Genomic DNA, 72,089 nt, shown 5'->3' with positions numbered 1-72,089 from the left:
CTTAACTTGATATATGTTTTATGAAATATCCATCAGTTCAAGTTCAAGTCATGAACTGGCGACTCCTTCCTAGATTTTAGAGCTCTGAATTGCATTTCTTATTTGCTCTAGTCAATGTTGCATCCCTTGTTCCCCAAATCTATCCCTTTCAATGAAATCTATTCCCTCTGCTGAACTGAGAAACAAAAGGTGAGCCTTCTTTGGGAAATCCCGGATGAAACCGTTAACTCACGTCCGACAAAACACATTGTACTGTGCTGGCCATGAAAGAGCTATGCTTACTTGAATGTTGACTAGTTTTATGTTAACATAATCGTCTTGTTTCGGCCTTTAACGTTTATTTGTTCCAAATAAACATAAGTTATGAATATTTTAACACATGTAAACTCGGTGGGGTGGATTCTCAGCCTGGTATAAATAGAATTAATGAGCAGTGAGCTGCCACATGCCATGACGCCTGACCTGGCAGTTGCCGCTTAGAGGAGCCTCTCAAGGCTTCATACAGCTTGCTCTTAGTTTAACTTCTTGAAACTAAGTCTCTGTCTCTCTGCACTGTAACACAATGCAGGTTTTACCAGAAGAGCATAGCTTGACATTCAAAAAAACATTTTTCTTGTCTTTTTTTTTTTTAATAAAACAAATACATGCAGAGGGCTTAGCTACACCCAGCTAAACTTTGGGATGTAAGTCAAAGAAAGATAAGCGTTTTGCATATTTATACTTAAATGAATTTTTTGCTATTTCTATTTTGTGACAATAGCATGATTATGCCAATTGCTACAGATCTTTACAAACAAAGACAAAAACAAACCACAAACAAAACAAAACTTCCAAATGATTCTCAATTTTAAAACTGATCTGGGAGTGCTTTGAGTAGGTGAAACAGGGGAAACAGAAAACACATCATTTTAGCCAGTTTCTACTCTCCTTCAACACAAAGCAACAAGCTGTTAAGCATGTCTAATAAGATTATTTTTTTAAGGAATAAACCCAGCAGTATAAAGCCACCCCTTTAAGTAGCAGTTTTGGGAATCGGCACAGGCATGCAAAAACCGGATTTAATTTGACAAAGAATTATTTTTGTGAGGAGGCAAAGTGAAATTTAAGAGTCACCTTTCTTCTATTCTGCTATTCTTTTCACAACTTGATTATAGGCAAAGTAGAAAAATAACGCTAGCATGCGCACTGTACGGTCCAGATGATCTGGCGGGGGTGGGGGGGTGGGGACAGGCTTGGCAAGCGCTTAGGCGGTGACTTTTATGCACACAGATGGCAGGGCACAGCCTTTACTCCTCTTATCTTTCCTTTCCAAAGGGAATATTTCTCCATTCCCACCCCCACACTTGCAAACACGTACTCTTTCTCAAAGTAAAACTCCACCCCAAAAGGGGCAAGTCTAGGACGCTTTACCGAGTGAGAATAAAAGCAGAAACAAAGACAGCAACAACAATAACAACAGGACACCCTTCTCCTGGGCACCTCTTAGAGGAGGACTTTGCACTGAAGGAGTCTGGGGCCTGATGAACTTCCCCCAGTGACTCCCCTGGGGAATCCCCTTGTCACTGCAAAGCAAATGGGCACCACCTAGTGCTCTTTCAGGGCAAAGGCTGTGAGCACTGGTCCCGACGACGTCAGCGGGCCTTTAGGGTGATTGCCTTTACAAAGACAAATAAACAGAGTCAGTTGTCTTCAAACCCCTTGCCTTCTAAGAAGGGGAGAGCAGAAGAGAAAGGGAAGAGTGAGGAAGTCAAGGGGAAGGGAGGAGAGACAGAGAGAGAGAGAGAGAGAGAGAGAGAGAGAGAGAGAGAGAGAGAGAGAGAAGGAGGGAGGGAGGGAGGGAGGGAGGGAGGGAGAGAGAGAGAGAGAGAGAGAGAGAGAGAGAGAGAGAGAGAGAGAGAGAGAGAGAGAGAGAGATAAGCTTAAGGCAAATGAATGGAATGCTTCCAAATCAGGAATTTTTCTTGGGCCTGTTTTTTGTTCATATTTGCTTCTTTTCTTTTTCTACTTTTTTCCCATTTTTTCATTTTATTAAAAGGCAGGGTGTCACTGGGTAGCTCTGACTGACCTACCACTTGCTCTATAGATGAGAACTCACAGAGATCCCCCTGCCTCTCTCTTTCTGCCTTTGCCTCAGAGTGCTGGGATTAAAAAGGTGTACACCACCAAACCTGGCTTCCCCTCCCTGTGGCTTCTAAGACCATTGTTAATCTCGTCATGACACCGAAAGTCTTTATTTTCCCCATGTGCTAATTTCCCCTTCATCTGCTTTATCTCTTTGTTTCTTCTATGATTAAACTGCAAGCATTTCTAAAACCTTGACTCGGTATAAAGCAACAGAGGTTTGAGTACCAGTGTGCCCCTACCAGCCCAAATCCATTCTAACAAGGAGTCTCTCTGGAGTTTTCCTAACACAACAAACAGCATTTATGAAAAATGAGGTGTAGCACAGACACTTTCGCCGCACAATGAGATCAAGTTAACCACTCATGCCTCTAGGAAAAAGATCTAGGAGGTTTTATCCGATTGGCAAAATGGACCTGGATATCAGCTCGAGGATTGAGGACACTTTGATGAAATTTCACAGCAATGAAGTCCAATTATCTGAATGAATGCTTAACCCTTTTAAAATATAACTCTGGGAAGAACAAGATCTTTTTTTTTTTTTGAACAGATGGTCTTGCCGAGACTAGAAAGAGCTATTGCATACTGTTTGCTTTTTCTATAGTGTTTGTTTAGAATTATTCTCAGCCCTGCTTTTCCACAGTCATGGAAACCACTTCTGGGTTGCTAAAGGTAGACAGGTAATTCTTCAATAAAATTAGACATCCTAGTGTACAGCAATGTCAGGGGAAGACGTGGGAAGAATGCCACACAGAATCAGAAAGACCACAGCCTGCTGCCCATTCAGGAACTGAGTGACTGAACTCATTAACAAATGAATCCAGTCAGAAAACAGGCTGAAAAGAGGTGAATTAAACAGCTAGACTGTCTCTTGACTAAAAACTCAGTGTCTATGCTGAGAAACCTGGGAGAAAGTAAATAAGTATAGTCCAAGATTCCAAACATTTTTCTGAATGAAAAATACATGTCTTTGACAGAACTTCACAACTTCACATTATTGTAAAAAATTTAGAAATCCAAAAGTGTTCATATATTTAGCCATTTTAGTGCTGCAAGTTAGGATGTTAAATAAATGATTTCCTTGGAACTTTTCTGAAATTTCAGAAAAAGAAAATTCAAGAAAAGGGGTGGGGACAAAACTTCCATCAAATTCCTTATGTGAGCAAACAAGGAACAAATCATCAATCAAGCTGACCTTTGTCATTTTACCAGCTCCTAAAGTTCAAGGTTACAGGGTGGAGAGACTGCTTGTGGGTTAAGAGCGCTAGCTGCTTTTCCAGAGAACCTGGGTTCGATTGCCACCACCCACATAGTGGCTCACCACCATCCGTATCTTGAGTTCCAATAAATCTGATGTCCTCTTCTGACCTCCACGGGTACCAGTCACACACACACTAGTGGTGAACAGGCATACATGCAAAAAAAAAATAAACACATAAGATGAAGAAATAAAGATGATACAAGCAATCTTGTCCTAAATTTTTAAGGTGAATTAGTCAGTCGAAGCCAAAAGACACAGGTGTTTCAAACATGTAATAGTTGATTATTCTACCTTTAATTGTAAAGCTAATATTGTAAATTAAATGTTGTAACATTCTTAAAGTGATAGGAGGTAAACTTAGACACCTAGAAATGAAGGAGCAATATCCCCAGGTAATATGTCCATCCCTCTAGTTAAAGAAAAGAGAAAACACAGCTTTCACTTTTCCTGGCTGCCTCCTGGTTCCGCCTTTCACCCTCTGACTGTCTTTCCATGAATGCTGGAGGTCAGTGAAGATCTATGGTAATGACAGCCTGAAATGATAATGTACCTTTCCTGCCTTTCCTGTAACAACAGCCCTTGATTCAATGGGTATCTGCTCAGCAGCAGATGCTGTCACATTTCCTGGAGGCAATAAGGACCAGTCCAGCTCTTGTTGCCAATTTCCTAAGTTAGGCATAACTGTGGGTGTTTATTAAAGAGGAGGAAGGAGAAAGAGGAAAAGAAAATAGGAAAACATGGAAGAGGTAAATTAGTATTTTTCTGCTGAATATTAAGCCCCCAAACTAGAAAGTATGCTGTTTCTTTTCCCTGGAATTCATCAGAACCTTCTACACCAGGAATATCAAAGAAAGGCGTGGGACTTGAGGGCAAGCAGTCCATTCCTACAGTAATGTGGCTTTTCTGGAGTCAGCAATGGGGTCTCCATGCAAAGGTCTAAGAGTTTCCCATAAGCCAGGAGAGAGCTGTTCTCAGTGGTGCCAGAAACAATGCTCCTGCACAAATACCCAACTCTTTAAGCACAAGAATGGAAACTATACATCATGACAGAGGATGATGATGTTCCCCTCCTCTGGAGGCTGAGGCCGGAGGACTGTGAACCTGAGACCAACCTGGGCACCATAGTAAGAAACTGTCCCAAAACAGCAAGCAACAACATTGAAATGGAATGAATGAGTATACAAATAATTTTAAAATAGGGTCATAGTTATTTTTTTTGGCCCTGGGGATCTCAGTAGACACTGTTCATTGTAGTTCAATAGCCTGTTTACTGCAGGCCAATCATTTTACTCCTGATGCTGTTAGCTTCAATCCATACATAGTACATAAAGTTACTTTTGTTATAGATACTGATGGTTACTGACCGCTGTGGTTCCATAACTTCAGATACGCAGTGAGTAAAGTGAAGCTTCCTGTGGACAGAAGCTGGAGAAAAGGGTCTTTATTATTGATTGTTGGCTTGTTTGTTTGTTTGAGACTATTGTGGGAGAGTCATGAGTCAATCAATGCCCTTTTGCATGTAGCTCCCAATGAGTTATATATTTGGAGTCAGGTATGTGCTGCTAGTCAGGCCTTCTTTCCCAGTCTATTCATTGACCAAAACTTACAGTGGGGAACATATTTTGTACTGCAACCCAATGCACACATAATATTCCTGAAATAACATTCTTAAAACAATGTTTACCTTTGTATGAGCATTTTACTATAGATATCCTAATCTACTGTAACTCAACCTGTTTTACATTTCTGGTTGCTACCCCCATTAAACAGATCCTACTGCGTACTAATGTAACATCACCCACAGTTTAATGAACACTGCACTATGTCAGCCGATATTTCAACAGTCATTTTGAAATAGAAGCATGCTTTGCAAAACTTAGTATTAGGGTGGAGTTCAGGAGTGTTTTTGCAGGTAGTGCATAGAAAGTTCTGTCAGTAGGACTGAGGATTTTCACCTAGGAACTCAGATTTATATTTTCTCCCCAAAATGAACATAGGTCATCTTCACTGGTGGCATTTGTTTGTGTCTCAGTGCTCTACTACAAATAAGTTGAGGTAACAAGTTTATCTCTTTTAACTATAAAATGCATAAGAAAGAATTACAGTTATCTTGCTATTAGTCACTATTGAGTGCACAACCAGCCAGCTAGTGTTCTTTGAGCTTTAACTATCACTCAGAGAATCCTTATTATCACTTTACAAAATAGATAAACCTTTCTACTTGAACTTTACAGTTGGAACTCCTTCATTGTCTTTCTCAGAAATTTCCCATCCTAAGAACTGGAGAGATATGCTGAGGGGAAGGCCATGTTCTGCTCATACAGAGAACATATGTTCAATTCCCAGTCACCTATAACCCCAACTTCAAGTGATCTGATGCCTGTTGTCTCCTTGAGCACCACACTCACAAGTGCACACATACAGACACATACACAAACACACACACACGGTCACATACATGTACACAAACACACACAGAAAATCATAATTAAAAATTAATTAAAACATAATTAAAAATAAAAACATAATTAAAAACATAATTAAAAATAAAACAAATGTTAAACAAAGTTCCCATTCCCATTCAAACACAACATCATACACCACAGAACATGAATGAAATTGTGGCAATTATTTGTTTAAAAGTAAGTAGAAAATCTGTATCATCTAATTGGTTTGAATAATTTGTATTCAAATCAAACTCTGAAAATTAAAATTGATGTAGCATAATGCTCTTGTCTAACTTACAGACTTAACTCAGATTTTACCAAGGGTTTTAATATTGCTTTTATGGTTTAAAAAAAGTTATGGAATATGTATTGCATTCAAATTATTATCTTTCTTTAATCTGCTTTATTCTGAAATAGTTTCTTAGTCTTTCCCTGGAAGGTTTCTTTTATTAGCAGTCTTTAGCAAAACATAATTAAAAGAGTAGATATCATTTCGGGGCAATGAGTTCAGACTAATGATTTGTGGGGAGGTTTCTCTTACTTTTGTGCATTTCCTCTCCCAGAGAAGACAAGTGTGTCTGTGTCACCTCAGATCTTTTAGAAATCATGACCTGCAATCAGAATGCAGATGGTATGCTGAAGATGCAGCACTCTATTGGTTTGTAATTGATCAGCTCATTGATATGCCAAAGATAGCTTGTCTTGATAGCTATAAAACCACCCCCAAAGCACCCAAAACATTGCCAAGATTATCAAAAAACACATGTTAAAGATATTATAAGAGTCAAACACGTATGAAACATTCCTTTCTGTTACTGTATGCTTACACACAATTTGTAGTTCTTCAATGTAAATAATTAAGACAGAAGTATTTGTAACTGGTAACGGTTCTTGATTTCTTTAGTTTATGGGGAAAAGAATAACGCACTTAGTGTTCTCTTTCTAATACCATTTGAACTAGCCCACTGAAAACTTCAAAAGTGTGCAAGCATGAGTCCCTTTCCTTTTAAAAGCACATCTCAAGCTCTCAGATTGAGTCCCTACAGCGGACAGTAGACATTGTAACAAGTAGTAATACTTCAACAGAAAAGTACAGGTCTGATTCTCTTTCTATAGGCCCAGTGAAAACTTTCAAGAAATATTTTCATTGCATTCTGCTGTATGAATGAAACACTATCTAAGGACAAGACTATTTCCTGTTTTGTTATTCTCAAGTGTGTCTCCAACTCAACCCTCTCTCTAATCTATGAAAAAAAAATGACACTATTAAGACCTAAAAAAGAAAACTTGCAATAAGGCTAGCAATGGCTTCACAATTGGTAGCTAGAACTACAAAATAGTTGGCTTCCTTTCTTAGCCAGGCTAGTGGTATATGAACACGTATGTTCTCAGCATCCAAGGCAGAAGGATCACGAACAAGGGGCAACTCTGACTTCAACAACAAGGAAAAAAAAAACCACAATCTTAAGCTGACTTTTTAAAGCTATTTTAAAGCATGACAATATCCCTGAAGTTTAAATTGCCCATTCTGTATAAAGTAGCTAGTAACAGCAAATAGTCAACCCCTACCCTCTTCTCAACAGTAAAAACACCCTTTTCCACTATGAAGTCATAATACAGAAGTTGTATAGAGGTTATTTGTCCATTTGAGTTTGCTCAGATTATAATGGTTCAATTGCAAAAGCCCATTCACATGGAAGAAGAGACAAAAGCCAATTACTCTCTAAAAAGAGTGTCAAAGGCTTTGTGTTCTCAAGATGAAATGGAGAGAAATAATTTGCTTCTGAGGAAGGATGGTGACTTAAGGGTCTTTTCTAGGGAAAATCCTTTGCTAGAATTAAAAGCAGGATTCTTGGTAAAAAGTTAAGAAGTTGAAATGGGAGCCTTTTTAAAACACCAATTTGATCTGAACATGCAGGAAGTTCTTCTAATGTGAATTCTAAGGAAATGGTTAGTTCTTTAAAGATAAACTCAGCCTTTTCCAAGAGATGGGGCTGGAATTGGTCACAAAGTAAATGGGAATTGCCAACGGCTCTGGAGGAAATATAAAAGGCCAATTAATGGTGACTTGGGTCATTTTCTAAGAAAAGGTAGACAGTCAAGAAAATTCTGAAGAGGAAACAATTTGCTTTGCATGCAGACTGTGCTGTGGCTACATTATGACAAAGAACAATGGAAATCATAAACTCAGTTGATGCTGTAGAGCACTTCTTGATGAGTTTTGAAATGTTCAAGAACCACTACACACTGCAATACTTTCATTAAATGGTACAAAAGCAATGTTTATATGTGTCCACATGAATGAAGCTAATTTATTCAGCGGTTGTTTGAATGTACAAAAAGCTCAGTAGCAACTATATGTGTCAGAAATGACTTAAGCATGTTAAATATCTTAGACTAGTTTGTTCTTGAAGCAACTCTAAGGAGTAGGCCTTATTGTTGTAGCCATTTGATAAATGGGGAAAGTGAATCAGAGAAAAGCCAAGTGGTCTTCCTAAGGTGATACACGGTACTGAGACTTGAAATTAGGAATAATCTAGGGGGTTTTGGACTTAACTATTCTCCTGAAGGAGAAAAAGGAAATGAAAGTAAAGAATGAAGGCAGGCAAGTAAACAGATAAAAGTAATAATAACAAAACCCAGAAAATTAGGAGAAAGAGTCTGCAGAACACTCAATAGCAGGATTTAGGGCAGGACTGGAGGCCAAAGTAATTGGGGGATTTTCTAGAAACAGTAAGTGAAAAACCTGGACTCATAAAGGCCCAAGGAGAGAGAGAGGAGGGTGTCTCAGAACGTCTGAGAGGCGGTAGGTAGAATAGACCATGACTGTCCTGGACAAGTTGATCTTGAGAGCATCCCAAGTGAGTTCAGCTGCTGTTGTCAGGGCTGTCAGGCATGGTTGCCATCCACAGATGGTGAATTCCAGCTGTTTGGATAAAAAAGCAACAGCTCGATTTGAAGGCCCAACCTGTTGGGTTAGAACTCCTGTGACCACTCCTGACCTCTCATCTGTATAGAGAAGGTAAGGTTTCGTGGGGTCTGGAAGAACAAGAGCAGGGATTGTTAGAAGGACATCTCTCTGTAGAGAGAAGGAGTGGTGGATGATGGCCAGGTGGGTGAGAAGCCCCATGGGGGTCTCTCTGGCTGTCTGGTACAGAGGTTTGGCTGTAATGGCAAAGTTAGGAATCCAATGAAGGAAGAACCCTAGCAGGCCCAAAAATGAGAGGATCTGAGCCCATGTGGTTGGGGGCTGTAAATCCCACAGGGCCTCGACTCTGTCAGAGGTGAGGGTCTTAGACCCCGGGCTAAGTTGGACACCCAAATATACCACTGTAGGAGAGCACAGCTGAGCCTTAGTTGGTGAGACTTGATATCCCACGGATCTGAGGAAGTTCAGGAGGGCCGAGGTGGCCTGTTGGGACAGAGACAATGTAGGACTGCAGAGAAGGAGATCATCAACGTACTGGAGGAGCATGCCAGGACCTGGGTCAGTGTTTGAGAGATCTCAAGCCAGAGCTTGGCCAAAGAGATGGGGGCTGTCCTAAACCCCTGAGGGAGAACAGTCCATGTAAACTGACTGGAGGATCGGGAGTCAGAATCCTCCCAAGTGAAGGCAAAGAGGAAGTGTGAGTCAGGGTATAAAGGGACAGCGAAGAAGGCATCTTTTAGGTTCAGAACAATAAAATAGGAGGTGGTAGGAGGGACATTAGACAGGAGATTGTATGGGTTGTTAACCAGTGGGTGAACTGGAATGACTGCCTAATTTATGAGGCATAGGTCTTGAACCCAGTTGTAAGCACCAGAGGGCTTACCACAGGAAGGATTGGAGTGTTACAGGGTAGGATAGAAATCAAAAGTCCTTGAGACAGGAGATAGGTGATAATAGGCTTAAGGCCTTGGTGGTGGGTTTCAGAAATAGAAAACTGGGGTCTGGGAGGGAAGGACAAAGGATTGCAGGCTACCAGCAGGGTTGACTTTGGCTGAGCTCTGCCGGGATGGAGCCTTGTGGTTGACTTCCCTTGTCCCCCTTCTGGGGATCCCAGTGGCCTCAGGGCAGCTGCTAGGGCTTGGCTTGCAGCATTGCCGCCTGTGTCAGCTGTTTCTTCTCGGACATTAAAAACTTTAGAGGCCATTCTTACCAATTCCTGTATGGGGGTTTGGGGACCGTTCTCAGGCTTTTTAAACTTTTTTCTAATATCTGGTGCTGGCTGAGAAATAAAATGAGTAGCCAGGACCATGGCTCCTGCTGGGGAGGCTGAGTCCAATCTAGTATATTGGACCATGGTCTCTTGTAATTGATTTAAAAAACTGGCTGGGTTTTTATCAGCTAGCTGTGTGATTTCTTGAAGTTTGTCAAAATTAACTACTTTCTCTGAGACCACCTCCATACCCTGAAGGAGGCATCAGACCATGATGCCCTGCCTCTGTTGGCCGTTTTGGTCAGGTTGATAATCTCAGTATTGTTCTGTGGCTGGCACAGCCACTTCCCCTACAGGGACTGTACTGTCTACTAGGTGAGTCTGGTCTGTGTACTGTCTAGCTGCTGCCTGAATTCTACTTTGTTTTTCAGGAGTTAGAGTAGAAGCCTGGATGACATAGGCGTCATGCCAGGTTACACTGTGGCCTGGGACAGATAGCGACACTCCTTAATATAAACAGAAGGATTAGCAGAGAAGGAACCCAATGGCTTTTCTATCTGAGAGAGATCCGGAAGAGATAAGGGAACATGGACTTTAATAATGCCATCGGCTCCCACTGCCTCCCAGAGAGGAAAGAGAAGGGCAGGGTTATGGTGAGATCGGGTATGAGAGGAGACAGGAGAGGATTGGGAGGAGTTAGTCCAGTATGTAGAGGGGGTCCGAGAAGTGGGTTGAGGCATGAGGAAGTAGGGAGAAAGTTGACCTTGAACTTTCGGTTTGCCTGGGGAGGGAGTAGGTAATGGTGGGCAAGGGGAGGAATGTAGAGAAGGTTGTTCCACAGGAGGGAGTTGGTTAGTAAGGGTTCGAGGAAGTGGTGGAGGGGTCAGTGTGGGTCGTGGCACAGCTTTCAGGGTCCCAATTCCTGGATGGTCTGGAAGCTGGAGGCACTGTGACGCTGGCGACCAGAACCGGTGCTGCAAGACACTGATTGTTAAGGAGGGGTGAGAGCACAGTGCCGAGAAACCGTGGATGTATGAGAGTTCTGTATATTTATCCCTATGGGGGCAAAAATTCTCTAGGTCCCAGAGGATGGAAAACTTAAGAGTTCCCTCTGGTGGCCATTGTGTCCCATTGTCAAGGTTGTATTGAGGTCAAATCTTAGTGCATAGAGAAATTAGCTGTTTGAGGACAGATTGTATCAGACAGTCCCAATTTATAAATTTTTGTAGGCAGCAGCCCAGGGGTGATAATGGATCTGGCTTCGAATGCAGGAACCCATTTAGAAGTTTGTGCCCAATTGTGGAGCTCAAGTCTGTCACAGTGCATCCACTGGGACAACTCTTGAGCCAAAATGGGGTTGTGTAAAAAGAACGGTAGGTGTCCCTGGCCACGCAATTTTAGCCACTTAGATCAGACTTTCACAGCGCGATTGTGGCTTCAACGGAAAGCCCGCAAATGAACAAAAATAGACGTGAATGGGTCCCCTAACCCTACTAGCATAAAGCAAAAAGAGGGGAACTCACAGAGACAAAGCCGATCTAGCCTGGAAGCTGATTTTACTCTAGCAGAGAGCACGGCGTGTGATAAGGGCGTTTTCCAACATGTGGCCTTGAACCTGTGGGAAAAACAGCCCCTCCTCCCACAGGACCTCCAAAATGTTAGGAATAATTCCTAAGAACGAGCCTCTCCACTGACACAAATGATTCTAATTAGACCAAAGCAAACCAAATTAAAAGATATCCAGGTTTAATTGGATGTCTGCACTCTCAGGTGGACAGAGGGGGTAATGGAAAGCAAACAGGACCACTGAAGAGGAAGAGGGAAGATCACGTGTTTATTTTCTGGGAGGCAGTTTAAATAGCCCATGGGAGTGGTCTTGGCCTTTCCTGGGGAGGGGTCAAGGTTTGGCAGGCTTAGCGGAGGTGGCTTCCAAAGATGCATGCCAGGGGCTGAGATTACAGTGGGAACATGACTCAAAAGATTTTAGAGGAGAAGAACTTTTGTATGTTGCCTGGAATTGTTCTTGTGATATTTTGATGGAAAATGTGGCTGTGTTTTGCCCTTGTCCAAAAAGTTTGCCTGTGACTGAAGGGAAATAAATAAATAAAAAAAAAAAAAAAGAGTTTGGGATTAATTCTATTGGCATAAGGAATCTCAAAACAGCCTATTATAGATTCTGTTCTGTGGTTACTAGTCTTATATCTAATGAAGACAAAATGCAAAGGAGCAAGCAGAGCAAGGAAAAATATTTGAGGAGAGAAGGAGTACCAGAAAGTGAATGGAGCTAAGTTTTGTGTTCAAAGAGATAAACAGGTTAAGAAGTGGAATAAAGGAAGTGGTGACTTTTAGGAATATTTCCTAAGCGTGCTCTCTGACGACACAAAAATTCCCAATCAAGCCAAATCAAAACAAGCCGAATTAAGAAATATCCAGGTTTAATGGGAGATCTGGGCTCTCAGGTGGCCCCAAGGGGGAAACCAGGAAGCTGCAGGAACGCGACCCCCGGGAGGAAGAAAGAGGTCCATGTGTTCTTCTTTTAGGGGATCACTTAAGTACCCTGGGGAGTGCTGGGATTTGAGGTCCGACCAGTTCTAGGGGCTGAGATAGATGCCAGGGACTGGGGCCTATGCTCCCAACCTAACAGTGACCTCAGGGTAAGATCCCACCCAGCTAAATTTCCAATTTGTGAAAAGAAATTAAAGAGAAATGTAGAGCCGTTGTGTTGGTACATGCCTTTAATCCCAGCATCCCAGAGGCAGAAGTTGGAAGATAACTGAGTTCGAGGCCAGCCCAGTCTAGTGAGTAAGTGACAGGACAGTCAAGCTAGGCAGTGAAGGAAAACAGAAAGCTGGTGAAGATGTGATTAAACACCACCTTCTATCTCCAGTAACCAGCAGAACTTGGCAGTTTCAACCACATGGCTCTGGTTTTAAAGATAGAGGAAAGGAGTTATGGAATACTCCTCTGAGACTATGGAAAGCCACTGAGGCCAGGCAAGTGTCAGGGGTCACCATGAATGGAGGCCTACAGAGGTCATTGAAGCTGTGAGGTTGAAGACTGGATTGCCTTGGAGACCCCAGGATGTTGGAGATGCCAGAGCTGTGGGACACCAGAGCTAAGGAAAGCTACTAACAGAGTGGAATCAGTCCAACAGGAAGAAGTATGTTGCAGTCAACAATGTTGAAAGGAGTTGGAGATCTGAAGAGTCTTTTGACGTCGGACATGGAGATGCAGAGTTTGGAGTTTGCCCAGCTGGTTTACAGTCTTGCTTTCATCCAGTATTTTCTCACTGTGTTCCCTTCCCTATGTTTTGGAATTATAATAGATATCCTGTGTCATTATGTGTGAGAAGTATGTGATCTATTTATTTTTGATTTTATTTTTTTATTTTACAGGGGATTACAATTAAGAGATTTCATGTATCTCAGACTGTGAACTTTTTACTTTTAAATAAGTTTGGGGCTGTCATAGGCTATAGTGACTTTTGAATGGATTGAATGCATTTTTGCATTATGATATGATTACAAGCCTTTGGGGGCCAGGGAGTTAGAATGCGGTGGTTGGAAAGAAAGTGGCCCCCAAAGGGAGTGACTATTAGGATATGAGGCCTTGTAGGGATGTGGTCTTGTTGGAGGAAATATGCTATTGTGCCTTTGAGGTACCATATATGCTCAAGTCATGCCCAGTGTCTCAGATGACTTTCTGTTGCCTACATGCCAAGATGTAGGACAATCAAATACTTCCCAACACCATGTCTGCCTGAACACCACCGTGTGGTACCTTGATGATAGTGGATAAACCTCTGAAAATGTTGGCTATCCCAATTAAATGTTTTTCTTTTATAAGTGTTCCCATGGTCATGGTATATCTTTACAGCAATAAAAACCCCAACTAAGATGTCATTCTACAGGCCAAAAGTCAAATGCCAAATTATGATTTTGAATAATTCTGTTTTCTCCCAGGTTGTCATAGTTAGGGTTTTATTACCATGAAGAGATACCATGACCACAGCAACTCTTGTAAAGGAAAATATTTGATTGGGGTTAACTTACAGTTTCAGAGGCTTAGTCCATTACCATGGCGGGACATGGCAGCATGCAGGTAGACACCGTGCTGGAGAAGGAGCAGAGAGTTCTACATCTTGATCACACTAAACTTAGCTTGAGCAAAGGAAACCGCAAAGTGGAATTTCATTTGTACTTTAATAAATAAATCTCCATTTGTACTTTAATAAATAAATTTTACCTGAAGATCAGAAAGTGAAACAGCCCCACTGGTCAGCCTTACAGATCACGAAGTAGTGACACACACCTTTAATTCAGTGGCCACATTAGTTGCCATAGAAACCGGGCAGTGTATGCCTTTAATCCCAGTGGTGCACGTCTTTAATCCCAGCACTAGAGAGGATTGTAAAATGGGAGGAAACAGCTCTCAGATTCATTCTGAGATTCTTGGAGGCAGGATTGCCATTTCAGGCTGAGGCAGAGGTAAGAACCAATGACTGGCTGTTTTGTTTTCCTGACCTTCTGGTTGAACCCTAATTTCTCTCTCTGGGTTTTTTTTTTATTAATCATGCTTCACTAACATGGACACACTTCCTCCAACAAGATCGTATCTACTCCAACAAAGCCATACCTCCTAATAGTGCCTCTCCCCTTGGGGGCCGTTTTCTTTCAAACAATCACACAAATTCAATCAACACATCTTGTACATACACACACATCTAACACTTCTGAGAGATGTAGACTGCTTTCAGTACTGCAGGAGTGTGTGTGGTGAATGGACATTTTGAGTTCCATGTTGTTTCATGTATGATGCCAGAGGTTAGAATTGCATTCCTTTTCTGTGAGATTGGGGTGGATCCCTGTATTTCAGAAGTTTATTTTTTTTATTACTGTGGAGAAAAATAAATAGGTTCAATTGGGAAGCAAGATGTGGTCCTATGTGCCTCCTGATACAAACAGCAGCACATAGAGATGTGCCCTGGAACACTACCACCCTTGCATCTCCCCACTGCTCGTTGCTAATTCACGATGAAACTGTCACACAGATCTCCTTTCAGCACTTTGTTGACCACATGTCTCTGGCAATAATCGCTCAGCACGTAAGCACTCTTCTCTTTCATCACGTTGTTTAATCAATAGTGATGCCCTCACACTAGCCAGATGCAGAGCCATGTTGTCACAAGTGCTAAAGCAAAATGAAACAGACACAGTTTTACTTCTACAACCTTCCCATTAATAAGCATGAATGGAGATTTTTCGAATACATCCATTCTCTCTTACATGAAAACCTGCACCCACAGACATAATTTGGAGACCCAAAGTACTGCTGTTTACATGATGCTGAAACTAAACAGAAGTTAACCTAACCACAAGAGAAGACACACTCAAAGTGGGTGAAGATTCTAGCCGTAGAGTGTGTTCCATCCATACTGTCTCTACTTCCTTGTCCCCAAAGACTGATTTTTCCTTGCTTACTTGCAGACTGTAGGAAGCAGGCTTACTAAGGCAAGGCATTCTTCCCTCTGCTGCTCAGTCTACTCAGATGAAATTAGATGCTTAAGTCCCCTCGTTTCTTTGCCAGGGACCACATGCTGTGATGGAATTTTTGCTGCCCATTAGTCTGGGTCTCTTTCTTCCTTTCCTGGATATTCTTTAAAAGTTATAAAGGCAGAGAATAAAAGAGCATGTCAGTCTTTATCATCTCCCAAAATTATCCCATGGGCTCCCTCGGGGAGAAGAGTAGATTTTTTTCTCTTTGTATTACCGTGTTCTCAAAGATTCCAACACTGTATGTGAGAGATGTTATGCGGAGGCGTGATTTTCTTACAAAACATCAAGAACTGCCTTCTACAGAAGCTCGCGTTTATTAAGTATTTACCATGCACCAGGCACCAGTCTGAAGATTTAATTCTTGAATTTTATAGATAAAAAATATCAGGTAAGAAACAGAGTTAGGGTAGATTGATTTTTTTTCTGTCATGATTTCCACATCAAGGTACACTAGTTTTAAGATTTGTCTTTGCTCTGGGGTTTATGTATACATGTATGCATGAATGTGTGTGTGTGTGTGTGTGGTATGCACATGTGTGTGTGCATCTGTATCTGTGTGCATCCATGTGGGTGTGTATGTGTAGGTGTGTATTTGTGTGCATGTGTGTACATATGTGTGATGGGGCTCATTTGCATCTCATTATCAGCATCATTACCACCATCAGTATTTTAAGTACAAGGCACAATCTGGGCTTTCTGCCCTTTAGGAATCAGGAATCACCATTTTCTCATAAGTTCATCCTAAACCACTTTTTATGGAAACACCCATCTCTCCTCTGCAATATTTTCATGTGTGGCCTTCTGTTTCAAATTCCTCCTTCTGAAATTACATCTCACATCACTTTGCCCCCAGATGAGACATTCTATATTTCACTTTGCCCCAAACAAGCTGAGCTGTTCCTTCTCCATCACCACTGCAAGAACCACTGTGCCTACCTGCTTTTCCTTTTGGGGACTGTGGAAGAAAACTGGATTCCATCATGGAGATAATGCGATTGCAAGTAAAATCCTTTATATTATACACACAGTCAGCTGTTTGCTGCAGAGAACAGACTACCCCCTCCTTCTTTAGGTCCTGTTTATTGATCATGTTCCCTTACTACTTACATGTTCTTGCTCCTTCCCTTTGAACACTGCTCAAACCCTATAGTAACTTACCGAGGAGTGAAGAATCAATTGCCTGATTCCTGTTACTCTCCTCAGGACCTAGATGAGCATGAGAGCTCAGTTCTTTCTCATAATTAAGGGACCTAAACAAGGTTTTTCTTTCCAAGAAAAATCTCCTTTTATTGTGTGTAGATATCTCATAAGATACTGAATTGTAACATCATTTTTTCTCGCTGCTGTAGGAAATGAACAGTGGCTTTCCTAAACAGTCAAAGATGCCTGGAGGAAGCTGAGCATCTCATTCTAAATGAAACATAAATAGCTCCTCCTAAACTGTTGAAAAGCTGATGTTGTGATAAATATCATGTTTGGTGCCATTCATCAATTATGTGTGAACTGGTAATGACAGTTACTTCTCAAAGAAAAAAAAGAGCCAGACCATGTAGGTATAGTAAAAGTACTGTATTTTTACTGTAAGAGTAAAAACCTTATTAATTGCTCTGAGTCTGTTTTAGCGGGAATTAGACACTTGGTTTTCATTAACAAAGGCATTCAGAGATATTTGTCTTAATGAAAATCTAAAGCCAGGCCTTTAAAACAGATTAGTGATAGTGATGATTCTTCGGAGTGCTCACCAGTCCCCAGCCCTATGGGACATGTTGATCATTCATTTTATAGGTCAAGTGCAAGCACATTTATTAATGTATGTTCTGATATAACCCACATTGCAGGATTCACGTCACAGTCCTTGATCAACGATACCAAAATTAATGGGTCCATCTGCACTGCCTGTGGAGACACCCTCTCCATTTATATTACATTTCTTCCGAGTTGTAATTGGACATGTAGTCTGTGCAGTCTCTAAGGAGCCGCTGAAAGGAGAGGTAAGATCATAGTCGTCAAGACTTTGGTTCGTTGGCTACTCTTTCCTGTTACATGGTCACCATGAAACCTTGACAAAGATTTTATCCCATCATGCAATTTCCTCTAGGCTCATACATCTTTCAATCAAAGATTACATCTGTATATAGATTTGTATCTGCCCATAAAATTAATGCTACTGCTATTCTTCTGAAACAATGCCTTCAAAAGTCACCTACAATTTTCTATTGAATGTGACCACTGAAGTCATATTCTATAGAAACAGTAGCATCTGATGTTGATGTCCCTACATACCAATGGTACAGCCAGCTAGAAATGAAGACACTGACCTTTCCAGATCCTTTCTCCATCTCTGTAACATAAGTTACCAGTCTCTTTGTTGGGTCTTTTCTATCGGCTTGTTAAACTCCTTCTCACTAATACCCTTTATTTGGCTCTTTTATTATCATTCCTAAAAATATAGTCACATGAGTGGTTTCTACACTCACACCCATGTACATCGCTTCCTATGTAATTCATATGACTACAGTAGAGGAAAGTAGGAGAAGCATTAAAGGTATGCAGGAACTATATCCCCAAAGTCTATTAATAAAACCACACATAAAAGAGCTAAAATCTCTGGTTTAAAATACTTTCAGTGGGCAGAAAAATAAATGGGTTAATAACATTAATATCATATAAGCAAAAGAAAAATGCATGAATTTAAAGCAGAGACTCTCAAAAAACAGACACACTAAGATTGGAGATAAAGGAAGAAAAATGATGGCAGCTTTAAAGGTTTAATTCACTGTGTTACTAGCAGAAAAGGTACAGTTCTGGTGGGGGATGTTGGCCAAGGTTTCTGTCCCACACAGAAGTCTACACCTCTGTTTAATTATAAACTGATTGGCCTATTAGCTCAGGCTTCTTATTAACTCTTCTAACTTATATTAGCCCATAATTCTTGTCTGTGTTAGCCACTTGGCTTAGTACCTTTTAAGGCAAGGCAGTCACATCTTGCTTTCTCTGTGTCTGAATGACAACTATAGACTGACTCTCTTCCAAGTACTCTTCTGTTCTCCTTGCCCCATCTCTACTTTCTGCCTGGTTGCCCCACCTATACTTCCTGCCTAGCTATTCTCTCTCTCTGTCTCTTTCTCTCTCTTCTCTTTCCTTCTATCTCTTCTTCTTCTTCTCCTTCTCTTTCTCCTTCTTCTTCTTCTTCTTCTTCTTCTTCTTCTTCTTCTTCTTCTTCTTCTTCTTCTTCTTCTTCTTATTCTTATTCTTCTTCTTCTTCCATACTCCTCCCTTCCCCCAATGAAACCCCACATGTGAACTCTGCCTGTGTGGCATATTCTGTCACCCACCACAGTTTGGACCCACCCGCCATGGGAACTGCAGTAAAGGTCTCTCGCTTGATGGTTACCTGCCATGGAATCCTCCAAGGTTCCACTCCATTTTACAGCACCGTTCCCTAGTAATTAAAGAGTCAAGGACACAATAATCACTCTGGTGAACATGCATTTTCAGATAAAGAAGAAGTATTTTGAACAGGCCCACACAGAATAGTATATGTAATCTTTTCTCAATTAAAGGCACTGACAGCCAGCCTGATTCACCCTCAGACTGTGTCCATCTCCTCCTTCTGTTACCCCACCAACTACACATAGCCTCTCTGAGACCTGAACTCCCCCATCCACCAACCGCAGGGAAGGGATAGCAAAGGCGCAGCCAATACTGCTCATGCTCACAATACTGCTCATACTCACAATGCTCTCAGCAGTTAGACACTGTGAAATTCTTTGGATGAGGACAAACAGCTAGCCTGATGTCTGCCATCTTCTCTTTTGGATCTGATGATGATTTTCATTCTTGTTCAGAAGCTTTGTGCTTGGGTGCCATCTGAAATTCTGTTTTTCACATTTTGCTTTTGTTTCCTGTGCTTTGTAGACACTGTCCAGAAAAATCACTGCCCTTGTCTTTTCTTCCTGCAGCTTCCTCTTCAAGTCTCAGTTTCCAGTCTTAAACAGAGGTCATTTTGATCGGTTTTGAGTCCATTTTTGTAGGTAGTGAGACATAGGGACCATTTTTCAGTGTTCTGCATGTGGCTCTCCAATTATCCAGAACCATTTGCTGAGGAAGTGACCTTTATTCTCTCCTCTTTATCTAATATATGATTTGTATGTGTGACAAGAATCAATTGGCTGTAGACTTGTAGGTCTAGTTCTGAAGTCCCTACTCAGCTTCGTTGTTCTATGTGTCTTATTTTCTGCCAGCCCCATACTGCTTTATTTATTGTGTCTCCAGAGTATGTCTTGAAGATACAATGCCTTCAGGATCACCCTTCATGCTTAAGATTACATCCTCTGTTTTAAGGTACTTTGTACCTGTGTAATGACTTTACAAATTTTTAGTACTTCTATGAAGAATGTCATTGATATTTTAATGGGATTTTTGGGCTGTTCATAGAAACCTTTCAGGGAAATCTTAGTCCATCAAACCACATTAGTCTGGAAGGATTCCACAGGTTCTCATCCTCTGTGGAAACAAAAGAACCTGTTTTCTAAAGCATCATATTCTTAGACCCAAATTCTGAGGTCAAGATACCTCTAAAACACATATGTTGATTTAGCTTAGCAGCCCATACAATGAAATGTCTCTCTGTACCTAGTTCCTTCATAGTCAAAAAATTCTAAGAAAACAAAATAATATACATAATCTAGACTCTCTGTATATATTCCATCTTTATGTAGCTTATTTTTCTTACTCTATTACTTTTTCTACAAGTATAATGTTTATTTTATTGTCTTTGCTCCTTTAATCTATGACTGTCTGTACTCTTCAATATTACATTTATTGTCTCTTTGCTCTTTTTCTCCTCTCTCCCAAGCCTACACACATTTTAAAATACATGGTGTCTCATTTAGAGGTCTTTCATGTCTGAATCTGTCCTATTGTGTATCTGAAATCCTTTTCTGTCCATGAGCACTCCTTAAAAGGCCAAACAGCCTTACTAGGGTGAAGTCTTCTTTGCCTTTTTCCTCTGCCCAATCCAACATGGCAGAGGCATGTTCACCACCTTTGCCAGCCATGTTCACTGCCCCAGTTCCAGGTATGCAGCGGGTCTCTGTCACACCAGAAAGCAGATTGTCACACACTGCTCACAAACCCTATTCAAGTGCTTGGCCTCCTGAAAGAGCTAGAGTTCATCCTGGCAGAACAGTTCAGGAAGCTGCCTTGTTGAAACCGCATGGTCTTTTGTTTGTTTTTGTTGCTACCACTGAATCAGGAAGGCCTCTCTTAAGGGATCTGTGGCAAGCAAACAGAGCAAGAAGCTGTGTTAAAATCTTGGGTTTTTTTTTTTTTTGTGCATGTGTGTGTGTGTATCTAGAATTCCTTCCCAGACTCTCTCAGGTTTTAAGTGGAGTTAGTTGGCCTCATTTGTGTGCCAATCTTTAGTAGGAGGCTGCTTGTTCATTCCCGGCTGCTCAACCCCAAAATAATCACTCAGAAACCTTATTATTTAAATCACTGCTTGACCATTCAATTAAGCATATTGCTAGCTAGCTCTTACACCTAGAATTAACCCATTTCCATTATTTTATATTTTATCATGAGGCTCATGGCCTACGGGCAAGGTTTTGGCTAGCAGCTCACACCTTTCTTTCTGGCAGCTATGTGGCATCTCCTGACTCTGCCTTCTTTCTCCAAACATTCAGTTTAGTTTTCCCTGCCTGGTTCTCTTCTGCCCTGTTATAGGCCCAAAGCAGTTTCTTCATTAATCAATGGTAGTCACAGCATACAGAGGGGAATCCCACATCATATGAATACAGGAGGAGTCTTTTTCATCTTTTAGTCTCCTATTTAATTCTTTTTTCAATGATCTGTAATGTTTTTGCTGGTGTACTTCTCCTCCTTGAGTAACTTTTTTCTTAAGTATGTTTGTTGTTTCTGTGTTTTAATTGTTTCTCTCCAAATTTGTTATTTCTCTATGGAAAAACTACTGATTTGTGTATCTTTCTACTTTATTGAATTTGTTTACCACTTCTACTAGTCTCTTGTTGGAGGCCTCTGGTATTCCCCTCCCCCTTTAGTATAATGTTGGCATTAGACTGGTTAGTTACTGCTTTTATTGTGTTGAATTACTATGTTTGTACCTCCTTTAAAGTAAGGGCTGAGGATCGTGAATAATTTACTTGTTAATGAACTCCTCCTCACCTCAGTCCTCCTTCTCTATCTCACTAACTGACAAATGTATACTAAAACACACACACACGTGTGAACACACATAAACGTATGCACATGCACACACTCACATGCACGAGTTGGGGAACAGAGAGAAAGAGAATGATAACAGTTCCTCTGATCATGCCCTAGCATTTCCTGAGGTAAGTGTTTTGTTTCACTGAGATAGTTTTGTGTGCAGTGCTGGGATCACCTTCAAAGCACTTACAGGGAGTATTTTATGTATCATAAAGCAATGACTCTATGAGGGCCTTTCCCTTCTTTATCATGACACCTTCCTCTGTTGATAACTCCTGGCATCAACATATAATATAACAAAAGGGCAATTTTCTTACTCATCTACACAAATTCCAAAGTGGCTGGCACATACACAGAATCCTTGTACTCTGGAGACCAAAGCAGAATGATCAAAAGTCCAAAGCTTGTCTGAGCTATACAGCAGAATCACGTCTTTTAAGTTAATTAATTAATTAAAATCCACAGCTATACAGCTCTATAGCAAACAATCCAACAATCAGAAATAGTCAGCAAAGGAAAGGCTGACTGTTAGGATCCAGTCTGGTCTCATCTCATCTGTTTTCAATTGTTCTCTGTGCTGGGCCAGAGAGGAGCAGGGATTCATCTCAGAATGAATATAGAACAATAAATTACAAGTACGCATCTTCAAACAAGATAATCATGTTTTACATTACGGATTACAATTTTAATTAAGGTTGGCATATTTCTGCTGCTGTGCTTTAAGAAATTAACTAAGTTGGACAAGCTCTCAGTCTTTAACTACACCAAACCTGTTTGTGATTTTTGGCACTCCACACATTAGGTGTGTTATGAAGATGACAACGTGCCAGTCATCCAAGCTGTCAAATGCCCGCTAAAAGCCATTCTGAGCCAAACTCATTTGCACTCAGATGAACACCTTCTGAGAAGCAATCACTTAAATACTTACAGTTTCAGGTGCCACTCACAGACAGTAAAACAAATTTTGCAATGAATCCAGAATTATTTTTTCCCAAAGTACTGCAATAATTTCTCTGAACAAACCAAGGCAAAGGATTATGACGGTTATTATACTGAATCACAGTGCATCAAACATTCACAGTGTAAATCACCAGGTTTGGACATGTGTGCAATTATATGGTTTAAAGCACGATATTAAAAATAAGTCTTCCCGATAGCAGTAAGAATGCTGCCACAATTTTCTGGCAGGAACTTACATAGATACAAACTCCTGGCAAATTGTCCACGATATGCATTAGAATTTATTAGTGTGCACATTCTTTAACCCACTAATCCTTTAGGAATGACACTCCTGATAAATAAATGGGGGTCGGGTTGGGAGAGGCATATGAGCAAAAGAACCCTTTTGTGTAAGTGTGGAGCAGAAAGGGTCCAAAGAACTTTCTTTTCCAGAATGTCACGCCAGGGTTGGGTCTTCACAGTCGTCTTCTTCTTGTCCTCATGAAGACACCGTACAAGTCAGGTTTGCTGAGGCTGAGGCATGCCTGTGCTCTCGTGACTAGGACTAGGGACACTGTCTCCCAGTGAGTGTGCCACATGCAGGAAACCCTCTCTGAGAACTTGTGGATCTATTTAATTTTGTTTATACACCATTCTGTTTTTAATAAGACAGCACTGTAGACTGGGAATATTTTGAAACTGGGGTGAGGGTCTGTGGTGGTTTTTTGGAACAAGAAGATATGAGTCTATTTGGTAGAGTGACATACACAGAAATGTAGCACAAATTAGGGTAGAATTAAAGGACCTTACAGATAAGTCTTTCTTTAAAATAAACTAATTTAAATAACTCTTTTTGTTTGTTCGGCTGGTTGGTTTTCCGGGACAGGGTTTCTCCATGTATTCCTAGCTGGAACTTGCTCTGTAGACCAGGCTGGACTCAAACTCAGAGATCCACCTTACTTAGTCTCCAGTACTGGGATCAGAGCATAACTGGTCCATTCATATTTTACTAGCTATAGAAAACTGCTTGGCATGTATCCAGTTCCCACCAAGTATTGGGGTGGGATGAGTTTATCCCCTTCACAATCTGAGTGTCTGTGAACAGCTATATACCATTTTTATAAAGTTCAATCTCTCATTGTCTACAAGGACATATTTCCTAATAGTTCAAAGAGTCTCCAGAATAGATGTGTAAGACCGCGAGAAGATGTAGATTTACAAAAAAAGAAAAAAGAAAAGAAAAGAAAAAGAAAACAACAAAACTAGCTAGTAACAAGTTAGAACTGGAGAAGAGTATGACTCAGAAGACAATCACTCACCACCATAAGGTGAAATGACTAGGCATAGGAGATGGGAGGATAGCTGTATGCTCATGGGAGGAGCAGGCACAGCTGAGGGAGCCTGAGCAGTGAGATCATGCAGAAGACAGGAAGAAGGTAGCAGAAAGGAGAGGATTTGCATTTCTATTTTGTTGTTGTTGCTTGCCTATTCCTTTGACTGTTGTTTTACCCTAACTGACGTTTCCCCTCCCTCCTCTCCTGCCAGTTCCTCTCCACCATCCATTCACTCCTTCTCCTCTGTTTCTCTTCAGAAAAGCAAGGCCTCCCATGGATATCAGCCTGCTTGGTATATCAAGTTGCAGTGAGACTAGGCACATTCTCTTGTTTTAAGGCTGCACTAGGCAACTGGTAGGAGGAATAGGATCCCAAAGTAGGCGGCACAGTCAGAGACAGCCCCTGCTCCCATTGTTAGGAGCCCCGCAAGAAGACCAAGCTACACAATTGTAGCATGTATACAGAGTGCTTAGGTCAGTCCAATGCAGGTTCCCTGGTTGCCTATTCAGTCTCTGAACCCCTATGAGCCCAGGTTAGTTGGTTCTGTGGGTTTTCTTGTGATGCCCTTGACCCCACTGGCTCCTACAATCCTTCTTCTCCTTCTTACATAGCAGGATCCCTTGAGCTCTACCGAATGCTTGGCTGTGGTCTCTGCTTCTGTTCCCATCATTTCCACTCTGATGACAGTTGAGCTAGGCACCAATCTATGAGTATAGCAGATCATCATTGAAATCATTTTATTTACTTTTTTCCCAGTCCTTTTGGTTCCCTCCTGGGTTTGTGGGGTATCCTGCCTCTGGGTCCTGGCCCTCAGGGATGAGCTCCCTCTCATTGTATAGATCTCAAACTGGGCCAGTCAATGATTGGTCACTCCCACAATTTCTGTGCCACCTTTATCCCAGCACATCTTGTAGGCAGGACAAATTGTAGGTCAAGGGTTTTGTGGCTGGGTTGATCTCTTAATCCCTCCACTGAAAGTCTTTTCTGGTGACAGGAGATGATGTTCAGGCGTCATATCCCCCATTTTAGGAGTCTTAGATAGGGTTACCCTCACAGATGATTGGAAGTTTCCTTTGCATTAGGCTTCTAACTCATCTCAGAGATGCCCCCAGATTCCAGTTCTCTCTTCCTCTATCCTCCCTCCATCTGATCCCTCCTGTTTGTTCCTCTTTTTTCTTAAGATTTACATTTCTTAAAAGTAGAGGAACAGGGTCAGACTCTGGCCCCCAAGACAGAATGTTGTTTGTATTTTTGCACAGGCTGAAGCACAGGTGTTGAAATAAGGGGTGAATGCTATACACAGACTCCAAAGTTGATGTAAGGCACATAATATTTTCTTAGCCCACAAACAAAGCTTTAGAGTTTAAGGTTCTTGACCTTCCTACTGCTGCAACCATCTAATACAGTTCCTCATGTTGTGCTAACCCCCAACCACAAATTATTTCATTGCTACTTCATAACTGTAATTTTGCTATTGTTATGAAATGTAATGTCAAATATGCAGGATATCTAATATGCAGCCCCAAAGGGGTTGCCACTAACGGGTTGAGAACTGCTGGTTTAGACCATGCACACACTCAACAACTAGGTAAGCCAAAAAAAATCACCAGTTAGGAAACTGCCCCTCAATATTTAATTTTGGTTATCATTTTATTCATTTTGTGTACCCGTCATCTATGCTAAAACATGTTCTACAAATTCCTTCTGGCCAAGGTGCAGAGAATGAAAGATTGCAGAATGTTTATCCCCAGAGGGAACATGTATAGCACAACTCCTCCTCCAAAGATTCAAGGGCCATTGTGGGTAAGGGTAAGGGCAAGAGGCGGTGGGTGGATGACTACTGTGTCTTCTGGAAACAGCAGAGAGCTGCACATATGAACTCCAGCAATTGTAGTAGCATTCACAAGACTTGGAAGCCCAAGCCAGACCACGTCAGAATGAAGAGGGGAGTTGAGCACAACATTCCACCCCTAGCTGAAGAGTTATTAGCAGTTCTTAGCTGCAGGGAGAGGAAGGGTCTCTTTTCTATAATAGCATGACCCCCAATAAGCTGATCACAATCCACTTGCAGTCCACACACCCAAGAAAATTTGGGCAGCACAAACTGGCCTTGATTGGCTATTACCAATTTAGGTGTTAAAGAAAAGGGGTGTGAATGTGGAAAGAATTGGGTGAGAGTGGTTATAACCAAAATATGTTATAAAAAATTTTTCAAGGAATTAATAAAATTATTTTAAAAAAGAGCATAAGTGTCATAGAAAAATGAAGGCTCTAAAGAAGGAACTGAGCTAATAGAAAAATAATCTGGTTTGAAAGAATCAAATAATTATAATATTAAGGTATATCTTAGGGTTTCTACTGCTGTGAAGAGACACCATGATAATGGCAACTCTTATAAGGGAAAACATTTAATTGGGGCTGGCTTACAGTTCAGAGGTTCAGTCCATTATCATGGTGGGAAGTATGGTAGCACACAGGCAGACACGGTGCTGGAAAGGACTGAGAGTTCTCTATCTGGATCTTCAGGCAGCAGCAAAGAAGAACTGAGTTTTTGAAACCTTAGAGCCCACTCCTGGTGACACATGTCCTCCAACAAGACAACACCTATTCCAACAAGGCCACTCCTCGAGAATAATAATAATATAATAACATATATTAATATATTAGTATATTAATTATATATGATGTGTTAATATCTAATAAGATGATATTATTACTATTTATTAATAATGCCACTTCCTATGTGTCTATGGGGAACATTCAAATCACCACAAGAAGTATAGCAGAAGAAAGAACAGAAATGAAAGGGAGGAAGGAATACATAAAAAATAGCAGATTAATAAGTTTTCAAAATAAGCATGTGAAGTGAGCGTTTTTAAAATAATACAGTGCTGAAAACCACTACAAAAGCTTCAGGAAGGCAACAGTGGGATTTCTTCTGAAGTTATAGCTGAAATTTGTATTAAGACCTCTCTCTCTCTCTCTCTCTCTCTCTCTCTCTCTCTCTCTCCCTCCCTCCCTCCCTCCCTCCCTCCCTCCCTCCCTCTCTCTCTCTCTCTCTCTCTCTCTCTCTTTCTGTTTTTCAGTCCATAAAGAATTAAAATATTGTTTTCTAGAATCCTTTTTTAAGGGAATACCTAAAAAAAAATATGCAGAGCTACACAGACACCTAACCCTGAGATCCTTTTGGCTGCACAGAAGTGAAAATTGGTTTTGAAGCAGTAAAGACATTGTTTGGGTCAAAATCCTCTTATGAAACAAATGAACACTTATTGAAATATTTTGGCTTGATTGGAGTTTAAATATAACAAAACTGATGGCGTAGGTGTGAATGAGGTAATGGAAGCACAAGAACAAGGGGGGAAAGGGCAATGCTTTTGTACCACTGACTCACAGCAAAAGGGAAGGGCATTGAAACATAAAATAGATGCTCAATGAGTGAAACACATCGAAAGAAAGAATCTAAGAAAAGTTTTCCCTTTCCTAGAGGAATGGAAGGAACTAAGAACAAATGAAACACTGTGTGTCTAATCACTGCATGAGCTGATAGCCATGGTTGTGTGGGCATCTCAGTGTGATCACACTCCGGACATATTGCACAGTTTGTGGGAAGAAATGGCTCTGTGAATATTCAAGACCACACATCAAATATCTTTGCAACTTAAAGGTTGCTTTTTTTTGGCTTTTCCTGACCATAAAAAATAATATTCAAAAACTGAGACAGATGTATTATTTCTGGGAGGTCTCAGAATAACTTTTGATGTATCGCTTTATACCCACAAGGAAGAAACGGTGTGGTAGAAGCACTGTCAAGAAGCAGTGAGCTTCATTTCGACATCATTTGAAGAAAATTTGTAAAACAAGAACAAAAGGCAGGATGAATATGGTGATCCCTTTGAAATCAGATCAAATTATATGCACAATAAAAATCATGATGGTATCAATTACCAAAACACACTCTTGTGGACATTACTTAAAAGTAATTGCATAATTTTCTGATTTTGATTACTACGTTGACATTATTTAAGAATATGGTTTTGTTTTTCGAAACGCATTCTGAAACACTGAGGCTATGGCAGCTGGCAGGTTGTCCACTCTCCAGTGGAGGCCTCAAACTCTTGCACATATGGGCAGTACTAACCAGACTTAGTGAGTTATCAAAGAGAAAACAAAACAAAAAAAGGACATGAATTTGTGAGGGAATGGTGAGGTGGATGGAGCTGGAGGAATCTAGAAGGGGAAATAGGAGTCTAGAGAACATCTCATTGTGTGTGTGTATAAAATTTTCAAAGAAAAAAATTAAGAAAAAGAAAATGCATCACTGGAAGTCTAAAATGGCATTAACACTTTATATTGCAGTTTTTTTCAAAAGAAAAAATATGTAAACTTTAAAATAATTTTATATGAAAAATACCTTAATATGTATTAAACACTGTTTTCTTTTTTCTTCTTAGAACCTAAAACCACGAGCAAGCTCTTTTCTTCTCCCTTGGTGAGGACTTTCAGTCTGCATCTCACACTGTGTCCTGTATGCTTTGAACATGGTGAACTATCTCTGAATGTCTCGAAAATAGAAACTTTTCATTGCCATCACTTCCTTTGTGACAGCTCCACCCTTTCAGCCACAGCCACACTCTCCATTTATATTGCGAAGTCCACCTGAACTAAATAAACCTCTGGCCACACACCTAGAATCTCTTGCAGTGATGGCAGTGGCAACACTCTCATGGGCAGAATATCATTTACGTTCAATTTGAACTTCACCCCCAACATGGCCATTATTCATTCTTTTTCTGGTACTTTTATCTTTTTGTGTGGATTCTCTTTTCCAATTATCCTTGTGTGTAAATGTCACATGGATTTATTACTAGGAGACAAAGAATAGAACAAATACTTTCTTTGTTGTTTATAGATATGCAGGGGCCAATCATTGACAAATCGGAAAAACTGGTGATTAGTCATTAATGATGATATGCACCTATTATTGTTTAGATATTTTTTGATAAAGAGACAAAAGTGAAGTTTGTACACCATATAATTACTCAGCTGATATACTTTAGTAGCTGAAAATTTGAACAACATTGTTGGGGTGAACTGATATTATTTAATTACATCAAGATAACTGAAATCCAAGTGTATTGAAACTCAACAAAAGGAAATGAGTTCTCCTTTGTAAAACAAGTCACAGTTGCACTGTAGAAGTATTAATCTGGTACCTGAGGTCCTCTTTGATAGAAAGCCCCATAAGAACTCAGACCACACTAACTTTTGAATTCCTGATCCTCCTGTGTTCTAGTACACAGGAAATACACCTGATATTGTGCAGTACTGGTGATTAAACCAAGGGCCTTGGTCATGCTGGGCAATATTCTAATAACTGCACTACATCGCCAGCCCTAGGTTCTGCATTTCTGATAAGCTCTCAGGTAGTGTCCCTGTTACTGCTCAGCCTGAGCTCCTATGGAAACAGAACTAGAAAGATCCTTACCACTGACGCCTCAGCTCTTGCCTGCTTCCCCTTGGCTTTCTTTTCCTTCAACCATATTACTTGGCTTCACTTGTACAGCTAACCCACAGCATAGACTTCTCTCGGCTCAGATCTAAGATCATCCACAGAATTAAGTGGCATAAAACAGACGGAAGGCTTGCAAATCAGGTCAGATGGGGGAAATGTCTAAGCAACTGAAGTTACTTAAGCTGGAGAAAGGAGTGTGAGCATGAACAGACACAGCGAACTGCTGGCTGGTCCACTCACTGCTAGCGCCTGATGAAAACTGCTGCAGCTTTGCATCATGGCCGCTAATAAAAAGGTTTTCAATATCCATATTGCAGACCAAGCTCCTAAAAGAGCACAGGAAAATTTGAAAGGGACATTGGATGAGAAACTTTCAGAGAATACATTAGTTATTGAAGATTAATTATTAATATGCCATAAATCTTTTTCATTCCAGTATAGAATTTCATGCAAAATTTCTTCCTTTTTCCTTCTCATTTTAATTGTTTGGATAGGAATGTGCTATACATTTTTTTTACACTGTCCTTCCTTCTTCTCTCTTCTTCCACCCTCATCTTGCCCCTCATGTGCCCAATTTACTCGAGAGATCTTGTCTTTTTTCCCCTGCCTAAGCAGATCCATGTATGTCTCTCTTAGGGTCTTCTTTTTTATCTAGGTTCTCTGGGGTTGTGGGCTGTAGACTGGTTGTCCTTTGTTTTATGTCTGATATCTGTTTATGAGTGGGTATATATTGTATTTGTCTTTCTGGGTCTGGGTTACCTTACTCAGGTGGCTTTATCTAGTTCCATCCATTTGCCTGCAAATTTCAAAATGTCATTGCTTTTTACCACTGAGTAGTACTCCACTGTGTAAATGTACAGTATTTTCCTAGCCATTCTCTGATTGATGGGCATCTAGGTTGTTTTCAGGTTCTAGCTATTACAAACAATGCTGCTATTACATAGTTGAGCAAATGTCCTTGTGTGTGCATCCTTTGAATATATGCCCAAAAGTAGTATTGTTAGGTCTTGAGGTATATTGATTCCCATTTTTCTGAGAAACTGTCATACTGATTTCCAAAGCAGTAGTATAAGTTTGCACTTCCACCAGAAATGGAGAAGTGTTCCCCTTATCCCACATCCTCTCCAGTATAAGCTGTTATCAGATTTTTTGATCTTAGCCATTCTGACAGGTGTAAGATAGAATCTCAGAGTCATTTTGATTCGCATTTCTCTGATGGCTGATGATGTTAAACATTTCTCCTTAAGTATCTCTTGGCCATTTGGGAATCCTCTGTTGAGAGTTCTCTGTTTAGATCTATAGTGCATTTTTATTGGATTATTTGTTATTTGATGTCAAGTTTCTTGAGTTCATTGTATAATTTGGAGATCAGTCCTTATCAGATGTGGGGTTGATGAAGATCTTATCCCATTCTGTAGGCTGCCGTTTTGTCTTGTTGACCATGTCCTTTGCTTTACAGAAGCTTCATAGCTTCAGGAGGTCCCACTTACTAATTTTTGATCTCAGTGTCTGTGCTACTGGGGTTATAGTGAGGATATGGTCTTCTGTGCCAGTGCATTCAAGGCTACTTCCCACTTTCTCTTCTCTGAGGTTCAATGTGGTTGGTTATATGTTGAGGTCTTTGATCCATTTGGACTTGAGTTTTTTGTATGGTGAGAGACATGAATCTATTTGCATTGTTCTACTTGTGGACATTTGATTGTGCCAGCACCATTTGTTGAAGATGCTTTCTTTTTTCCATTTTATGGTTTCAGCTTCTTTGTCAAAAATCAGGTGTTCATAGATGTGTGGATATCTGGGTCCTCGATTCGATTCGGTTGGTCAACCTCTCTTTTTTTATGCCAATACCAAGCTATTTTCAGTACTGTAGCTCTGTAGTAGAGTTTGAAGTCAGGGATTGTGATGCCTCCAGAAGTTCCTTTATTGTACAGGATGGTTTTGGCTATCCTGGGTTTTTTTATTTTCCCATATGATGTTGAGTGTTGTTCTTTCAAGGTCTGTTATGAATTTTGCTTGTATTTTGATGGGCATTGCATTGAATCTGTAGATGGCTTTTTGGCAAGATAGCCATTTTTACAATGTGAAGCCTACCTATTCAAGAGCACAGACGATCTTTCCATTTTCATCTTTCTTTCTTTCTTTGTTTCTTTCTTTGTTTCTTTCTTTCTTCCTTTCTTTCTTTCTTTCTTTCTTTCTTTCTTTCTTTCTTTCTTTCTTTCTTTCTTTCTTACTTTCTATTTTTTTGAGACAAGGTTTCTCCACAGTTTTGCAGCCTGTCCTGGGACTAGCTCTTGTCGACCAGGCTGGCCTTGAACTCAAAGCAATCCACCTGACAATTCCTCCCAAGTGCTAGGATTAAAGGCGTGTGCCACCACTAACGGGTGATCTTTCCATTTTCTAATGTACCTTCTTCAATTCCTTTCTTAAGAGACTTAAAGTTCTTGTCATACAGGTCATTCACTTGTTTGGCTAGAGTTACCCCAAGATATTTTATTTTATTTGTGGCTATTGTAAACGGTGATGTTTCTCTGATTTCTTTCTCAGTCTATTTGTCATTTGTATATAGGAGGGCTACTGATTTTTTGAGTTAATCTTGTTTCCTGCTACATTACTGAAAGTGTTTAGCAGTTGTAGTAGAATTTTTGAGCTCACCTATGTATATTATCATATTACCGGCGAATAGCAAAAGTTTGACATTTTTTTTCCAACTTGTATCCCCTTGATCTCTTTTTGTTGTCTTATTACTACAGCTAGGACTTCAAGTATTATATTGAATAGATATGGAGAGAATGGACAGACTTTTCTTGTTCCTGATTTCAGTGGGATCATTTTGAGTTTCCATTTAGTTTGATGTTGGCTGTTGTCTTGCTGTATATTGCCCTTATTATGTAAAGTTATGTTCTTTGTTTTCCTGCTCCCTCCAAGACCTTTATCATAAAGAGGTGTTGGAATTTGTCACAGGCCTTTTCAGCATCTAATGAGATGAACTTGAGGGTTTTTTTTCTTTTAGTTTGTTTATATGGTGGATTACATCGACAGATTTCCATATGTTGAACCATCCCTGTATCTCTGGGATGAATCCTACTTTGTCATAGTGAATGATTTTTCTGATGTGTTCTTGGATTCAGGTTGCCAGTATTTTATTGAGTGATTTTGCACCAATGTCCATGAGGAAGATTGATTGGTCTGTAATTCTCTTAGTTGTGTCTTTGTTCGGTTTGGATTTTAGGATGACTGTAGTCTCCTAAAAAGATTTTGGCAATGTTTCTTTTATTCCCAGTGTGTTTTAATGTAGATGTCTTGCTGAGACACTGTGCTAACCTTTAAAACATGTGAGATTCTTATTCTTACTATGTAAACAGCTGGTGTATAAAAAGTTTGTATAACAAAGTGAACTGTTAAATATGTATCTTGGTAGAGGAGAAAAATAAGTTAGCAGTCATATACTATGCATATGCTTCAACCATACTCATTCTAAAGGAAATACTCCAAAATTAGCTATATTTTCCCTGGATGTGTATCTGTTCCACCTTGAACACAGGTCAGAGAGTTCAGGCCTATTCTTGCTCCTTCAAGGTTATGACTGGAGGTTTGACCCCCGGGAGTGGCTGCCTACAAGAAGCTCAGCCTAAGGTGTGGTTGCTGTATGTCCTGCCTAAATAACAGAATTCTTAACTCAGGGTATAGTTGCTTGATATTTCAGGCACTGAAGAAGTAATTGCTCTATTTGTTCTTTGTATCATTGTAAACCACTCTTTTGCTTTCTTCCCTCCTTTAGAAATGGGGTACATAAGGCATATGGAAAATAAATGAGGGAATTCACTATTCACTGGGTTGTTCTCCCGACTCTCTTCTGTGTCTCTGTCTACTTCCTTTGTATCACTGTTTGTCTGCCTAACATTTCTAATCCACACTCTCCTAACCTGGAACATACAAACCCCTTGAGACTGGACCTTGACAATTTTCTCTGAGTAATGAAAGTGTACCAATGTTTATTTTTTAAAATGTTATCTGCAATGAAAATTTGCACATGACTTTAAGGAAACCCAAGAAGATCATGTTCAAGTATTACAGAATCATAAAAATTAGCTACAGGATTATCAAAGCTCAGATATCTTTCTCTTAGTGAATCTCTACCCTGTGACTATAGAATGGTATCAGAATATGGATTTCTCTTCAGTTCTTAGTGGTACTGATGCTGCTAGTCTTGAGAATGACACTCAGAAACATTGCCCCTCAAAGGACAATGGATAGATGGCCCTGGCAGGGTTCCATGTTATTCAGCATTTTTGAAATCCAGGATCCTTGAATTATCCTGGCTACCATCTCAGAAAGTGGCTTTAAAATTCCCTGATGGACTCTGTGGCTTCAACTGTCCATTAGGAAGAAGCACAATGAATAGACAGTTAGCTTCTAAAAGTTTGATTCTTAAACTACACCTATAGATTTTTTTTACTTTCTTTGCTTTAAGGCCAGAACTTTGACATGTAGACCCTTTAATAGTTAGAAAGATGGCTGGAGAGATGGCTCAGAGGTTAAGAGCATCACCTGCTCTTCCAAAGGTCCTGAGTTCAATACCCAGCAACCACATGGTGGCTCACAACCATCTGTAATTAGGTCTGGTGCCCTCTTCTGGTCTGCAGACACACACACAGACAGAATATTGTATACATAATAAATAAATAAATAAATATTTTAAAAAAAGAGTTAGAAAGAGGGGCTGGAGAGATGACTCAGTAGCTAAGAGCACTGACTGCTCTTCCAAAGGACCTGGGTTCAATTCCCAGCACCCACATGGCAGCTCACAACTGTCTGAAGATCCAGTTCCAGGGGATCTGACACCTTTACACCAATGCACAATAAATAAACCATAAAAAAATATTGAAAAAAAAAGAGTTAGAAAGACTAAGAAGAGCATTTGTGTTGTGTTTGCATGATTTTAAACTTAGATATGTTTCATTGTGAGTAAATATTTTCTATAATGGAGCCCAAGGCGATGTCCCCAGTTAGTTCCTTGGGCAGATGAGGATAGGGAACCTGAAACGACCCTATCCTATAGCAATACTGACGAATATCTTGCATATCACCATAGAACCTTCATCTGGTGATGGATGGAGATAGAGACAGAGACCCACACTGGAGCACTGGACTGAGCTCCCAAGGTCCCAATGAGGAGCGGAAGGAGGGAGATGATGAACAAGGAAGTCAGGATCACGAGGGGTGCACCCACCCACTGAGACAGTGGGGCTGATACATTGGGAGCTCACCAAGGCCAGCTGGACTGTGACTGAAAAAGCATGGGATAGAACCGGACTCTCTGAACATGGCGAACAATGAGGGCTGATGAGAAGCCAAGGACAATGGCACAAGGTTTTGATCCTACTTCATGTTCTGGCTTTGTGGGAGCCGAGCCAGTTTGGATGCTCACCTTCCTAGACATGGACGGAGGGGGGAGGACCTTGGACTTTCCACAGGGCAGGGAACCCTAACTACTCTTTGGACTGGAGAGGGAGGGGGAGAGGGGTGGGAGAAGAGGGAGAAGGGTGGGAGGAGGGGGAGGGAAATGGGAGGCTGGGAGGAGGGGGAAACTCTTTTTTCCCTTTTTCTCAATAAAAAAAAGGAAAAAAAGAAATCATAAATAAATAAATAAATATTTTCTATAATGGGTGCTTTTGTTTCCTTCAAATTTTGTGAAATTTCAGAGGGAATATTAAAGACTCTAACAGGGCCATTTGCTATTTCGAATTACAATGCTGTGGTTCTCGTTAGCTGGGACTCAAAAATCAACTATGATAACAAGATAACAGAACTACTACAGCAATGTTTTGCTCTGTTGGGATACTTTACACTGATCAACCGGAGCTAAAAAATTAGTGGTGATTAAGAAGAGACCAACATCACTGACGTGAAATCTTCTGGGAATTGTTTTCTGAGAGCACAGAGAAGCTATGTTCCAGAGGGGACCAAGGTTGTACCATGTGCTGGCAACTGTACTTTGTAATGTGTAAACAACACCCAGGTAGTACTGGTTTCAAAGGTTTGAAGGAGTCCTGCAGAGCAGCTGAGGCTTGGTGCTGTGAGAGGCCAGGAGAGGCCACTGATGAAGCCTCAGTGGTAGTTGAAGGCCCAGGATTGAAGGTATCATGCAAAGAAGTTGAGGGTTGGCACCATGAGGAGATCCTGAGAGAGGTTATTGGCAAAAATGCAGCCCAGTTGCAGCATCAAGGGACACCAGCATTTTGGAGATGTCAGCACCATGTGGGAAGACCACCAAAAGCAATAACAGTAGTGGAGTGGAGCCAGCCTGGAGTCTAGATGATAAACTGTGTGTGCTGTAGAGGGAAGAGCTGATGAAGTGATCCAAGTCCTTAGGAGGAGTCCAGAAGATCAGGAGTGGATCCCAAATAATTAGACATTGAGTTCTTTATACTGTTGGAGTTTGGTTTTGCTTGCTTGAGATCGTGACAATTTCCTGGTTCTTCCTTCTGGAAGAAGGTATTTAATTTTGATTTTTAAGGAACTCACAGATGAAAGATTTGAACTTTTTAAAGAAATTGGATGTTTTAAAAGAACTGAAATTTTAATGTGTTTGAATTTGTGGAGATATATAATTTTCTGCTACCTCGAAGAAACCCCAGAGAATTCTAAAGGGTCAAGGCTGCCTGTGGGACACCTGGACAGCAATAAGAAATAGAGCTTTGCCTCCTCTGCAAAGAGAGACACCACTGTAAGGGACAAAGTCCCACTTCCTGGAGTAAGGATAGCCCTTTAATCTGATGGCTGTCCTTAAAGATTAAAGGTGCCCAAAGACATTTGATAAAGTCCTAACTCAAGCAACCAAAGACAAACACTGCAATACCATAGGCAATTCTTCATGTAACAGGTCAAAATGTTACCCTTTTTCAAATATTGGAACTTCATTCTCAGTCTTAATAACAGAGGGTCACTTACTAAATAAACTTGTGTAATGACAAGTGTTGATAGAAATGCCCCAAAGCTAAAGAAATGACTGTCATCCCCAGCCTCAGGGAATGCACCCCAATAACACAACACTACACTAAGTGTTCTTACCTAAGCCAAGGGACTTTAGATTACTTCTCTAGTTACTCTATAACTTTTGGATACTTGAAACACTTATAAGTTATAGAAGTTACTGCAATGCTGGAGACGAGTGCTGTCAATGATATAAATGTCTTCTGATATTTGCTGACACCACAGAACACATATGAATCCCCTGCAGCCATACTGACAAATTCAAGAGATTATTCTCCCAAATAAAATTTCTCCCCCATGAGTCTCCACAGCCTCAAGATCATCTTGAAGAAAAGGCAGCTTCCAATTGCAGATGGTCAAAGACTTACGTTCTCTTCAAACACAGAAACAAAGCAGATGCCTTACCTTCTTATAGACAACAACAGGTCCTAATGACTAATCTGTAGGTTGTTGCAACCTTATTTTATATTTCTGGTTTTCTTCAGACACTGCTGCTATATTATTTATTCCTGACTTACAACCTCATGCTATTTTGCTTTCAAAGCATCAGATTCCTTCTTAGAACTGTTTTAGCACCTTCTCAATAATATAAACACACATAAAGATCAAAGGATGATACCTGGGAACCAGATAGACTACTCTTTTGGGGCAGTCATTGCCATGTGTTTCCTGTCTTTTGCACTGTTTGAAACCATGGGTAGGTATAATCACCTTACTTTTATTTGGACCCTATATTTTTAGCCTCTATGTAGCATTTGTGTCTTCTAGAATATGCAACTTTCAGATTAAGCTTCTTTTATAGCAGGAATTCTTGCCAATTCCTATCATAAGGAATCCAACTCATCCTTTCCAATTGATAGATGTCTAGGGAGAGAGTTTGTAGTTCCTTGTAAGCAAGGATCATTATGCCCTTCAGCATCAGGAAGTGGTTACAAGAAGACAGACGTCATCCTTCAGCTCCTGCACAGAATGAATGGCCTGGACCACAGCTCTCAGGGTCAGATGAGACAGCAGAACAGGGTGGAGAATGAGGTCCAGAAGTCCTTATACAAAGGCTATAAAGTCTGTATATGAGAAAAATCTGTTGGCAACGAGGAAAATTGGAAATCCCCAGCCAAGGTGAGTATGCGTGAAAAGCTAACTCTGTACAATACTGATGTTTGAGCTCCTAAACTCGCTCCCACCTCTTCTGGCCCAATTCCACTCTTGGAAGTGTATTCATACTTTATAAATGCTCATGCTTTGCTTTGCTGTTTTCTAAATGTTTCCATCCAATTCTTTGTTCTGGGACACGAGAAGCGAAAACTCCTCTGGAGAAAGCCATGGAATGCTGATAGTCATTGATATAATTGAGGGGACCACTAAATGGAGGCAGTTACAACCACAGCTATCTCAGGACACAGGTAGACTCTGAGTAGAAACATTCTAGCAAAGTTAAAAGAAAAAAAAAGAATTTTGTATATAACTATGATTAAATTATTAGTTTTTCTGTTTTGTTTTTCTTGAAACAAATGTTCCTCAAAGTTAGCCATTAATCCATGTGATAATAGGATTGTAATGTGAGTATGTTAGGAATCTCTAGCAGAGAAGATTCCCTGGGAACACAGATTAATAATCACCATCATGTTTATGAGCCATTTCTCAATAGGAGCTAAGCAAAAATTTTAGTTTGTTATTAAAACGTTTCCCAAATTAGATGTTACTCGTATGTATAAATTATTCAAATGTAGAGAGCTGTTATGTTTTACAGTTTTGAATCATAGTATGCTCAACTATCTTCTAAACTTAGCTTGTATTTCATATGAAACCATTTTACTGTTCCAGTAAGATGGCTCAGCAGGTAAAGGCACTCTGTGCACTGAGCTGATAACCTGAGTTCAACCTCAGGACCCACGTAAAGTGGGAGAGAGTAACTGGCTCCACAACATTGTCATGTGACCTCACATGTTCACCGTGGCACTTTTGCAAACACATGTACCACACAGATCATTTACCTAGTAGCTGTGCTATATTTATTTTAGGAGCTAAATTCAAAAGGGGTATTTAATTTGAAAGCATTGACAACTGTAAGGGACCGTGCATGAGATGGCAGTTTCCTATCATGCAGCAATCATAGAGAATGGCCATCCTTGGTGTGCCTTTTTTCTTTTCAATTATAAGAACAGTGTAACATTTGCGAGACGTTGTTAAGCTTTAAAGTATTATCAAATTTTTACCACTCCTCTGGGTGTCATTAAATTCTCTGGGATTTGTCTTAGTTATTTTTTTTTATTGTTTTGAAGAGACACTATGACCAAGGCTACTTAAAAAAGAGTTTATTGGGGCTTATAATTCCAGAGGTTGGGCGAGTCCATGACCATCCTGACAGGGAGTATGGCAACAGCCAGGCAAGCAAGGTGCTGGAGCAGCAGCTGAGAGTTTACATCTGAACCACAGGCACAAGGCAGAGAGACCTAACTGGAGATGGCTGGGCTTTTGAAACCTCAAAACCCAACCCCAGTGACACACCTCCTCCAGCAAGGCCACACCTCCTAATTCTTCTCAGAAGGGGTCCACCAAATGGGGATCAAGCAAATATGAATTTACAGGAGCCATTCTTTTTCAAATCACCCAGTACCTTCTTAAGTACTTCCTAAACGTCAGTTGGGTATTTGGGTCAGAGGGGTGTGAATTAAGCCATTGGGAATATGTGCTTCTAGAATCCCTGGTCAGTTGGGTGGCAGGAGAGATTCCTAAGAGCAAAAACACGATCCTGCTCATTTAGACACGTGGATGCTCAAGTCATGAAGTCAAATTCAAACATATGATTTATAGATATTATCAAAGAAAGGGAAAATATCAGCAGTAGATCAAACACTGAAGGGGAAAGAATGCAACTCTTCTGGGCACTGCTTTACCCAGGTCGCTACTGTTATGGTTTTGGTCCCTTTAAGAGACAAGCCACACCCATTCCCCTCCCCATCTGCTGAGGCAGGCTGATCTTCAGCTTCTGGCCTGAGCTAGTTCTCTTTTCCATCTTCCTCTCGGAGAGGCAGCTTTGCTTCTGCCTCTCTCCCCACTTCTCTGCTTCCCCCCCTTCTCTGTCTCTTCTTCCTCTTCTCTTTCTCTCTCTGTCTCTTCTCTCTCTCTGTCCCCCCTTCACCCTTCTTCCTCCATAACTCCCTGAATAAACATTCAACCTCACCCTGCATGTCGTGTCTATCCATGTTTCTGTCTTCTGCCCTCCCACCATGTATCTCCCTGCCTGGAACCAGCCATTGCTCAGGGACCAGCAGCCGTCTCTGCCTGGGGCCCACTGCCTGCTGCCACATGGCCCACCACCACTGCTCTGAGACCAGCAGCTGCCTCTGCCTGGGACTGGCTGCTCCCAGGGCCCGCTGCCTGCCACCACATGGCCCCACCACCGCTCAGGGACCAGCAGCTGTCTCTGCCTGGAACTGGCTGCTCCCAGGGCCCACTGCCTGCCACCACATGGCCCACCGCCACCATTTGGGACCTACAGCATTTCTGCTGCCTACTGCCATGGTGATCTTGCAGCATTTTTTAAAAAAAGAACAACAGCTACCACGGGGATTCCCCCAAACCACCGTGGTGTCCGCACTCATATGTAAAAGCAAAGAGCCTTATTCAAACTTAAGCTTGGGCTCTCCATCTGTCCGATGCAGTGAGAGCAGAGAGTGCCAAGCCCAGTCAGGGTAGGTCTTTATCATAGTAGAGGTTGAGGGGAGGGGATTTCCAGGGTTCAGACCCCTGATTGGCTGGCATCTGTCTAGGGGTCTTGGCAAAAGGGGAATAGGTAAGTCCTCGGCTCAGGCACATCTTATCTATATTATCTAATGGTTGGAATGTCAGGTACTTCCCCCTTAGATGCAGGCCCTCCCTGGGTGGTGTCAGCTTCTGGCTTTTCCTGGAACCCAGTGCTGCCTGCTGTGGCAGCTGTGCAGTCCAGGTCCCCTGTGTGGCCAGGCCGCCCTGGACCCCACGTGGCCTGAGCCCCAGTACGTGTGGTCAGGTTACCCTGGGCCCCTGAGACCTTCCTTCAGGCAAACTGCAGGGGAAACAAGGAGAGAAGAAATGGATGAGCTCTTCCGGAAAACTAAGAATTTTAGATGAAAAGTTACAATATAGGAACAACCTGCCTTACTCCATTTTTGAAGGCAGGAGACATGCTGTATTTTTAAAAATAAGTTTCTATTTATTGGAGAAAATAGAGTTGAGTTGCTCTGTTTCCTAGAACCTGGCCTTCCCCAGACTGTGACCTTGGCTTGTTTTGAAGAATACCCTAGCCCTGCCTGACCCCTCCCCTAATTGCTTGGTAGGTGACCACTGTGATGTTTTCTTAAGATTTTTTTTTTTTGTATTTTCTTATTGTCCCACTCACTGCCTTCCTAAAACTACTTGTGATTTTGCTCCTTAAAAGGGGTCCAACCGATGGATTTGGGACTACTCTCTTTAACCCAACTTAGGAGGCAGTCCTTCGTCAGCTCTTGGGTGCACCCCAAGAAAAGTAAAACTTGTTTCAAATTTGGCTCAGATTGTTGGTAGTGGTGTTATTCTCAATGTTGGGATTAACACATGTGGAGTGATAAATATAATGCATTCGTGAACAGACATAAGATGCAGAACTTAATGAGTTACAACCACATTTTCTGACAGTTAAAGTGAAGACAACAAGTCTCCAAGACTTGTCCCTGTTTTGCAATCACTGTCCTTTTCTTTCTTCCAAAAGTTACTGTGTTAATGGCTTTTCTCATCATTGTCAACAATATCTGAAAGAAATGAGAGAAGAGGGAATGATTTGGGCTCATAGTTTGAGAGTACGAGACAGGGATGGTATTGCAGATTTGGCCCCTGTTCCTAGCATGGGGAGCAAAGGAGGCAGAGAGACTGGCTGGAGGAGGGGCAGAGGTATAAGCTTCAAAGCCCATCCTCCTGCAGCCAGCTTCTTCCAGCTAGACTCTGAAATTACCCGGCACAATTGAGAAGGAAACATGAAACCCGAAACAAACCTGCTTAGGAGTTTATTAGAGGAAACGTGTACAGGCCTGGTGCAGTGGGTGTACAGAAAGAGGGAGGAAGATGGCACCTCCAGCTTTTAAAGGCTGCCTAATACATGCACACAGGCAGTGATATAGCTACATCATACACAGGTGATGGAGCTCACACATGCGCACAAGGGCTTACTTAGCTGCACCATACGTAGATGATGCAACCATCCGCACATGGGTCACAGGGTCTTTTAAGGTTCCCAGGGTGGCTAGGTTTTTGCCTGAGGGCTTGTCTGCACGTGCATGGCCCTGGAACCTGAAAGTGCCAGCCATGCTGGTTTGCTAAAATCATAACATTTCACCCTTTTGTTTATTATGAAAATTTTGGGAGTTTGGGGTCTTTAGTGGATGGGAATGGGGCGTCATCAGGTCTCTGGCGACTGCTTCCTGCTGATTTTATGGGTGTTGGAAAGTTGAGGTGCTTGACCATGTCCTAGGGTGGCTGATTACTTTTGTGTTTTTTTTTTTTTTTCGGGCTCAGTGGAACTGGCTGGCAGGCAGCTTGGATCTTGCAAGATGCTGGGAAGGCAGAAAATTATGCCTGGAAAAATTTTAGATTCTGGTGATTGAGGAAGGAGAGTCCCAAGATGGAGGATGGAGGGATTTTTTGGGGGGCTGGAGGAGGGAATTTCCCAGGGGGTCCCGAGACCAGAAATGATAAGGGAAGAATTAAATGATACTTATTTTGGACAAGTCTGGTCTGTTTAGATAGGTCCAATTGGCTCCCTGGAGCTTGTGAAAAGAAAATGTTTAAAAAGAAATAAATTTTAAATATATTAAAAGCTTATGATTATGATAGTATAGTGTTGGAATAGAAGATGGTAGGGAAGAGGGAAGAGAAAAAAAGGGGAGTTATTAAAAAGGGAAATTAGTAAACCCCTCAATGTTTTACCTGAAGCAAAACCTTAAGGCACTTGTTCACTTTGGCATCATGGTATTACCTTAACATCCATTTGTCAACTAACTCAGGGTACATCGTGACCTTGTTAAAAAGCCTCCCATCTTCCCAAGGCTACAGGAATTATTCACTGTTGGTCTCATCAGACTGACAGCTCCATTATTTCCAAGGGAAATAACTGGGCTGACCAAGCAGCTAGAACAGCAGCATTCCAGATCTCAGTCACCTCAGGAGGTCCAGATAGTACAGCCCATATCCTTGTAGACATCCACTGACACCCAGGACATTCTGTCCTACCTACATCAGCTCTTTCATCTTAATAGCAAATCTCTGTTTTGTTTTATCAAGGCTCACCTCCAACCCACCCCTGAGGACTTAGAGTTCTTAGAAGTTATCACTGCCTCTTGTAAAATCTGTCAAAAGTCACATCCCAAGATCAAATATTGTAGCTTCCCCTTTCCCACCCATCAGGCCAGGGGTTCCCTTCCAGAAACTGACTGGTAGCTTGATTTTACTCATATGCCCACAGGTAGACTAGTTAAATACCTCCTGGTTTTGGTGGACACCATGTCTGGATATATTGAAGCATTCCCCACCACTAACAAGAGGGCCCAGACAGTTTCTGATGGTCTTCTGTGAGAAATCATCCCATGGTTTGGAATCCCAACCTCTCTTCATCGGATAATGGCCCAGAGTTTACCTCCCAGATCTCTCAAACTTTACTTAAGGCTCTTAACATTCCCTGGCATTTTCATATCCCATACCATTTTTAGTCTTCAGGGAAGGTAGAACAAACTAACCATTCCTTAAAAGATGTTCTTGTTAAAATGTCACAGGTGCTTCACCTTGACTGGGTAAAACTCTTGCCTCTGGTCCTTCTTAGGAGTAGGGCTCTCCCCAACAGCCCTCTTTCTATCTCACCCTTTGAACTCATGTATGGGTGGCCAGTTTTAACCTCCTGCCTCTCACCTAAAACCTCTCCTCTTCCTTATCATCTGCCTACTCCACTGTTAGCCTGTCTTCATTCCCTATTATGGGATTTTACCGACTACTCATTACCTCAACCATGTGCCAATCTATGCCCACTGCCAATTAAAATAGGAGACCAGGTACTATTCTCCTCCTAGACCAATGCCTCTCAATACTTTCCCCTAAATGGCAAGGGCTCTTTAAAGTAATTCTTGTAACTCCCATAAGCTGTCAAGCTTGAGGTACTCCCTTATTGGATCCATCTGTCTCACCTTAAACTTTTTACTCTTCCAGCTCAAGATACCCCCTTGTATAATGATAACTCAAACAGGACCCTGCTCCCTTAAGTTCCAGAGGACACCAAGATCAGCCACTTTTTCACCAGTTCCAGAAGAATAAAAGTCTCATCACCATACTCAATTCTCCTGTGCCCAAAACTCCATATACTCTCCCTCTTCCTCTTCTATCTGCTTTACCAACTTCTCTATAGCTCCAATGTCATACTTAAATGTCTCCAGTTAACCACTCAGCTGTTATTACAGGGACCATCAGTAAACGTAGAGCTGGAGGTACAAGGACTGCCAAAAGCCCAGGTGGCAAGAAACATTAACGAGTTTGGGGTCATCTCCAGTCCCAGACTCCAAAAGCTCACAAAACAGACTTTAACATAACAGGTTTATCACTGACTGCAGCAGTGTCTCCTGGATGTTAAGGTAATACCATGATGCTAATTATTCCACCCCATTGATTTATTTGTCCATCCCTTCACCACTAGAATACCATCCTAATGCTTAACTACTCTAAGTCATGACACTTGGGTGTTATCCAGTTTTACTATTCTTTAGGAGACCAAGAGTTTCTTGGTTATTTTACTCCTTTTTTATTCCCATACATATCTTAAAGTTATCCCCCTGTTACGCATGCATGCACCCTGTTCTGAGAGTCACACTGACTATAGACCAACCTGGGAAGAAGTGACCCTGTTAAAGTGCCACAGCCACGAATGCAGCATAACCTTTGTTTATTTTGGTCTTCAATTTATTTCAAAGTGTCTTCTAGCTCTCTCTGTAGAGCTGGCACCTTTTAAATTCACTATTTGTTGCAAATCATATTCTCTTAAACTTTTCTTTATTACTAACCTATTAAAACACAACTGGCAGTTGAATTTCACTTTGTAGTGGGAATGGAAGAAAAAGGCCATAGCTATGTTGACGAGTCTACAACGTTGACTGTCTGACCTCTTAGGGGCCTGCACCTGTTGATACTAGTGTTGGCAAGGATGAGGCAGGAAGACCAGGAGTTCAAGGCCATGCTGCATTATATAAGGGGTGCCTGCACTGGGCTACACTATCTTAATGTGATGAGAAAAACTGGAATGCTGCAGATATAACCAAATAATCTTTATGTCTATTTTTAGTGTCCTAATTAGTCACTAATTGTCCAGCTCTCTGTCAGGCTGAACAGCCTGTTGACTATCAGGTAAAACATCTGGAATGCATTATTAGGAGACCACTAACTTCCATCAACCGAAAGGGGAGGATATTATCAACTCTCCTTGCCTAAAGCCTTGGAAGAATTAATACCTTGTTTTGTTCTAACCCACCTATCTCCTGCTGTCCCCAGCAAAGTGTTCGAGAAATGTTTCCTTTGTGTTTTGGTCTATGAACTGTTAAAGATTGTGTAAATGCTTTCATGTAGAAATATGTTTTTTTTTCAGGGCAACCTAAATCAAGGCTCCCTGGACATAATGATTATTTGGTTCAAAATAAACACAGTCTTAGATGACAGCTTTGTTTTGCATGTACAGTTTCCAACAACTGTTAATTAAATTAGTAACTTTTCCCACGTCTTGGATTTTCCTATGCAAGTCACACATCTATGCACAGTCATTTGTATTCCTCCTAAACCACATCACCTGTTTTCTCAAATTATTGAATAACATATTATCAATTGAACCTTGGAAATATGCAATTTAAGTTGTGCCTTATTTCTATTGCTGCAATGAAACACCATGACCAAAAAGCAAGTTGGAGCAGAAAGGGTTTATTTGGCTTACACTTCAACATTGCTGTTCATCACTGAAGGAAATCAGAACAGGAACTCAAACAGGGCCAGGAGCTGATGCAGAGCCCATGGACTGAAGGCGCTTACTGATTTGCTCCCCTGAGGTTGCTCAACTCGTATCTTAGAGAACGCAGGATCAAAAGCCCAGGAATAAAACCACCCACCAGGGGATGGGCTCTCTCCCACTGATCACTAAAAGAGACCTTACAGCTGGATCTCATTGAGAAATTTCCTCCTCCTTCCTCTGATGACTCTAGCTTGTGTCAAGTTGACACCCAAAAGCGGCCAGTACAAGTTGTAAATTCAACAAGAATCTGCCACTGCATTACTGTCCCACATGCTACCCCACAACCACTTGTCCAGAGGAGAGTTCTGCAATTCCTCCTTTGCTGGGTAGGGATGAAGACAGACCTCTAGGCAAAGCTTTCTACTTGGAACTGCCTTTGCGGCTAGCACTGCGGCAGCCTCCGTATCTCCGCCCGTCATAGGACGCAGCCAATCAGCGTCAGGCTCAGCAACCCCGCCCTAGTCGGACGCAGCCAATCAGCGGCAGCGTCTTTTGCGCGCCTTACTTGCAAAGATGGCGGTGGCTTTTGGCGCTCAGGCGGTGTGCCGAGCCGTTGCACAGCTCCTCGGTTGCAAAATGTGAACGCGGCAGGAGGAGGGTGCCGCCGGAATGAGTCGGCGAAGGAGGCTTGCGGACAGCCCTGGCCGGAGGAGCACGCCGCGCAGGGCGGCTGCCGACGACTGCTGCCCGGCAGTGGAGCCGGGGTCCCGGTGGTCCAGGGCGGCCCGCAACTCCCGTTCCTGCAAGGCGGGAGCTCGGCCTTTGCGGCGGGAGCAGGTCCAGGCGGCGGCTGACGACCGGAGGAGCCCCGGGGGTGAGGAGAGGGCGGCCGGGGAGCCGAGCCCGGGGTGTGGGTGGGGTGCGGAGAGGGCAGGGAGAGCAGCTCCGGGGGTTTGGAGTGCGCGGGAGGCTTAGGCTGCAGAGCGGAGCCCCTGATCCGGGCGGCGGTGTCTCTTTTCGGGTTGACTCTGGTTCTGAGCGGACCCTGTGCTTTAAACTATCCCCGGGGAATTGGGCGGCTAAGCTTTTCTTTTTTCCCTTCTTTTTTTTTTTTTTTTTTTTTTTGCACTGTTTTGCTTTTCAAAAAGGGTCACCTCAAAGCTGTCGTTTGTTTCCGGAACTTGCTAGGAATAACATCCGGTTAGAATAGCAAACCAATGGGGCGTTCCTTTCTGATAACTTTTCGAGTTAGATTTTTTTTTAAAGATTCCTAACCTAATAAGAACCTTTCCTAGTGTGTGTTCTTAAAATAAAACTTCTGTTATCTTGTTTGCCTCTGCTATGACAAAACAAATCCAAGAAAGAACAATGCAATTGTAAAAATTTAAGTGATTCTAAACAGAACTTCTCTAGGAACAGATCACTCATGTTTTTTTGGAGTTGTTAATTAGAGTATAAAATTCGGGCAGACTTGATAGGAGGAGCTTAAACGAGTTTAACTAGGGTTTCTGTTTGGATAGTTGGCAGTGTATCTGCTAACAGCAAGGAGGTTCGTAAAGTACGAAAGCCATGGAGATAGTAACACAGTGACCAGGTGGTATCATTCCTGGGCCTATGGAATTAAAAAAAAAGTACTAACTACAATGTTAAATTTATGAAGTATCAATTTTACTGAAACATTTCTATTGTGTTTAAAATAGTTGTTTTGAAGAGACGTTTTATATTGGGCATAAAAATAATTTGTGCTGCCGGGCGGTGGTGGCGCACGCCTTTAATCCCAGCACTCGGGAGGCAGAGGCAGGCGGATCTCTGTGAGTTCGAGGCCAGCCTGGTCTACAGAGCTAGTTCCAGGACAGGCTCCAAAGCCACAGAGAAACCCTGTCTCGAAAAAACCAAAAAAAAAAAAAAATAATTTGTGCTGCTCTTGTGAATGCTTAAAACGGGACAATTGTCATTTTGTACAGAACAGTATGAGACACCAACAAGAGTTGTGAAAGTGGATTTATTATCCTATACCTTAAGTTCTCCTAATGATCCAGATGGACAGACCGATATCTTCTGGGATCAGAATTCTCCAATGACCAAACAGTTAGGTAATCTGATGCAATTGTTATATGGAAGCTGGGTGGTGGTGGTGCTCGCCTTGACTCCCAGCACTCGGGAGGCAGAGACAGGCGGATCTCTGTGAGGTCGAAGTCAGCTTGATCTACAGGAGCGAGTTCCATGACAGCCAAGGCTGTCTCTAAAGAAAAAAAGGGGGGGGGATTGTTATGTGGTTAAGTGTTTGGTGAAGGATTGGTATTTGTAACATTTTAGTAAGATAACATCAGAAACTTTGATACAGTGCACTTTTTGTTGTGTTCTTGAGACTCTTGAGTGATTTTTCTAATACGCAGGTGATGTTAGTGCAGAGTCACTATATATACTGTAGTGTGAGTTGCACTGGTTACAATCGTTTTCTAAAAGGTAACAACAGATTTTAAAATTCTTGGCCTAAGATTTATAGAAATGTCTGTTTCTTTAGGTAAAGGAAGAAAAAAGCAGATTCCCACTCCATACACGGATGAGATTTCACATATTGTCAACCGCATTGCTCCTCAGGTAAAGACAGCCGTTTCTTGGTTTATAAAACAGCCAAATTTGTTTGCTGCTTGCTTGTGTCCTCTTTCCCATTTGAAATAATGTATTTAGAGCAAGAGAGGTTGCTGTTAGCTTTTCTCTTTCTGGGTGTGTGTCTTGAAAGAAGAGACAAATTGTAGAGTGGATAGTATTGTCATCCCTTAGTGTCCATGAGGCACGGTTTCATGACCATTCTGAATACCCGAGTTTGCAGATTCTGAAGTTCATTACAGATAATGGTGTGGTTTTGTGTGGTAACCTGCGCACATCCTCCCATGTACTGTATTTATTTATTTAATTTATTTTTTTTTGCAGTGCTGGAGCTCAAACCCAGGGACTCACTTCTGCTAGGCAAGTGCTCTTCCATGAGCTATGCCTCCAGCCCACCCCATAAACTTTAAGTCATCTCTAGTTTATTTAATCCTTAAGTAATACAGTTAATTGTCATGCTGTACTGTTAGGGAAGGAAATCAAAGAAAATGCCTGTATCTCTCCCCTATTTTTCGTCTGTCATTGGTTAGATGTAGAACCTGCACATGCAAGTAGATATTTTGCTTTAATTCTCTTGGAGTAGTAATTAGTGACTAGCGTTTTACTTTTGTTGTCTTTAATATATTTAATACCATGCAGCATTTTCTGCATTGTATTTTGAACAGTTGTATAATAGAACAAGCAATGTAAATTTGAGTTTTGGTTGTTAGTGCTTGTCCACTGTCTATAGTACAGATTTTCCTCATTGCAGTTGCTCTCACTTGTATCCACTGAGTTATAAAGTCACCAAGAAATGCTTTAAAACTGGGGCAATCGCTGGGCTTAGGTGTAGGCCTCATACAGTCTCTTCCGAGTAGCGAAATGCTCATAACCTCAGTTCATTCAGCCACGAAGAATTATTACCTGATTTGCTGTCTTCAGTGGATTACTAGGATTAAGTTATATAAAATTTATAATAAACTATAGAGTGCTATAAATAAATTATGGTTTATTTATTGTAATAAACCCATCTTCAAAGATTTTTTTCCTTCACTTTAATTTTTGTGATGCTTTAATGAAATAGAAGTTTTAGTGAATCGTGGAACACAAAGGAATCCAGTAACTGTTATTCCTTGTATTAGTTCTGTCGTTAGTAAGCAGCATTGCTGAGAACATCAACTGTTCTGAGTTTCTATTTTTTCTTCTCCTTACTTTAATATTTTCTTTCTCTATTTTCTAAAGTGTGTCTATGTGTGTACATATGTGCTCTCATAGGTGTACGTACATGCGTGTGCATGCATGCCCACAACATGTGTGCAGGTCAGAGGACAGCTTGCAGGAAATCAGGTCTTCCACTATCTTGGTATGATTCATTGTACTAACACTTCGTTTAAAAGTACATTTATGCCATAATATTATTACTCCGTATGTCAGCAATAAATCTTCATTAACTAAATCAAAGAAGCACAACAAAACACTTTTGGGCCAGCCAGCCTGACTAGTGGTGTAATGTTGAGTATCCTGTTGGCTTTATGAGATGGGCTGGGAATAGCAGCTGTTGTGAACAAATAGCAGCAGTGCCCCATGGTAACTGGAGTCATGGAAAACTGCACTGGGATTAGTTAATTCATCTCCAAGTGTCAGACCCTCATAATTACAAAGGTTTGAGGTTTTCTTAGTTATCTTCAAATCACTTAGTTCCCTCCTAATGGTTTCAGATTTCATTTTTTAAGACATACATTTGCATATTAGACAGTCATTCCATTTTCTGGAGTGATAACTTCAGCGGTGTTTAAGGTGATATCTTTGTTTTTATCATTTATATAATTTTTTACGTTGTGCTACTTAAGATCAAGTATAACCGTGGCTTTCAACCTTTTTAATGCTGCATCATTTAAAACAGTTCCTCATGTTGTGGTGACCTCCAACCATAAAATGATAAATGCTTTTGGAGCTAGAGGTTTGCCAGACGTTATAGTCCACAGATGGAGAACTGCTAGTTTATAATATAATGTTCATTCCATAGCTTTTTGGGGATTAAGGAACAGAAAAATACAGCAGAAACATCCTAATCTAAGATCACTTCTTACTTTAAATTTTTTGTTTTTGTTTTGTTGTCTGTCTCCCCATTCTTAGATTTAGCCTTGACCTTGCTCTAAAATATCTAGTCCTGACATTACTCTGTCTGTGCTCAGTTAAAGTCAAGATGGAACTTCTGGTTCTTAGATAAAGAGTTAGCGAGAATAAGAAACAAAAATTGGAGAATCATTGCTACAGAAGGAATTCTGGATTTATTCTTATTTTCATTTCTGATAGTTGTACATAGTTTGTTCTGATTTTATGAGTTTCTTACAACAACTGAAATGTTATTCCCTTTTATAAAATGTTCCTTTATATGTATATGACATCAAAATGCTTTTGATAGGTAATGTATATCAAACCTTAGTTTTTATAAATATGGTTTGAATGTTTATAAAAATTTGAATATTTCTTTTTTTACTCGTGGAAGCATACATGGATCATGTTTCCGGCCTTTCTCCAGTTTCTCGTTGTTTGAGTTTGTTAAGTGACCGGTATCACACTCTTCTCTTGCCCCTCCAGTCTCCACTCTCCTTCCTTCTTCTTGGGGAGAAGGGTTAGTCTCTTACTTTGTGGTGCTCTTATGTTCTTTTTCTTCCCTCTTTCAAAGGACGAAAAACCAGTGACAAACTCCATGCTGGGTGTGTGGATTGGTGACACTGCTATTCCTTGTACTCCTAGCATAGCAAAAGAAAAGTCAAGAGTGAAAATCCGCTGCACAAAGTGAGTTCAGATTTCACCTTCTTATAATTCAATGAGGCAGATGTTCTTACTTGCTGACTGAGGTTTTTGTCCTCCCTGGTTCCCGCATTTATAAGTCCCAAAGAAAATCACACAGAAGTCTACATTAGTTATAAACTGATTGGCCCATAAGCTCAGGCTTCTTATTGACTCTTCCCCCCTTCCCCCTGAGAACGGGTTTCTCTGTGGCTTTGGAGCCTGTCCTGGAACTAGCTCTTGTAGACCAGACTGGTCTCCAACTCACAGAGATCAGCCTGCCTCTGCCCCCCCGAGTGCTGGGATTAAAGGCGTGCGCCACCACTGCCAGGCTTCTTATTAACTCTTATAACTTATATTAGCCCATTATTCTTATCTATGTTAGCCACATGGCTCAGTACCTTTTTCAGTGGATTAATCACCTCTTCCTTCTTCTCTGGTTGGGACAGGACTGTGGAGGAGAATGAGCTTCCTGGTCTACCTCTATTTCCTGTCTGGTTGTCCTGCCTATACTTCCTGCCTTGCTATTGGCAAATCAGCATTTATTTAAAACATAATTGACAGAATACAGTTCCACACCACTTACTAGCATTATAGGTTTTAGAATAAACCAAACTAGTAAACTTTTTTGATTCGATATGTAAAATTCCAGAGTTAAAGACATGTTTTTCTGAGACTTAAACATTTAGTGTTTTGTTACACCAAAATATACTAAATGATAATTGAATAATTCTTAGACAGTTTTTTAATTAAAATGTTTCAATGATATTTTAATAGGTTAAAAACAAAAACTCGAGAAAAAGAACTCATGAAATTGGCTAAGCAGTTTGATAAAAATATGGAGCAACTTGATGTGATACAAGAGCAAGATGGAAAGAATCATGATTTTATCCAGGCAGCTTCAGAAGCAGGACATGTACACCACCGTAAAGATTCTGTACAGATGGAAATAGATAACACAGTTCCGGAAATCGATTGTGCTCTAATGAAGAAGCAAATGGAAGGAAACACCAGAATATCTGTGGCAAAGGAGCAAGACAGCAGTCAGAAACCCTTTGACCAAAATGTTGAAGCAGCCCTGAATGCTATTTTTGATGGTTCCACTCAGATGTGTAGTGGACAGCTAAGCCAAGGTGTGACGAATTCTTTTCTGAACAATAGCAAAACTACCTTTGTGAAGAAAAGCAGTTCAATAGAAGAGGAAATTATTACTAATGAAACTCTGGTCACTGAAAACCCGCCAAGCAGAACTCCAATATCACCTTCCCCTCAGGTAGATACTGCCTTACTGCGAAAATCATGTGTGACTCCCTGTGCTAAGAAGCCAGAAGCTTCTACTAAACATCTTGATGGGCTGACTACTAATGATTTTGAGGATGACTGGGAAAGCTTGCTAGGCAATGAACCTTTCCTCATGGAAAATGCTGAAATGCTTCAACCCCCTCCTTCAACAGCTGCCCAAGGTACGAGTCAGAATGCAGCGTGTACCATCACTGCTAAAAATGATACAATCACATCAAGAGCAAATATGAATCTAGGTCGAAAGTCAGGAGATTCGAAAGTAACCCTGGACCTTCCTTCAAAGCCATGTAACAGAGAACTAGGAAATTCTGGAGGATATAGATTTTTATCACATCCAAGTGATGAATCAAGCAAGTTACCATTAACTGGAAATAAAATGAGGTTTGAGAAATGTTTGGGTAACATTAAAGATGACGGTTGTGTTGATGTCTCAAATATTGCAAAAGTAAAAGAAGATAGTCGCAGTAAGTGTACAGTTAAGTGTGCTTCTGATAGTTCTGGTTCATACTCAAAATATCTTAATGAAAGAAACAATGGGCTTAGTGTTAACCTGCCTTTGAAAGCACCTATCGATACTGCTCCCCTTGGTTCTGTATTCTTGGGCAAAGAAAACAGACTAATGGATCAAAACTCAAACCAGACTAATGGATCAAAGTTCAGTTCTTCCCTCGATGACTGGAATGATCCTTTGGTGGCCAGTGAAATAATTGAAGCATGCCATGAGTTCGAGACTACCTGGGAAGCGGATGATGTAGATGATGATTTGTTATATCAGGCATGTGATGACATTGAAAGACTAACTCAACAAGAAAATAAGGGCAGCAAGCAGTCAGAAAGTATAAATAACACTTCCAAACAGGGACCCAGAAATATTTCTACTGCATCTAAACAACATTGGAATCTTACCAGTTCCTCGGTACCACCGTCCCTAACAACTAACTCAGAGATACATAAATCGTTGGAGGTAAAGAAAAGAGACACGTGTGGAGCTTATCCCAGTATTTTGGATGCTACAACAAATATGTCTGTGTGCTTTAAGAATTCAAGGGATAATCAACATGTACCAGTCCAGGTGAATAGCTCAAAATTTATGCTTGCAGGAAGTTCAAGTTTGAATGTTAATTTGGGTCCTGTGAGCACAGAAATTACCAATATGAAGTTGAGTACTCATCAGCTATCCCACATCACCTCAGCAACTCAAGCTCAGAATGACAAGTTATTGAAGGTTTCAAAATTTACATTTAAGACAAAAAATCCTCAGTTTCTTTCTCCATTAAACCAAAATTGTATAGCAGGAAGTATACCTGTTAGCAAAATCTTGCAGGATTTAGGAAAAAAAGAAACTGTCAGTTCACTGCTTGAGGCTAATCAACACCCATCTTCAATAAATTATTCTGAATCTTTGACACCGTGTTCTAAAGGTATGTATAAAATAGTTTTCTTTGAAAAGTATTATCTTGAAAATTATCGATGCTGTTTACTTGTTTTGCCTAACCAGGTATAATTAGTATCTGATACCAAATTCGTAACACTTGTGACAAAATTAATGATACTTGATGCAACCTTTTAAAAATCATTACAGTTGATCTTTTTTTCTGATTGTTCTTATTTCTTCATAAATTCCCTTAATCATACCTCAGTAATTGTATCTTCACTGTCCACCTTACAATATTGCTACCACCTTACAGTGTCCTCTATGTCCCCTTCATATTTTGTTCTTCAAAAAGCAAACTAGGCTTTTTAACCCATATAAAACATTTATGTGTATAAAGCAACCTTCAGTGAATGACTCATTTCAAATAAAATCTAAAACTATAATCTAAAAAACCCTTAACCAGTCTCACATGCTAAAATATCAGAAATAGAATACTGTATAATAATTTGGAGTAATTTTATCTGAGAAAAGCACAGTTTGGTATATGTCATGAAACTTTTTTCGTCAGCTTATATCATATAAAGTGATGTTTGATTATGACATTTTCATACTTGTAATAGCATAACTTTATTGTAGTTGCTACCTCTAATTACTCTTTTTCCTACTGGCTTCCTTCTCATCCCAAATAGTCACCCTTTATTTCATTTTTCTTTGTTGCTTGCTATCATGAAGTAGTAAGCAGTTTTGTCTAAAACTTTCCCCACATCTGTTGAGATGATCATGTGATTTTTATCCTTCATTTTATTTTTATGTTTGTTGATTTGTGTAGGCTGAATCATGTCTAATCCTCAGAATGAAATCAGATTGATCACGATCCTATTAATAAGTTACTGAATTTGATTTGCAAGTATTTTATTAAGTGAATTTTGCTATGTTCTCCAAGGAAATGTATTGTTACATCCTTATCCCGTTTTGATATCAAAGTTAATACTGGCATTGTAGAGTGAACTTGAATTACTTAAGATCTCTGGTGTTTTTACATATAGGCAACTCCTAGCTATAAAATTCTCTCTTAGCGGTGACCTAGCTGTTTTCAGAATTTCTAGTAAGTTGTGTTTTCATTTTTACTCGAGTCTAGAAATTTCTAAGTTCCTGACACACTTTTCACCCTCCAATGGATCTGATAACAGAAGAAATTATTTTCTCCCCCTCATATGTGTGTGTGTGTGTCTGTGTCTGTGTATGTATGTATTAAGACTTAAGGACATAACATGTGTTTCGAGAAAGTTTAATGGTTTGCTAGAAGAATTTCTGCAGTGGTTGAATTGAATATTCAGTATTTATCCTTTAAATCCATTTGATTTGTGGAATAGTTAACTTAGAGAGTTGTTGTATTACTTGTTTTTCTGCTTGAATGATCTGTCTATTGACAAAAATGGAATATTATGGTACTAAAATTCTTCCTTGTGATTAGATCTCTCAATCCTCACATTTCTTAGGATGGCTTACCTTGTTAACAAAGGTAAGATGGGTGCACAAAAGCCACAGCACAAGTATGGAGGTCAATGGGACACCTTCTGGAAGTCAGTTCTCTTTTCTGCCAAACTCAGGGCCCTCAGTCTTGGTTGCAATCACCTTCTCAGATCTCTATTTACCGAGTGGGTCTTGTTTTACAATAAGGTCATGAAGTGTAACCTTTTTACCCACCAAACCATCTGTATGGTGGCCAAGTTTTTCTTGTTTGTTTTGTTTGTTTTAATTTGGATTTTGAGATAGGATTTTCTGTGGTTTGGGCTGCTGTCACTTTGTAGCCTCAGACAGACATGAGAATTTCAGTGCTTTGATTTTAGTCTTCTTGAGTGTTGGGATTACTATCACACCCACCCTTCGTCATATTTTCTGATGGATTGCTTCCTTTAAAACTCAGTGAATTGCTTTATACCCTTTCAGTTTGGCTTGAAACCTGGCTTTGTGGTCTGGGCTTTCAGATTCATTTTGTTTTTGTAATTTCATTCTCTGTTTATCACCTCCTGAGATCCAGCAAATACTTAGATTCTATTCAATAATCTTTAACTGGAGAATCACGATTGTTTACATTTAGTGTGGTTGTTCACAATATGGAATGATTTCCTTCTTCATCTTGAAAGATTTTCTGGTTTACCTGCTTACAACTGCTTGATTTCTTCCTAAAACCAGTTTCTTTATTGTCTCGTCCATTAAAATTTGTTATTTCTAAAATGTATTACATCTTTTGTTTGTTTGGTTTTTGTTTTTCAAGACAGGGTTTCTCTGTAGCTTTGGAGCCAGTCCTGGAACTAGCTCTTGGAGACCACGCTGGCCTTTAACTCACAGAGATCCACCTGCCTCTGCCTCCGAGTACTGGGATTAAAGGCATGCGTCACCGCCGCCCAGCTAAAATTTATTACTTCTATAGCTCTTGTACTTGTTAATCTTTCTTCATCTGTGCATAGTATTCCTTTAGTACAGTAGTTCTCAACCTGTGGATTGCAGCTCCTTTGTGGGTAGAAAGGCCTTTTTATAGGGATCGCCTAAAAGCATTGGGAAACACATTTTTACATTATAGTTCACTACAGTAGTAAAATTATAGTTATGAAGTAGCAATGAATATAATGTTATTGTCTGGGTTACCACAATATGAGAAACTGTTAATTAGTGCTAGCCTCCTTATTCCCCAGGGAAAGTTGAATGCTATCAGTTCATTCAACAGGACACCCGTTCAGTATCTTCACCAATACAGGACAGTCAGATGTGATAGGGAGTTTAATCAAAGCAGGAACTCAGTTTATTACTGTGAGTACCTCCAGCCAGTGAGAAGCAGCCAAACCCTCCCTCTAGCTGTAGGGGCGTCTGTCTAGTTTTTGCTGTCTCATCCTCACTCAAACTCGAGCCAGGCTTTTCTCTGTCCTTACATGCCTCGAAGTCTAGGCTTTTTTCTGTCCTAGAGGCCTTGAGGTACAGGCCCTGAGATAATTTTGGCCCAACATCTCCCCCTTTTGTTTTAGATCCCACCCTCTACCCCGGTTACCAAGCCAGAATTGCCCACCAGGGAGAGAGTACAGGTCAGGACCACCCTATCTGGAGTTTCGGCCTGGACATCCTCAAATTGAGAGTTCATCTGTGGGGTGAGATGTATTGAGTCTATCATAATGTACTCGAAGGGCCATGTACCTGTTGTATCTGTTTTTGAGATCCTTGTTTCAGCCTTTGGAAGACTCATGGGCCAAAAATACAGATCAGTAAACAAATAGCCATTGGCCCAATTAGGGAAGAGACAAGTGTGGTAAGCCGTGGGGACCAATTAAACCAGGTCTCATGGGAGTTCTTGACTTAAGTGAATTATTATCTTTTCTTAACTCATCTAGGGTTCTTGTAACTATCCCAGAATGGTCTGTATAGAAACAACATTCTTTCCCAAGTGCACTGCAAGTTCTTCACTGTTCTATAAACGGCAAGTCCAGGCTTCTCCTATTTTGTAAGGTTACCCTTCCTAAGGAATCCAAAAACTTTTCTAAATAACGTAATGCAGTCTCTGTCTTTTCTAATTATGTCCAGCCAGTCTGCTCACATCTCCAGGAAGAACAATAGCCCCCCCCCAACACACACACACACACACACTCACACAGTTTCTAATAGCAATAGTAGAAGCAGTCTGGTTGCTCCCTGGGCATACATAAAAGGATCTCTGCAGGGGAGGATATGTCTCCTAAGGACATGAGAACACCCAGGGTAGAATGTCTGGGGTAGGGTGCACCCGTGAGAGCCTCGGTGTTCAAGTCTTCTTTCCATCCCCGGAATCCCGGTCTCTCATATCCCAGCTCCCACGTGCCAAACCGCAGAGGTCAAACATGAGGTCAGGCTACCATGTCCAGAGTGTTGTCATCTGAGAAGTCTGGTTTAGGATCCTTCCAGTGCCAGCGCTCCGCAGGATCGACGTCACCTTTTGGGGGCCTGGACCTCAATTTCTGTGAGAAGAGTTAACATGACTACCACCGGGAGGGCCATATGAAATAGATAAACAGGAAACACTATCCTAAAGGGTTACTCTTTTCTTGGGCAGTGGTTATTTTTCTTTTCTCATGTTTGAATTTAAGGGTTGTTCACCATAATCTCTCTCTTTCTTTATTGGTTCTTTATTGGTCACCTTGGTCTTCCCCAGTGTCCTGAGGTGAGGGGTAGCCATATAGGCGTTTTCCCCTTTGGGAAAACACATCCAAATCCAAGGCCTTGTGTTAACAAGGGATCTGGGCCCCTCTGCTGGTTAGTGGGAGGATCCTTCCACCTAACCTTTAGGCAGGGCCTCCTTGGTAGGGATCCCCAATGTTTCTGGAATCCATTTTGTTCATCTGATTTTTGAGAATTTAAAAATATTGATGGTTAATAACACCTTTTACAATTGTAGATGGGGGGAGACTTCTCCCCCTTTCTATTTTATAAGGACCTCTTCAAGATATTGGTGATGTCTTTCAACAATCGCTTGACCATGAAAGGTGTATGGGATCCTGGTGGTATGGATATATTCCATCTCTGGAAGAATTCATTTAATGTTTTACTTATAAAACAGGGTCCGTTGTCAGTCTTGACCTGTTGTGGTAGTCCCACCATAGCAAAACATTATAAGAAATGGCTTTTGGCTTGAATTGCCTTTTCCCCAGTGGGTGGTAGCCCAGCATCCCTTAGAGTACATGTCTATGGTCACAAACATATTTTAGTTTGCCAAACAGAGGGTAATGTGTTACATCTGTTTGCCAGATGATATTAGGTCCTAACCCTCTTGGGTTTACCCCCAGCCCTTGTAAAGGGGAGGGGAGATGTGGAGAAACTGTTGGCAAGTGTTACATGTATGAACAATTCTCTTTAATTCTGTTGCGGGGCTCTGTGGGTATAGGTATTTGAGTCCTCTCCAGTTGACATGAGTTAAGTCATGCATTTGAGTATCATTGTATGGTCAGAGTTGAGACCTCCTTGAGATAGGTCCCTGAAGCTGCAGCATCTCCAGCAGCATTCCCTTGGTAAATAAATGAGGCCAGGGAGATTTTGGTGTCCTCTGAGATGTTGACTATATATGGGTTTTTTTCTACCTTCTAAGAGCGATCCACACTTGGTTCTCCTTCACCTGCTTACACTCATTCAGCTGCTCTACCCACTGGCCCAGCTCCTTGGGTGAATGCCTTGTCATCCATGGTGGCATGCCATGGGTCCCCGCTGCCTCCCTGCTCCCTGCCTAAGCCCAGTGGGCAGCTGCAGGCCTGCCCAGCCCCACGCCCCAGGGTGCGGCAAAGGACATGCAGCACAAAGCATGGTGCAGCTGGGGGGCGGCTCTGGCTGGACCACAGGCCTCTCAGCGCTCTGGCCTGGGATCTCTCGCTCTTTCTTTCTCCCTCACCCTCCTAGCCAGTTATTTTCAGATTCTTTAAAACTCTCCTGGTCTCTGACCTTTTTCTTACCCGCCTGTTAAAGGAGGCAGAGCAACTGTGAAAACATGCCTTAAGGGCCATAGTAGTTGGATAGAACTCCAATGATGGGGATATAGCAAAGTGTTTTGCCCTTTCTATGGCCAGAGTCCCCATCTGGTTCCATGTGTCCCACGAGAAAAGATTCCTGGTGGGTACCCAGGGGGCCATGGTAATTATATCCTCCCATGCCTGGATCACATTGTGGTCTGACAATCCCAGGCCTTGGGAAAGAAGCTTATATCTCAACGCCTTAAGCGCTGGATCATTATTGTGTGAAGTTTCATTACCCCTCGTGGGGTCCCACTCACCTTGAAGACCACTTGGGAGTGGGACCAGTGCCCCACATTCTGGTGCCAGTTGCTAGGCTTCCTAAGCTTCCTCATTCCCCCAGAGAAAGGTGAGTGTGCTATCCGTCCATTCTGCAGCCCTACAATGCCTAACAGTCAGACATGATAGGGAGTCAACTCAAAGCAGGAACTCAGTTTATTACTGTGAATGTCAGCTTATATATATTAAGTGACATCTTGTGATATGGGGTACCTCCAGCCAATGAGAGGCAGCCAAACCCTCCCTCTGGCCGAAGGGGCGTCTACCTAGTTTTTGCTGTCTCTTCCTCACTCAAACTTGAGCCAGGCTTTTTTTCTCTCTTATAGGCCTCGAGGTACAGGCTCTGAGATGGCGAATAATTTTGGCCCAATAAATTGGTTGCTGCATTAGGAAGGTTGAGAACCACTACTTTGTCATCTTCAGTGATGACTTAGTGGTCATCAATTGGTACTGTTTATTTCAGTCATTGAAGATTTTTGTTTCTCCTTCTGCTTCAAAGGATAACTTTGTTGTATATGCATATATGTATTCATAGTAATCTTGGTTGGTACGTAATTTTTATGTGAAATACATCAGACATGCTATCTCCTGATTTTAGGTTTTTTTCTGAGAGGTCTGCTGTTCTGGTAGGTTTTTCATTAGATGTGACCTGTACTTCTCCCAGCGTTCAGTATTTACTTCCATAGATTTGGGATCTTTTATGAGTTTCTTTTTTTCTTTTTTTTTTGTTTGTTTTTGGGATTTTTATTTATTTGTTTGTTTTTCAAAATGGGTTTCTTTGTAACTTTGGAACCTGTCCTGGAACTCACTCTGTAGTCCAGGCTGGCCTCGAACTCCCAGAGATCCACCTGCCTCTGCCTCATGTCCTGGGATTAAAGGTGCACAACCACTGCTCTACTTTTAATGCCTTCAGTCTTTTCCCTCTCTTAGACTACAAGTGCTTTGGTTTGGTCTCTTTTTGTTGTTATTGTTCTTTTGTTTTGTTTGTTTGTTTGTTTTTAAAGACAGGGTTTCTCTGTGAAACAGCCCTAGCTGTCTAGTTTAGTCTAACTATTTCTCTGAAGTATTACATGTCGCAATCGTTTTTTAAAATTACTCTTGGAATACACTTTCTTAGAAATTATTCTTCAGCTTTGTCTTTAAGTCTTTATGCTTTTTGTCTTGAATCATTTTTTTTAAGCATATAAAAAGATGTGTTTCTGTATTTATTGTTTTATTTAAATAGACAGAACTGGATAACACATGCTTGATTTTTGCACTTCCTTAATAAATTATAACTGTCATTTCTTTTAGTACCTGTAGGTTTCCTTTAGTTCTTTAGTGCCTATGTGCTGTATGTTAAGTTATATGGTTGTTCACATTGGGTAAGATTTGTTTTATTGATGAAAGCTTAGGTTTTTTACAATTACAAACAGTACAGTAGGAATTCTATATAAACTTTTGAACTTTGTGTACTTGTATATATTAATTCCTAAAAATACGATGTAAGAGAATGTTGTGAAATTTGACAGCTATCACCAGATTTCTTCCAAAAAGGTAGAAAATTTTGGTACAATGAGTATTTTTCCATGTTACAGCCCAACGTGCCTTGAAATGTTAAAAATTGTTGTCAATGTATTACAGTTGTAAATATTAAAGTAAATGTAACTAGTTCAGTGAAGTTTCTAAAATGAATCTATTGCATATGCTTTATTTATTTATTTAGTTAGTTAGTTAGTTATTTGGTTTTTTTAGAAGTGTTTCTCTATAGCTGTGAAGCCTGTCCTGAAACTAGCTCTTGTAAACCAGGCTGGCTTTGAACTCACAGAGACCTGCCTGCCTCTACCTCCCGAGTGCTGGGATTAAAGTGTGCACCACCCAGTAGGGATTAAAGCCCTACTGCATATACTTTTAATTCCAGTGGCCAGTTACACTTTTTTTGTAAATGTAATAATTGGTTTGAAATAAAAATACTTTGTCCTTTCCAATAGAAAGTAGATATATTTTGAGTCTCCTTTCATGAGCAAGAGAAATTTGTGTAAAATGGTTCTGATTTCACTACCTAAATATTTCTCCACTAATATAATACAGATTCAGCTAAAAAGTTAGGGTTTAATCAGTAAATTTACATAAATGTATATTAGGGTTATAATCTTAGATATTACATGTCATTTCAATGAGAGTAATTTCTAATCTGAAGCTTTAACTTACATACACACACAGAGACTTTTCAGTTTTCTGATACATTCTCCAATGAAAATAATATTTTAAACAATTATAAATAGCTTGTGTTTTAGGGGTCTTTGCAATAATTATCTCAGTCCCATGTGCAAAGTAATGGTTAAGTTGTGACTACGAAGAAACTCTTTGTAAAGTGCGACATCGTCAATACATATGGGTTTTATATAGAGATTACATATGACACTTTCCATAAAGATGTATTCTGTAGATTGACAATCTCGTGCTAAGAGTCTGGGGGAGTATTCAGTGTGGTCTCAAGTCAAACAGCGCACAAAACTCCAGGATATTTCCATGTCATATCTTAGCTTTCTGGGCTGATAAGTTGCACATCCCTTTCTTTGAAGAAACTGGGTGTTTAACATTCCTGGTTCTCCGAGTGCTTATCAGTGAGCACATCGACCTCCTTGCCTCCCACACAATTGGACATGAGAAGTTTCATTCTGTCACTCAAATCTTTTTCTGGTAGAGTAAATGTAAACTTTGTCACTCTTTTAAGGAAAAAAGTAACTTAGTATCCAGCTTTCCTTCATAGGTCTTTGGAGTCTCCTTCCTTTTCCTTGCCTTCCCTTCCCCTTTTTCTCCAAGACTGTCTTAGGTAGCAGAAAATGATCTTGCAGTACATACTGTAGGCAGTGTTCACTGGATTTCCTTTCATCTCCAGAGTGTTGGCATTGCAAATATGACTCATCATTCTCAGCTATATTTGAAGGATTGATAGACGGTTCAATTCATAATGTTTTTACTCTGTATCAATGTTTATATAATTTAAAAGTTGGTGGTCAAAGAAATTTATATAGTCGTGGGTTAGATGTCATTGTTCTCATGAATTATTTGTTGAGTTTTCAAAAATCATTTTTTATCATACTTGAATGTGAATATTGGGTAGAGGCTTGGCATCATCTTGACCTAGTACATTGTATTTATTATGTGTGTACATGTGCTTGTATGTATAATGGTTCTGTGTTACTTAATGATCAAACCAGTGCAATATAAAAGCAAAAGTTAAATCATATTCAGGATAACTTACAGGTTATAAGATTAATCCCTATGCTTTGTTTACTTTTTAGGTAAAGAGGAGAGGAATAGAAAGTATTCTCCTGAAGAAATCCAACAGAAAAGACAGGAAGCACTGATTCGAAGAAAGGCCAAAACACAGGCGTTGCCTGCTTTGCATTCAGCTTCCATTTCACTGCTTTGATGAAATTGGAGATAGACGGTTTCACAGCTATTAATAACTATCTATGATAGGACTTTTTTCTTGATTTCTCTGTGAGAAATTTAATGCTGACTAAAAAGCATGGGCTTCTACTTTATTATTTAATAAATCAGTGTTTACTATTATAAATGAAACTTTCTTGGAGCTGTATGTGAATTATGTATAAGTTTTTGAAGAGTTAGCAATTATGTGTCTACAGAAGGAAGTATGTGTCTTTATTACATGATAGCAACTGATCATCAATACTAGACAGCTGTAACGCTTCTAACAGATTAAAATGACTAAACTAACTCTGCTCTGTAGTTTTTTTCAGTTACTTAAGGTTTCTTTATACAGTACAATTTTTAATTAATTTTTCCATATTCTTAGTGACCTTGCTGAAAAGTAGATAACGTCTATTTAATTTTTTTAAAAAAATATTGTTTTCAGTTGCTAGCCAGAGGTAGGTTTAAATTTTAATATTTCTGAATATGTGATTCAATTTGAAAACATGTCACCATTAGGAAAAACAGACTAGCCTTAAGTGTAGTTTAGCAAAAAAAATAAAAAGAAAATAGATTAAGCAAAGTCATAAAACATCATTAACATTAGAATTAACAGAATCATATTGTCTGATCCAGTTCCTTTACCATATAGGTTAAATAGAACAATCCAAGCTGCTCTTTTTCTTTGTATTCATGTGTATTTGAGTCAGGGTCTTGCTATGTGGTCCTAACTGGCCTTGAACTCTTGTCATGCAGAAGACTTCAAACACAGTGATTCTCCTGCCTCAGTCTCCCGGTGCTATGAGTACCACTATGCCTAGCTCATGATTTTCCTTTAAAAGTCACAGACAAACCTTTGTTTATGTTAGAATTGATTTTTCTGAACATATAAAGAATTACATAATTTGTTTTAATCTATTAGTACTTAAAATAATTTGAAGGGGCATTAACACTAAAATATAATTCAAAACACATTAAGGACTGCTTATTAACGGTTCTTATATATATTCTTTATTTTAAAGAGTTAACTGATCTTTCCAGGATTCCAAATTAGACTTTCTATTTTCAGTTTTCTTATTACTGTAATTTTCCTTCCAATCAATTATTTAACTTCACTGTTTTTCCCCTCTGTCTCTGCCTCCTTTTTGTCTTCTAAAATAGTAATATAAGCCTTAACTAGTGGGGAGAGTATATGACAGTAAGGATGCTTGTGTTTTTCTAAATGGCTTTTAGAAAGTATGAAGAAAAGTTTAGCTATAAAGAGCGCCCATCTTGGTAAGGTGTTCACTACTGTTCAGGTGTCTTTGAGCTGTGACAATCTGATAGTTATTAAGTGCGTACCATTTTTCAGATGATATATAAGTATATTTTAGTTGTTCTTATTATTTACCAAAGAGTATATTATAATAGAGCTAAATAAATGTTGCAAGTTTTGATGCAAACAAGTAAAAAGACTGCTTTTCTCATGAGCCTTCAGTCTGTTCTAAGTCTCTCTCTCTCTCTCTCTCTCTCTCTCTCTCTCTCTCTCTCTCTCTCTCTCTCTCTCTCTGCTCAAGTTCTCCTGTAACTTCTTTCTGTGGAATGCTTTAAGTCGTTCTGCTGATCTTCTTACACTGGCCTGTTGCATCTGTTTCTTGGGAACGCATACCTGACCTGGCTTCAGCAGGAAGTCATCTCTTTCGTGGAAACTATGAGAGCACTTGTTGATGATGAATGTGTGCTCCTCCAGCAGGATACCCCTGCCGTCACATCACTCTACTATCCTCATTCTTCAGTTGCTGTTGGAAGCACTAGCATGTGAAGACCTGTCTAGTTTGCATGGGTTGGCACTTTGCCAGTTTCAAGAGACATTATCCACAAAAGTCAAAGGAGCAGCTGGTAGGCCTGGAAGCAATATTCTTTTGTAAGCCTTTTTGCTGTTTTTGCTTCACAGAAAGTTTAGTTCAGCAAGACCATTGTTGCAGAGTTTAGACAGATAACTGACTACAAGAACATGGGTTAGTTATTGCAGAAATAGTTATATATAGTTATGAACCACATTTTTTTCCTAATATACTTTTTAAATTACAAAGAACGAGTACCTTCCTCTGCATCTGTATGCTTACTACTGATATGTGATGGCTACTAATTATATTCTGAACGATTTGTGGTCACATTCTGTTTGTGAATTTTTTCTTGTTCCACTGAAATTATAACTCGGAGTCATTCAGCTTTAGAGTTGAAAAATGTTTCTTGGAAAAGTTTAAATTTTATTTAACATTTAATTGATCCAAGTGTTAAACTGAATTTAAATTGTTCGAATTAGACTATGATTTTCAGCTTTTACTAGTATGCTCATAAGCACCTGTGAATTCACAGATACCAGATGTCTTGTGCCTTCTCTTAGGTGTCATAAGTGAACATGCATAGGTGTTGATTGTAGAGTTTTGTCTTTCCAAAGTTCTTTGGGTAATAAATCTTAATTGGTGAGCTTCATTTAACATTGCTAAATGTTTTACTTACCAAGTAGTTTTAAGCTTTCCTTTTAATTCTCAATACAATCATATAACACTTCAATTTTGTATGTGAGGGAAATCTAGTAAATAGATTAAATGACTTTCTCGAACTCTAAGTTAATAGTTTAATACCAGTGTGATTTAAAAATTCCATAATCAAAATAAGGTTACTGTTGTATATCTTACAAGAGCAAACATTGTCTTGGGAGAGTGTAGGCAGAAGCTGCTCATTTGTTCCTGGCCACCCAGACCTGAAATACCACAAAGAAACTGTATTAAAACACTGCATGGCCAATCACTTAAGCATATTGCTAGCTAGCTCTTATATATCTTAAATTAACCCATTTCAATTAATCTCTGTATTGCCTGTGGTTGTGATCTACTGGTAGGGTTCTGTCCGGCCTCTGTCTCCCACAGCAGCTACGTGGCTTCTCCCTCACTCCACCTACTCTTTCCATATGTCCCTTCCAGCCTGGCTTTACTCTGCTAAGCCATTGGCCAAAAGCAGCTTCTTTATTAACCAATGGCAATAAAACATACTCCCAGCGTACATCACCTCCCACATCAGGTTATCTGAACTTACCCAGTAAAGCTGTCATGACAGAACACACGTGCAGCAAGAAGTCAGTAGTCATTGATTTTACTTTAAGTAGAGTAAGCTTTTCCTCAGGTGATGCAACACTATTGAACAACCCACACAGCGTGAGTGAAAACCATCGGTAGTCACTTAGCAACATGGAAAATTGGCGTCTATAAAATATGAATTTGCACTTTGAGCTAGCCATTTGCATTTTATTTATTTTTTCTTAAGAACGGGTTTAGTAAAATTAGTCAAAGGCAAGGCCGGTTAATGTAAGGGTTTTTGTTTTTTGGTTTTGTTTGTAGGAAAATTTATTAAGAAGGTAGAGCACAAATAAAAATAAAAACATCTAAATAGTTGAAATTCATGGTTTGGAAAGAATGTCTATTATGAGCCTAATCATTTCTAAGCTTAGCACAAGAGCCTATCAGAGGAAATGAGGGAAGACTTCCTACCAGGGCTTGCATTTGCTTCTGGGGTTGGAGTTAATCTCTCCTTTCAAAGCCTTCTCCATGTGTTAAGGTCAGTATTTACAGTGAGCTTAGCTTGACCAGCAGGATGATTGTGGAGCAGGGACCAGTGGTGCATCATGATCCATGAGTGTTTCTGGTATCTGACTGGTAATAAAAGGGTATTGGCAACAGCAACCTCCAAACTCTTGCTACCATTTGTTTTTCATGGGCCTTTGAAAAAAAAAAAAAAAAAACTTTTTCCTTGAAACCTGGATTGCTATAGAACCGGGCTAACACCCTCATTTATAGTAGTTAAAAGTTTAACAGTAGGCATGTTGTCAGCTCCATCTAACACTCTTGAGTGAGTGAAGCTTGCAATAGGATTAATTACGTGGACTCCAAGGGTGGGAGTCCACACCTGGATGTTTTCACTCCATGACTGCAGCTTCAGTGCACATCTCGTAGTTCTGGAAGCTCCAGTACCCTAGGATCTTCATTTCATATCCTCACACATTGCCCTTGGAGGGGCCTTATTGCAAGGACATCAACTCTGCCACATAGCATAGCCTCAGCAGCTCTCTGGAGCCATAGTGAAAGACCATGGGTCCTCTCAATTCATCTATGCTTGTAAAACTTCCATTATGTGGATACTGTAGTCAGTTTCTGCTGCCAGCTCAGTATAGGGCCTAGCTCCTGTGGATCACAATTGCACAGCTTTCCTGTTATACAGTAGCGTCAAGTGTGCCTTTAAGGACACTGATAATTAACGGCTGCTTTTTAACATTGCCTTGCCTATAAAGTTAAGCTGTCACTCCCTCACCAAACTGCACACTTCTTGCTCTTTGTAGACCTAGATCAAAACAAAAGTAGTAACCACATCACAATTTGACTACTATCCTGTCTTGAAATTTCTATTTCTTCCACCAAAATAATTACTTCTGTACTCCTGTATTCATCTTCAGACAGGGTTTCTCTGTGGTTTTGGAGCCTGTCCTGGAACTAGCTCTTGTAGACCAGGCTGTATGACCTTGGCAGAATGCATTTTGCAGAGAGAGTGGTCAAGATACCACACAAATGGCATTTAGCGCCCCCTCCTTTTGTTTTTTGAGACAGGGTTTCTTTGTAGCTTTGATTGGAGCCTGTCCTAGAACTAGCTCTTATAGACCAGGCTGGCCTCAAATTCACAGAAATCCGCCTGTCTGTGCCATCATAGTGCTGGGGTTAAAGGCGTGTGCCACCACCGCCCAGCTATATGGCCTTTAGCCCAATTTAAGTTGGAGTCCTTGATCTCTGAACCTTGGTAAGCTTGGTCTCCACTGTCTGTTTCTTTTAACTTTTTGGTCTTCTAAACTCTCATCAGAATGGGTCATTAAGTAATGCAGACCATGGGAAGCCAGCTCCCAGGTCTGCTTCAGAAAGAGAAAACCTCAAAGTAGCAGGACTTAGAAAAAATTCTTATCTGAAGCTTGCTACACTTCTCTATCTGAGGGGAAAATAAACAAGCACAGTTCCTGCTGCTAACCTCAGAAAAAGGGAACAAGCACATGTTTTTCTGATGGTAGCCTTCTTTACTTCAATTTAAATAATTACTTTCTTGACGATCTCCTTACATACATACCTCTCTCAATTATTTCTTACAAAATCCTGTATCTGCCCCTGTTTGGCTGCCATATAAAGCTGACTTGTGGGGACCCAGCCTTCAGTCAGCACCAAGGTAAATAAGAAAATTCACAAATGCATTGATAGCTAAAGGTTAGACTTCCATCTGGGGGTTAAAAAGGAAACACAACTGCTTTCTGATAGTAACTTTCTCTTCATCTTAAAAAGATCCTCTGGAAAAAAAAATCTTGCTCTCTCCTCTCTGCCCCGCTGATGCTGCCCTTTCATCACTGCTCCTTCACTCTCTGCCTGCCCACTCCTCTGCTGCCTTTGCTCTTCTCACAGCCAAACTCAGGATCACAATGACTGGCCAGTGAGCAACCATGGCTTTGCACATAGTTCTAAGTTGATGAGGGTTCCCAGACACTGAACAGTTGGCTGAACTTAAGATTGGGAGTATGTGCAAACTCTGATCTTGAGCCAATAAAACAATACCTGGGAAAATGACCTCATGAAATGCAAATCAAAGCAACTCTGAGAGTCTATCTTTCACCTGTATGAATGGCCAAATTCAAAAACACAGCTTATGCAGAAGAGGACATGGGTAAATGGAACACTCCTCCATTGCTACTGGGAGTGCACACTGATACAGTTGCTTTGAAACTCAGTACGGCAATTTCTCTGAAAATTAGGAAACAACCTACCTCAAAACCAACATTACCACTTTCGGTTATATATTCAAAGGATGCTCAATTATACCATAATGACATGTGCTCAGATATGTCCATAGCAGCACTATTTGTAATAGCCAGAAATTGGAAACAATCTAAATGTCCCTCAACTGACGAATGAATAAAGAAGGTTTGGTACATTTACACAATGGAGTATTACACAGAGGAAAAAAATAATGACAAGCCAATGGATGGATCTAGAAAGCAGCTTGAGTGAGTTAACCCAGACCAGAAAGTCAAATATAATATGTACTCACTCATAAATGACTTGTAGACATAAAAACCAGCCTACAGTTCACAATCCCAGAGAACCTAGACAACTAAGATGACCCTAAAGAGACATATATGGATCTAATCTACATGGGAAGTAGAAAAGACAAGACCTTATGAATAAATTGGGAGTATGGGAGAGGGTAGAAAGGGAGGGAAGAGAATGGGAGGGAAGCAGAGAAAAATAGATAGCTCAATAAAAACAAAAAATATGAAGTTTAGGCTTGGGGTCTTATAGTGTGCTTGGCTAGCATGTTCATGGCCTTTGGTGGGATCCTCCAGCAGTCCTTGCATACCAAGCAAAAATAAGAAAACTTTTAAAATTTGCATAAGCTAATTCAATGGAAAAGAAGTACAAGCTTTAATAACACAAAAGTGCTCGCCACATAGTAAGTTATATAAGAATTGGAGAGATGGAATGGAAAGCAGCACTTAGTTTTTACAGAAAAAGGAATTCCCAGTATTTATTATGAGTTGACCCAAATATTTTGCTTTCAAAAATTTCTGAACCAGTGTCTGCATTAAGTTGTGTAATATAACTTAAAGATAACCTGATATTGCTAATGGTTAATACTATGATACTATTAATACTAATAATTAATACTGAAGTAAGAACTAAGAAAAGTAGTTGGCCAACCCATAAAATACACCAGCAACTCTAGAAGAAACAAAGTGTGAGGAACATGGTAAAAATAGTAAATAAATAGCAATGTGATCAAAATCTATTAAAAATTTCATGCAATGTAAGTGACCTAACATTCCAGTTAAGATTCAGAGGTTGTATGGATTTCAAAAATTACCTACACATATCATTTAATGACAAGGATATGTTTTGCCACATGCATAGATCCCCGAGTTTCTTAGTTACTATTCCTTTACTCTTAAGAGACACCACATTATTTAGGACTGAGTACTTCAAAGTCTCTCTCTCACTGTGAACAGTATTCAGCTGTGGGCCTCTGTCTTAATTCCTGTCTACTGCAAGGAGTGACTCTGATGTGGGTTGAGAGAGAAACTGATATCTGGGCATAGCAGTATGTCATTAGGAATCATTTTATTGCTTTAACAGAAAAATAGTAATCAGTTTCCTTGTAGGACCATGACTTACCTAGTCTAAGGATTTTGGACACTGATGTGGGAGTGTCATATATCAATCTGTTGATTTCATTGGTTAAGCAATAAAGAAACTGCTTGGCCCTCATAGGTTAAAACATAGGTGGGAGGAGTAAACAGAACAGAAGGCTGGGAGAAAAAAGCTGAGTCAGAGAGTCGCCATGATTCTCCCACTCCAGGCAGACGCAGGTTAAGATCATTCCTGCCTGGTAAGCCAGCTCGTGGGCTACACAGATTATAAGAAATGGGCTAGTCCAGGTGTGAGAGTTAGCCGAGAAAAGGCTAGATATAATGGGCCAAGCAGTGTTTAAAAGAATACAGTTTTCCGTGTAATTATTTCAGGGCATAAGCTAGAGCTAGCCATGTGGGCAGCCGGGTGCCGGGGACGCAGCCTCGCCGCTCCTATTTCAACAGGACACTTTAGCAGTGTCAGATATAGGCTCCATCTCATAGAGTGGGCCTTAAATCCAGTCAAATAATGATTGGTTACTCCCATCTGTGCCACGGATGTACCAGAATATCTAACAATCACGTCATTGTAGGTCATGGGGTTTGTAGCTGGGTGATAATGATAATCATCTGTAACATGTGGGCCTGCTTGTTGAGTTTTTTCCTGCATGGTTCCCACAGCTGGTAAGTCCCAAAGAAATTACACAGTGGTCTCCATAAGTTATAAACTGATTGGTCCATTAGCTCAGGCTTCTTATTAACTCGTTATAACTTATATTAACCCATTATTCTTATCTATGTTAACCATGTGGCTCGGTACCTTTTTCAGCATGGTAGGTCACATCTTCCTTCTTCCATGTCTGGACAGGAGTGCAGGAGGAATGGGGCTTCCTTCTTCCCAGAATTATCCTGTTCTCTCTGACCCGCCTCTACTTTCTGTCTGGTTGTCCTGCCTAACCTTCCTGCTGGCTACTGTCCAATCAGTGTTTATTTAAAACATAATTGACAGAATTCAGAATTGTCTGGTACCAGTCATCTTTCTCCTCCAGTAGTGTGCAGAGTACCTCCCAGTACTATGCATATTAATCAGTAGGGGTGGCCCCAATAGTTAGGCATCAGCTTAATTTCTCCATGTTCAAGGACATAGGTAAGGGTTCTCTTCAACAATAGGGCCTTATCACAATTGCCTTTTCAATAACCTGTGATGTTTGCTAGGGTTTTTTTGGGGGGTGGGGTGGGGGAGGCTTTGGCCAATGTACATATGTAACCCATTCCTAACACTGGAGGTTTTACATGGTAGAAAGAGATTTCTAGTTGGGGAATTGTCTCTCCAGATATTCAGTGACTTTATTTAGGTTCCTTTCATATATGCATATATTTTGGGAAGCTTCTACAGTTATAAGTTTCCATATGGTTTTTCAAGTGGACTTTAGTGTGACTTGTCCCTCCCCATATTCCCCTTCTTCTGTCCTTCCTCCTCCCTATTTAATTCTAGTCTAGTTTGCCTTTTTCCCTCTATAACATTATATTCTAGTGTCCTTTCCTTGAGAGATCTCTTGTCTCCATTCCTTTACTTTATATACAACTTCTGTTGTTACTGCGATTGTAGAACACATTTTGAAAACTAATATCCAACATCTACATATAAAAGAAAACATATAATATTTGTCTTTTGAAATCTGAGTTACCTTACTCAGGATGATTTTTAATAGCTCCATTTATTTACTGAAGAATTTCATAAATTTGCTTTCTATAGCACCTAAATAAAATTCCATTGTGTGAATATACTATTATTTCATTATCCATTCATCAAACATATAGGCTATTTCCACTTTCTGACTATTATGAGTAGTTCATCAATGGACATGGATAAGCAAATAGCTCTGTAGTAGGATGTAGAGTCTTTTGGATATATACCCAAGAGCGGTATAGCTAGATCTTAAGAAGATCAATTCACAGCTTCCTGGGGAATTGCCATACTAATTTCCATAGTGGCTGTACCACTTTGCACTCCAAACATCAATGAGTAAGTATTTCTCTTTTCCTATATCCTCACCACTATGTGTTGTTGATTGATCTTGGTCATTAGGGATGGG

The 72,089-nt window shown here is 40.4% G+C and overlaps 1 protein-coding gene across 1 annotated transcript; it reads left to right on the top strand.

Annotated features, from left to right (window-relative positions):
- The first annotated feature begins 46,070 nt into the window (after positions 1–46,070).
- On the top strand, positions 46,071–63,110 carry Etaa1 (ETAA1 activator of ATR kinase). The gene is made up of 6 exons (XM_075944404.1): positions 46,071–46,395; positions 47,486–47,614; positions 48,046–48,122; positions 50,800–50,912; positions 51,684–53,629; positions 62,672–63,110. The coding sequence occupies exons 1-6, from the start codon at positions 46,191–46,193 to the stop codon at positions 62,800–62,802; spliced, it is 2,601 nt and encodes an 866-aa protein (XP_075800519.1). The 5' UTR covers positions 46,071–46,190; the 3' UTR covers positions 62,803–63,110.
- The last annotated feature ends 8,979 nt before the right edge of the window (positions 63,111–72,089 follow it).

This window comes from Microtus pennsylvanicus, chromosome 12 (assembly GCF_037038515.1).
Source record: "Microtus pennsylvanicus isolate mMicPen1 chromosome 12, mMicPen1.hap1, whole genome shotgun sequence".
Lineage (NCBI taxonomy): Eukaryota > Metazoa > Chordata > Mammalia > Rodentia > Cricetidae > Microtus > Microtus pennsylvanicus.
The sequence above is the reverse complement of the archived record's forward strand: the minus strand, read 5'-3'. Positions and strand labels throughout refer to the sequence as shown.

Excerpts from the sequence above, each read along its gene's own strand:
- Etaa1 (XM_075944404.1), top strand. The coding sequence starts at position 46,191 with ATGAGTCGGCGAAGGAGGCTTGCGGACAGCCCTGGCCGGAGGAGCACG. Across the intron at positions 48,123-50,799 it reads TCAACCGCATTGCTCCTCAG|GACGAAAAACCAGTGACAAA; the intron begins GTAAAGACAGCC and ends CCTCTTTCAAAG. Across the intron at positions 50,913-51,683 it reads GTGAAAATCCGCTGCACAAA|GTTAAAAACAAAAACTCGAG; the intron begins GTGAGTTCAGAT and ends ATATTTTAATAG.